This window comes from Larus michahellis, chromosome 7, assembly GCF_964199755.1.
Source record: "Larus michahellis chromosome 7, bLarMic1.1, whole genome shotgun sequence".
Lineage (NCBI taxonomy): Eukaryota > Metazoa > Chordata > Aves > Charadriiformes > Laridae > Larus > Larus michahellis.
The window spans coordinates 7,990,377-8,053,110 of NC_133902.1; the positions used below are offsets into that span (position 1 = coordinate 7,990,377).

Genomic DNA, 62,734 nt, shown 5'->3' on the forward strand with positions numbered 1-62,734 from the left:
AAAAAGCAACTTGGCAGTGCAGATGTAGACAAATAGAAGAGGGTATGTGAAGAATTTGTAAAGTTCCCCTTGACCATATTCCCCAAGTAGACAAGTAGAATCACGCCTTGCCTCCAACCACCATGGCCTCATCCTCAGCTTTTACAGGGATGACTGTTTTTTAACTACCTTTCAGTTATCTCTTTGCAAAAGCCAGTTTATCTGGAGAAATTCCGGTTGTGCTAAGATATAAATAGGTAAAAATATGTTCACTGTATATTGCTGCTCAACCCAGAACAACAATGCTGCACCACACTGCTTTCAATTCAGGTAGGAAAGCTGGCAAACAATGCTTTCTGGCTTTGGGAAAACTCCGCACAGAAATCCTACTGGGGAACCACAGCAAATTTCCAAGAATTTTTCACCATCCAGCATATAATATCCTCCTCAAAAGTTCTGAGAGCTAGAAGACAAATTAATCACGTTACTTCTACCACAAACAGTGGTTTTGTGCATGACAAGATCCACTCTGTGCTCTGCCACCATCTTTCTGCGTGGGATGGGACAGTCACTTCCCTTTCTGATGCTTCAGCTTCCACAGAAATAACACATGGATAAATCACTCTTTGCTTTTGCAACCACTACAGGATTTGATTTGCTAAAATTTACAAAGCTGTGAGAGGAAACTCAATAGAAAAGCAAAGGCTTGCTCTTCACACTAGGCATCTACCATAGTGCAACACGGCTGGGGAAGTAAGATATTTTTTTATTTTAAAGCCCCTGCAGCTTTACCTCTTGGATCACCCCACAGTTTACCCATTTTTCTTACTGTATTTAGTGTGCTTTTCTTAACAGGTTCCTTTCCCACAAACAACGTGAAGTCCTTACCCCTGCCACCACGCAGGGTTACAGAACCTTTCTTTAGAAAGAAAAGATGAATATTGGGAAGGTATTTAAACAACTACTCAATGCTTTGGAAAGACCCAGCGGCAAGCAAGGGGGCCAGTGCCACTGGAACAGTTGTGTTGCCGGCAGCACGTGTCCCCAGAGCCACGTGGGCCCTGCTGGCCATCCTTTGGCCATGGGAAACCCATTAGAAACCTCTGGCCTAATCAGCTGCTGAAGCACTGATACCATTGAGCAACTCCACTGGGAAATGGGATAAAGCAACTGGAATTGCTGAGAGAGGGCACGAAGGAAAAACCAACCCAAGGACAAGCCAAGCCACGTACAACATCTAGAGGTCTCCTTTTAACCACAGCCACGAGGGCAGGTAGCTCCCAAGCTGTACCTGTGAGGTTCACTGCCCCGGGGGAGGTCTGGAGCATCCTGGCTTGAATGAGCTGCTGTTAGAGGTGCTCGGTGACAGCCTGAGAGGAAACATATGGATTCCCCGTCTTGTTCCCTCATAAATACATTATGGCCTGTGAAGATTTACCCATCTGGAATGCAGGCCCTCCTTAACTCTTCATCAGGAGCACACTAACACCACAGACCAGTATTTTGACTACATTTACTGATGAAAGAAGCCCTGAACAAACTGTAGCTAGTACTTGGTTTAAAATCCAGATTCTTCTCTTACCCATCTTCCCCATGAACGATCATGGTGCTACCACAGACTATGCTGTGTTCTGCAGGACACATTAACAAAAAGGATCTTGACTCATACCATCTAGCACAACCGATTCAAAAAGGTATATGCCAAATCCTGGTACGACCAACCAAGAACTGCACTAGAGCAAAAGGCCATCTTACCGGTAAGGCAAGATCAGTGCCCAGATCCGAACACAAAGACATGTTTCTCTACCACACGTAGGATGGAGTGGATCCTTCCCTTCCTCTCCACCTTCATGCACACCATCTACTTTGGCTGTGATACCCTACAGTGGCACAACTCTGACTTTGTGAGGATTTCCAGAACAGCAAGAGTTTTCTCTTTAGAGCACATGAAATTCAGACCCTATGTTCTGCGCTAACACTTAATCTTTCTCTCTCACACGTGAGATATTCCCATGACAAATGGACATCCTAGTGGAGAACTTCAAGTTATAGTCTTGCAAATGTTGAGCTTAACTGGGAAGCGAAAACCTGTTTTAAGCACAGTGAGAGAGACTTTGAAGAATCCATGAAGCCAAGAGTGGATGAAGTGAAGGTAACAGGAAAAACAAGATCATAGGTTGATTTTAAAGCATGCTAAAAAAAAAAATAAAATAGATTCCTATCTCCCAGGGGCATTCTAGGACATATAAATGGCTGTCCTAGGTCAGAACAAAGTACCTCCAGTCTGCTAACTTGTCTCAAAGTGCTGCTGGCTGATATCCAGAGAAGGGCATAAAACCCACAAGCATGCAGAGGCTCTCCCTGAGTACTTCCCCTTCTTCCAGTGAGCTGCACTTCAGAGACAGACACTGTCATTGAATTTAAAACTTCTCACTATGAGCAAGATTTCCCAAACTGCTCTGTGACAGTCTCAGCCTAGGAATTCAAGAACAGGAGCCAACAGGCAAGAAAGAGAGAAAAGGTGTAGTTAAGTTTGAACTTCTACTAAATTTCTGTATTTAAAGAGGGTCAGAATCTACAGCATCGCAAGGGAGGAGCACAGTCCAACAAGTGAGACAGGTTTATTCATTGCAGGTTTATTGAGAGCAGTCTCGACAAAAACAGAAAAAAGATAAAAATCTTGGGGTCATAATCTGTGAACGTGTATGAATATGAACTATCCCGCAAGTTGACACTACTACACACATAAAGATACTGCTACAGATAAAATGTCAACAAATACAGAATAATGTACAAACACTTGTTTACAAGCAAATATGTTTCTGTTCAGTAAGCATACCAGGAACATTAAGTTTATTTACTAATAACCACAGGCTGCACATTAAAATGAAAACAGGAGAGATTTTTTCTTTTTGCAGGGTAAGAGGTAGAAGTTGGGCAGCAAGGAAGAACACTGAGCTTTAAACAAAACAGAATAAATGCTGAGTTAGTAACTGTCATCCCTATTAATCACCAAGTCACAACTGCAGTGTTTTGTTATGTAGGAACTTTGAAAATGCTCATCTGTCCTGCAGTTTACAGAGGTTAGAAGTTATGCAGAATCTCAAACTTTAACAACTGATTCCTCAGCTAAGATGTACTCTAGCATCTTTCTTACAGACAGCATGCACAGATACCTCACAGTAACTGGCAAGGTTTCAGAGGATAAAATTAACATGGAAAAATATCAGTATGCATTTCCAGTACGGAGCGCCCAACTGCCTCAGTCCAAGACAGCTGCTGCTATGAGGAGACAATCATATCTGTAGTTCTTACCTTTGCAGCATGTGATATCTCATTTCCTGACTCTGCTCTGCAGAATCCTCCATGCTGCCTCACTGAAGGAATTAACAGATTTCGGGCTTGCTTATGACTTGTCTAGTGTAGCTGCTGCTATTTTATTTTTTTTCAATACTGCAGCTCAAAATCCAGCAGGAGAAAGCTGCAAAGAGCCTCACGCGCTTCTCCTTGAAGCAGTGGCATTTCTCAGATTGCTTCGATCTTTTAACCTTTGTCCCTTTGCTTTCCACCACCCCTCTCTCAGTCACTCTTCCTGTGACGCAGCATGCACAGCCAGGGGAGCAGCTCCCCTCCTCTGCGCCCGGAGGAAAGCAGCTGATCAGGAAAGGGAGAAAATGATCTACAGCTTACGTAAGGAGGCTTAACACACCGCACGCTGCTGCGGAAACAGCCAGCCCCGATTCACGCTCCCCACCACGGGGTCATCACGTCCCCCTGCGCTCCGTCGCATCCCAAGGAACCCCGCACCGCCAGCTGCACAACGGAGAGCACCTCCCTGGCACCGGCTCTGCTGGAGCAAAGGAGCAGCTACAGGGGCCACGCTTGCCCCAAGGAATTCAATCAACATGTAGGATTTAATACCAGATTTTCAGGAGGGATGGGGAGGTGACAAGGGAAGCATTTCCACGGCTGCAGAGAAGAAGTCAGAGGCACAGTTTGTACAGGCACACAGAGCACAGTAGTGACCCAGATCCCACTGGACACCAGCTTGGAAGCTGGGAGACCCTGGCCAATCACTTAAGTTTTCTATGCCTCTGTTTCTCCACCTATAAAATGAAGATAAGTTCACCCCAAGTGCTGTAAGAACAAACATCCCCACAAGCAAAGTGCTCCAGTTCTGCAGGGTCCAGTAATGTCACTGGAGAAAGGAAGAATGTTTACTCAGTATCCAGCACATGCAAAAACATAAATTGCAAATTTAGGGGTAGGGAAAGGATAAGCAAGGGCAACGACTGCAGCAATACAGTAATGATGAAACCTCGACTGTAACTAGACACAGCAACTGGATTACAGTTTTAAATTTCACAGAATCATAGAATTGTTTAGGTTGGAAAAGACCTTTAAGATAATTGAGTCCAACCGTCAATCCAACACTGCCAACTCCACTGCTAAACCATATCCCTAAGCACCACGTCTACACGTATTTTAAATACCTTTAAATTTCACTACGTTTGGGTCTCTCCTGGTGTAGGGTCGGTAGCACGGCTTTTATTTGATGCACACAGATTTCAAGAGCCTGGGCAAACACCATGCAATCACCCGGGGGGGATCACTCAAAAAAAAAAAAAAAAAAAAGGAACAAGTACCCAGAGGGAAAGTGTCACATTAACATGATGACAGTATGCAATCTTGAGCCCTGAAGGGCAAGGTGAGGTCGCTGCAGGAGACAGGGAACTAAGAATAGTGCGAGTGATAGGAGCCATGACCAACACAGCAAGTGCCATGTGGCTGATAAAGTGCAGGCAAACAATTCTCCTCGGATCCAATTCCTTCATGCATTGTCAGCAGAAGGGCAGAGGGGACAGCGACACACTGTGGCAGTGAAGAAGGCAGTCACAGCGCAAATAAATCTCTTCAACAGACAGGTGAGACAAGAGATACCAGGGAAAGAACAGAGATCAAAAAAAACCCCAACACTATATATCTACCTAATAACTAAATGCCTCTCTCACCTGTCAGCCTTTGTTTCTCTTTGAAGAGCTACTCAACTATGAAACACACCTGAAATTTCCCATTTAATTCATTTTAAAACAGAAGTATGTAAGAAAAAGCAACTTGTCTTGAACTGTTTTCCAGCACTAGCTCCATCCCAAGAGGCCCCGGCCGCCCCACTTACCTGTAGTGGTACAGACCCCTGCTCCCAGCCCAACAGAGGAACTGGGGTCCCTGCCTCCCACACCCCGCCACACACACTCCAGCCATGGAACTCTGCTCCTCCAAGTTCTCCAGGCTCCTGCTTCCCTTTGGTTCTGCTGGGACACTGCCACAAACCCACCACTTCATCAGTTCCAAACTAGCCATCAGAAGGGTAGAGAATTTAGAGAACTTACAGACTCTGCTTGATAAAATCTGTGTCACGTTCTCTTCCGGTCATCACTACGTAAGACCAGCAAAGCCCAACAGACATTCTGTGGCTCTACTGGGTATGTATTTCATGTAGAAAATTATATAGGATCATAGAACGGTTAGAGCTGGAACGGACCTTAAAGATTATCGAGTTCCAACCCCCTGCCCTGGGCAGGGAGACCTCCCACTAGACCAAGCTGCTCAAATATATTCCATAATTTTCAAAATAAAATATTTGCACGATCCATTAGATTTCCTCACGTTTTGATCCTGATTTGAGATTAAAATTTATACACAGTATAACTGAAATTTTATTTTCCAGGTTTTGTGAAAATGGTTTCCCAAATATTTGCCTGTGCTCCCAAAAAGCACACCCACAGCCCCCAGTCCAAACAGTTCCTGACCATTGTAGCTGTGAGGAAACAAATCCTACATGTACACAGAGCTTGATGTTAGAGGAGCAGGTTGAGCATTGGTTAAAAACATTCATGGTGCCTTCTGCCAGCTGAATTCACTGCTACGAAATCAATGGACACGATTTGCTGCAACATCCCTACAAAAACACGCTACACAAGGCTGTGTCGCTCTGATACAATACTTACCATCAAACACACACTCACTACAAAGCTCGTTTCCTAAACATAATGCTACTCAGAACCCAAATGGCAAATTCCGTATGAAAACCATCCCCCTAGGCCTGCGGTTAGACAAAAGGAAAGCCTGCGCACTTCTCTTCTGTTCTAGCCTCCCAGAAAAAAAGCATTCATTACAGGCACATACCTGACGCACATCGCAGCTAGGAGGCCGCATCGATCCCAGCACTGTAACATGCCAAGTGCTATCAGTGACGTAGCGGTTTATTCCAAAGGCAGTGATGCATTAGCTGGCTTGTTTGAAAGGCAGCCCTGAGGAGACTGCAGCACTAACACACGAACACACACACACACACACACACCCCCCCCGAGAAAGGATTTCCCCCCCCCCCCCGACGCCTCCACATTAGGCCTGTAACGGGTGCGGAGAGAGGGCAGCCCTCATCACTGATTTGGGCTTTATGTTTTGTAAATATGCAAGCGCTGATGTGAACACATATCTGATCCGGTAAGGCTCAAGCCAGTTGAAGCATCCGAAAGGTCTGCTCTGGTTTTAGATCCGCCCTTGCAAGCTATTTCACAAAAAGGCAGAGAGAAAGAACAAGCATATACGTAGTCCAGCCAGCAATATTGAATTATGCAGCTGGAGTAAATGGTTTACTATGTCTCGGGTAACGGGCACTGGGAGGCAGTGATCTGGACTGATTCAAAGACAGTTTTTGCCTGTGAGTTTAAAGAGACAGAACAGTTGGCTTTGAATGCAGATGCTGCCAGAAATCAGTGCTTCAACCTACAAATCAAAATAAAATGACTCAACTCAGCTCTGACAAACGAATGAGCCGAAGGATTTCAGGAAATTAAATAAAGGATGTAGCACAAAAAAACAACAACAGCCCTTTCCCTGTTCTCTGGCTAAATTCATGCTAATGCAGATTTTGAACGGCCATCAAGGCACGTCTTTAGCCTAAAGCAGTAACTTTGGTTGCAAAACTACAGAGCCCAAACTGGCACAAGCTGACAGGATTCCTCTCAAATAACCAAGTACCAACAGCTGCAATACACGCAGATTTTAAGTGCTGAGACATTTGTTTCTCAGGTATTTTCTTTTCTTAAACCATGTATCTGGATTTCATCTGCCATGCCGTATGCATTCTAAACTGGCCCGTACCCACAGGATGCACACATCAAATCACTGGTGTTCCCTGCAAGCCCCAAAGCAACCTCACAGCTGTTATTATGGGAGGGAACCTGATGATTTAAAGCTCACTGAGCTCCCCCGGATCATACGGTCCTGTGTGTGTACTATGATCAAAACCACTTCTCTCCTGAGCTCTTCAACATAGCCCGTGACCCGTTCTATCTCTGGCTGCTCCTTCCAAGGTATTCTGCATTCAACTTCACGAGTCTCATGCTCGACAAGCCTCTAGCCCCCCCGGCAAGCTCCAAGCCCCTCCCTCTCCTTCAAAGTTATCTTTCAGAACCCCTTTCTTCGTCCTTCCCACTTAGACCCACGGCACCAAATTTTCACCCCTCAAAAATGCCCAGTGAATCCAAATATCAATCCAAATAAATAGCCAAACTTAAATTGAACTGATATCTGTACTACAGTTCCTAAAACCACAAAGTATTGAAAGCTTTTTACTTTTATGTCCTCATAAAGTACAAAATTCCACAGGTTTCTGCAGTAACAGCCTAACACACTCCAGGTCAAGCCCGGCCACCAAGACAAACTTTAACAACAACAACAGTAATAGTTCTGCAACTGAGAAGAGAGCAGGGTTAAAGTCTTTGGCAAGGAGCCTTCCCAGCCCTCTTTGACACAGTTCAAGCATTGAACAGATCTGGTCTGCATGAAAGAGAGAATACATGTTTTTTAACACACAGAATTAAGGGGGTAGGTGGGGGAGTTTTGCATAGAATTTATTATTGAAAAAGGTTTTGCCCACTGTAAGAGAATCCTGTATAGAAAGCACGATGCAGCCCATTTCAGCCATCATTCTTACAGCCAGAGTTACATATAGAGTCAAGAGTCATCTCTGCTACCTGCCCCAAGCTGGATGAAAAGCGAGGGCGTTCAGGAAAATACAGGAGGGGGCCCTAAAGTATTCTGATAGGGACAAAGCATACTTCCTTATCTTTTCAATTAGAAATAACAAATATGTGAGCAAGCAGGAGACATTGTCACCACTGTGGTATTTCAGCTGGCTAACCTTTGCAAAATCTCCCTACAAGTTACTGAATTTAGAGATGTTTCCCATGTTAACTGAGGTCAGAGGGAGTAAAATGTTATACCAAAATAAGAAGAAAGCTACTTTTGAGAGGTATGAAGATGAAAAGCCCTTTAAAGTGTATTTGTTGAACTAAATAGAGTAGAAAAAAGTTATAATTCACAGATTATCCGTATAACCAGAAACAGCTAGGAATCCAGAACACCTTACAAGCTTCCTCTTTTTCAACAGATACAGGAAGAAATTCAACTTTTCACTCCAGGTGGATGAAGTTCGAAATACAAAACACAACATCACTCACTGGCCGTAGTGGCAACAAAAGGGAACTACATCCTTTCTTTCGGCAGAGTTTCCTTGAGGATGCACAGCTTTATTTCAATAACGTGCAGAAACACGCACCAGTATCACTCTCCCCCATCTGCTGAGCCAACAGCAATTGATCATATGCAAAGGACAATGTCTCGGCAAGCAGCAATTCTGGTTTCATTAACAGCCTTCTGGTCCCCGAGATGCAGCCCCATGCAAGTTGCCCGACAGAAAAACCTCAGCAGCACCATGGTAACTGAGAGCACAGACAGCAGAGCAAGAGCAGGAGCCGGCAGCTCTGGCGGAAAGCTGGGAATGGGAAGGAATCAGTTCAGCAAAGGAGCAATCCTTTTGGATGCAGCTGGGCCAGTCTCAGGCACAGCAGCGAGAGCACCAGCCTTGCTGACACTGAAGATACTTGTACTTCTGTGCACACATTTGTGCATAAAACTACAGCGGTGATTATCATTTTACAAGATCAATGCCCTATAGTGCAATCTCCCAACCACAAACAGTTGGACTGGAAAGGATTTTTTTTTTAAATTCAGAACAAGCTCAAAAAGATCCTTTATTACTTTTAGTACTCTCTGCAATCACTTCACAACTGGTTTCTAAGCAGGCACTCTGTCCTGGTGCCAGGCTGGGCATACACAGCACACTACTGTCCCCAGTAAAACTGAGGCGTTCTTCCAAAATTACTTTAATAGATAATTAGTTCTTCTTAAGCATCTCAATAATTTATTGAGACTATTTACTGAGAAGTCCAAATACTGTTAGGTGCTACAGGCTGAAGTGTCTGCGGGCTTAACATCAGAGGTAACAGCTGAGCTGCTTCCAAAAATTTGGCTTTCAGTCGATGCAAGTGGATTGTCAGGTGACGCTGTACACCCATTTCATCGCTTATGAAACCAGAGCCCTGATGTATAAATACCAGAAGACATGCAGGATTTATTCTATTTTAAACAAGAGTTTGATACAAGATGCCATGTTCGAAGCTAGGAATTAAATTTAGCAATAGTCAAGAACAATTTATTAAACAAAACAAACAGACCCAAAGTACGTTCCAAGTGGCATTTATAGAGAAGTTACTTAATCTACCACTAAAACTTCAGAAAGGAGCATAGCAGCCGTTTAACAGCTCGCTACACTACAAGCAAAAACCGCATCCCAACAGGACTACTGCCTTCAGTTGGAAGTCTGAAATTTCTGAACTCAAAGACAATACAATTATGCCTGGAAGCAAAAAGATTAAGAAAAAAATCGTACACTTGGCTTTATTATCTAAAGGTGCAAAATGCAACAAAGGGTAAAATTTGTTGATGTAAACTGTACATGAGTATTTTCTTCAAGGATGCTCATTTTCCATGTTAGATGCTATAACTAATAGAGTGAGGAGGGCATTTACATGATTTTTATTACCGATACTCCTAAAATAAAGCACAACCACAAGCAAGAAAAGAATCAGAACATTTTAGTCTGCGTGGCTACTCTTCCAACACACAATTTCTGTTAAGTGCTGACGTTCCACACACCAATTTGAAGTTCATTTCAGAGTGTGGATTTCTCAATCCTATAAAGTAGCAGCCAACTGGCACAATCAAAGGTCTTCATAGATCTCCAGTGGTATGGAAGCCTATAACGTACAACCTGTCCCAGTAAGACTGTCTTTAGCAACAGCATAAACACTTAACAAGATCAATAAGGTGATAGATGGAAGAACACAGCGCACACATGCTCATGCTCGAATGAAGAAACACGAGTTGGCATACGGACTGCCCATCGCTGGGTCAGGGTGTTTCGATTAGACATCCCAATCCCGTCAGATGATAAGGCTCACAGCAATGTTTTCCAGCCCAGGCAGGAGACCTGCAAATCTCAGGTACTGAATATACACCAAACAGCCTACTGAAACATCTATGCTTCAGGAACTGGCAACATGATACTGGTTTTTACGGGGATCTAAGAAGAAGAGAGAAGCAGCAATGCCTGTTACTACAGGAACACTCACAAACCCTTTCTCAGCTGACTAAATTCTGGATTTTAGACATAATTGTTCCCTGAGAAGGACTTCTCCGCAGCAAAGCCCCTCACCTCAAATACAAGCTACCTCTATCTGACCAAAATTTCCTGTGTGAAACTAACCAGCAAATGGAAAGATTTTTGGCAACTTCTTCAAGAAGATATGCTCCTTTGGACCTGCACCTTGTTTGACGCGCTAGTCACACTGTACAGAACTCCCCATGAATTTATCTTTGTCACTTCAGAAACTATTGTACCTTTGTGATCACCAAAAGGAAGCTGGAAAGATGAATACCTGTGTTCCACAAATTCACTGTCACAGCGTGACTTCGGGCAAGTTGTTGAACTTGTCTGTCTCAGTTTCTCCATCTGTAAACACTATTTGGAAATGTTTTGATGAAAGGGACTACCATCCTGGAAAACTATTTCAATACTTTATCTTAGAAAAACAGCCTACAATGCTGTAACTTTTTTTTATTTGAATTGGCATTTCTCTCCAATTTAACTGAAAGTCAAGTACCCTTAAAAAGAGAGTGCCAAAGTAAGCAAGTTGCAACAGAGGTGCTCAAGGTCGCACACCTATTGCGTTATGCCTGGCACTGATGTCTGGTGTGCCCTAGAAGGTGCTTGATTTTCTTGCTCTCCTCTTGTCTATTTCCGTACTAATGGTTACCTGTTCATCCACTTTCTTCTGTTCCTAAAATATATATAGTTACAGGGATAGATCTTTTCCTGCTTCAAAATTATCTTTTGTGCTGACAAATTAGAACTGGCAGTCATTGGAAAGGTAATCCCCTTTAAATTTGTGTTAAGATTTTACATCTGTTATATCACTGCCAGCTGGCTAAACATGTCCATAACAACTCCGTGAAGTATGGACTACTATCTCCCTTCTGCCCCAACCCAAAGAGTCCAATAACCACCAATAAAAGGACACATGAAAATTCCTTAATCTGCACAAGCAAAGAAACTAACAAAACAGAAGAACAAACGGAAAAGATCAGCTGGTCATATAAACATCTACTACTGGTCAGTAAAAGCCAGAAGCCTTTTTGGAAACAACCATTTCTTCAAAAGCAACAAAGTAAAGGTAGCGAGGGATTGTTCAGTAAAAACTATAGTGGGATTCAGCCTGTCCTGTATGTTCCTAGAATGGGACGACACCTTTTGCAATGGCAGGCAGGCAGAACAGCTCAAGAGGAGGCTCTTCTAGATTTGGTTCTGACCACTGGAAGTGGTGGAAGAAGCAGAGGCTGAAGGGCACCAGAACAATCACAAACCTATTTTTAAGAAAGAGCAGCAAAAAGGTAGTAAGTTACATCCAGATGCAAGATATCAAGGACAAATCTTTCCTAAACAAAAATGCATTTCCTTCCTTACATGCTAAAAAGATTTGCAAACAGGGGACTGTCAATTGCTGCAGTAAATTTGGATGTTAGAAAGACTTTTATCACTGTCCAAAATTGCATTTTCATAAACAGGACAAGTATACATGAAACAACTGCAGGGTAGTTGTAAATTCTGACAACAGTGAGCAACCTTTCTGTTAAACTGGAAGGATGTAAGAAGCAGGGCTTTGGTAAGGATCTATTCCAACATTGTTTAACATTTTCTTTTTAAATTCATTAGTTACAAGCTTACCATCAAACTAGGAATGACTGAAGATGCTTTGGAATCAAGAATGTAACTCTAAAGAAATTTAACAAGGTGGCAAAGTAACCTGAAATGAGTTGCTGCAATTCCGTAGTGATGAGTGCAAATACTACAGCTAGCAAAAGATAACTTTATCAATATTCACTGTGGTGACTACTCCTGGACCGCTGCTCCCCATGTACAACACCTCCTCACTCTGCCCAGCATGGACAGAGGCTCAGGTACAGTACTGTGCACAGGTCTGGGCACCATGCCTCCTGGAATATGGGAAACCAAGGAAGGGGACATGGAAGAGTGAGGCAAGACTGATCAGACATCGAGAAACTCTGAACTGTACACCACTGAAAAGTACAAGATACCCAGTCTATAACAGAGAAAATCCAAAGGACACAGCCTGCTAGTGGTACGCAGAACACCACCACTGTAAAACAAAGTGGCCTTTTGACGAGGAAATATTAACGCCACGATCTCAAAAGCCCAACTTCATAGCACACTTAAGCCACAAAGAATCAGGAGTAGGAGTGAAGCTGCCCTTCTCCCAGACGTGAGACCAACATGTCCCCGAGCTGCAAGCAGCAGCTACCATATGAAATCTCGGCTTACCATCACTTTGCAGGGTACCAATCTTTTCTTTAACCATCGACAAAATTTACTGTATCCAAAATAAAAAAACATTCCAAGCAACATGGAGTCATTGATCTTACCCAGGGGTACTGCCAATTCTTTGGCTACACAAAAAGCAGCAAATCCCATACAAAGACAAAATAAATAAATAACGTCCTTGTTCTCAACAAACACGGCTCATCTAAAAGACATATACAAGGGAAAACTTAAAAGATCTCAGTCAGCACATTTCGTTTTTCTGAAAGCCAGGACAAGAGACAGGCACTATAAGCAAGTCCACCATAACACTCAACAGCTGAGATGTCTGAAAGGTGCTTACGGAATTCAGGCAGAGATATTTCATTAAAACCAATGGAAAATAGAAGTTTTTGATACAGATAAACATACAAGGGGTCATTTAGAAACAGAATGCCCAAAGATGTCTTGGCACAACAAAAACATCTGAAAGCCAATTCTGGATATGAAGTTGAAACTTTGGATTATCTTTGGAATGAATGGGGTGAAAAGAGTGAAGACTGAATCTGAGTACTGTTTTATCCATACCTCATATGGCTTGCCAGGCCATCCTGAGCGTTAGAAAGTCCTAGATCTGAAAGGGAATCCGAGCAGACAGATGCAGGCGACAAAGACCGCTCTTTCTCCTCTAGAAGGTCAAGTTTCACCAAGGAGCTGGTCTCATCTTCCGAGTTATCCTCTGACACAGAGCCAATCATAAAGCGAGAGTGAGGGTTCGTCTCCAGGGGTTTAGTGGGTTGGGAAGACTCTTCCATGGCTCCTACAAATTGGGCTCTCAACACTGTAAGGGGCAGAAGAAAGTGAAAAGCCAAAACCTGAGGTTAATACCTGCTATTGCAGGACAAAGAAGAGGACAAAGCAAGGTTCACTTCTGATAGGAAACACAACATTAAAATACCATAGTTGAACCCAGAGAGGAGACCAGGATCAAGAATAGCTACTTCTGCTATAATCATTGACTTCTCTGTTTGCACAAGGACCATGAGACCAAAGCAGCTGGTCATTCTCATGTGTTGCAGAGCCTGCTAGTTTAGACAAAGCTGCGGTAGTCACTTAAAAGAAAAAAAAAATAATAAAAAAAAAATCACAATACAAATGCATGACTAGAAATCCAAAATTTTTGGTTTACTATTATGCTTCAGTTCATTAGTTATTGGTGACATTTAAAACATGACTGGACATGGTCCTGGGCAACCTGCTCTAGCTGATCCTGCTTAAGTAGGGGGTTCACTAGATTATCTCCAGAAGCTCCTCCAATCTCAGCCATTCTGTGATTCTAAACTTGTATTTCAACAGCATCTGAACACTGGGACTCATTGCGCTACGTACTTCACATAGCACTATTTACTGCTATTGAAATGATGCATTTGATTGGTCAAAAATGCTCTTTTCCCAGCCCTCACCAGGTATAAGGCACATTATCTCTTACATTTTTTCGGAAGACCTCATACTTCTTAGGATTCTTTTAGGAATTGGAGCGTATCTACCAAACGATGGGGAGGAGATACAGCGTACTGGCCAGCAGCCTGCCAGCCAGGCGGGGCTGGGCAAGACCAAAGATCTGTTCAGCACACGAGCCCACCTCCAACTCTGGTCAACAGCAGACACTTGGGCAAGAGAAAAAGAAGGGGCTGAACATACTGTTTGCCTCCCCAAAATACGATCTTCAGCACATCTCAAGCCAGAATTGCTACCTTCGGACTTAATAGCATGAAAAGTTTCAACTGAAGTGAAGTGAGTAATTTTGAAATTTTCACATAGAGAAGCCTCCACAGATTCTGGAACAACTACAAGATTAACTGACTATCTTATAAAAAATTATTCTCTAAGAGTTCTCTATACATGTAACAGGTATAACACAAGCAGTAATTAAGTTAAAACTTTTTTCACATACTGTTGTGCCATATGCTTTATCCTTAACCTGAAAATACCAAGCTTTAGGAAGACTTCAAACTTCAAATCTCATTCCAAGTCTGAGGATAAGTCACTACCAGGATGCCTGTAACAACCCCACCAGCTCTGGTGCTTTCCAGACCCCGCTCTGATCTGATTCAACAAAATCATCCCAACTGTAACCAACAAAACAGGATAATTTCCTGCGAGGTTAGCAAGAGGAATTGGAGCAGCAAAGAGAGTGGATCGAAGATACTGGTAAGGAATGGTGGGGACAGAAGAAAAATCTCCCCTTTTGGGCAATGGTGAAGTGTCAGAGCCACCTTCTGTAACTTCACCCTCACTTTAACCTCTTGGTCCCAGATCATCCTTGTCAATTAGGGGACAGTATCTACTTTATGGTACTATATTGAAACTTAGTAGCACGGTTTACAATTGCCAGAGGAAAATACAAAAGTTCAGGACTCCATTTTCCATTAAAAAAAATTGTTACATAAAGAGAAGTATCTCTTAATACAGCAAACTCTGAGTATCAAAATTTTAGTGTTGTTCCAACAGGGAACAAATGCATCTTCTTCAAAATTAAAAAAAAAAAACAGTAATAGTTACAACTGAGAATGAGCATGACAGATGGAGAAAACAAAGGAGCACCTCACAGCACAAAGACAGGTGGGATGGGGAATAAACATTTGATACGCCCTGCTCTGCCTGACTTTGATGCACTTATATTATAACTACACACAGCTGGAAATCGCATCATTATAAAATTAGGAATGCACTAACCTCTTGTTATTCGTGCAATCTGATCAGTTATCCACTTCCAAAATGAACTGGAAAAGAAAAGAATGAACAAGTAAATATTATTATCATGAAGAATACTCTGTGTGTGTTTTCCCCACCACTAACAAACCTTGGAACACAAAACTGTCGTGAAAAAAACACAGGTACAAAACAGACTAGATCGCTCACTCCGGGGGACAGAGTAGCCCGGGAACGGAACCCACGATGTTCAAGCCAAGCCGTGGCACCTCCTGCTAGTCCATCATTCTGGCAGCTTCTGAGCAATGTGTTAGCACACACCTGATCATCCCACAGATATTTTTAGTTCTGTTTCTAAAAGAAACTGTGCTTTGTGCCAGTGCTATCTACTTCTGTCTAACAGCTCTGAACTTCTGAATCTGCTGGTCAACTTCAGCTGAATTTGATGGTCAGGAATAAATTCCAATGGTAATTAGAAATCTCATGAAAAACTGGTGGCTGGAAGACACAGCTGACATACCATATTTTTACATAAAAAACCCAACAGTTTACCTGTAAAGTAAACTGCGATACAGCAATACAGACACAGCGGAAATGAGGGGACGTTTATCTCGGGGCACCATTCTCCCAACAGGTACTTCACTATGCAGAAAGGACTGGTTTGATACCCTTAACTCTCACAATGTGGCACATTGACATCCTAAACCGCTGGGAAAACCTCATCAGTCCTGCTAATTATAGCCATGTCATGCCAAGTACAGGGATGCAGCATAATTGGTTTGATACGAACATGACAGCTTTCATCCAGTACACAAGCAAAACTGGACCATGTTATAACACAAACAGGACATGATCGTAGTTTTAATTAGAGCACAGACAAGGAATTTATAGACAGTGCAACCCTTAAACACCATGCTCTTCCTTTGCATCAGTAACTGAGAATTAAAAACTGATCCAACTGGCTTATGCACTTCTACCATGAATGTAACTGACTGAATTATTTAGATCAAACCCCGTGTTGACATCACTACTCCCACAAACTCCAGTTTCACTGGGGCCACAGGCAGTTCATTTTACAGAGACATACTTAACCATTTTATGACTGAAAAGCCACAAATATCTGTCCAACATAGGCATTCGAAAGGTGGACAGACCTGTCTTTTTGAGGCTAGAGAGGGAGAAGAAGGGTAAGCAGACTGTGAAGCCCGCACACCTATCTGTGACATGCAGAAACTACACCATGTAGCAAGATTTCTTTAACTGAAGTGCTTGGGCCGGACTTATAGTTCGGACAGCACAAAGTTTAATCAAATTTTGTTTGCGCATATAAACATGAAGACAATATTAATGCATATATTTATCCTGGCGTCAGATCACTCCTAGAGAATTTCATCCAGACAGATTTACTGTAGGCACAATCATCAGCGCTGAAGAATCTGGGATACAGACAAACTAACTTCAACCCTTTCCTAATGAAAAAAAAACTTTTTCTAATTTCAAGAACTTACACATTAATAAGCAAGTTTCAAGGCCCTTTTTTTTTTTCCCCTAAGCAGAGAAGGAAACAGACGAACAGGCAGTGGCGCGTTTCACTCAAACACTCCAGGAGAAAGCAACAACCCAATGCCAAGGCTCCTGATCCCCAATGCCACACTCAAACAACTTGACTCAAATGTCTTGTTTGTACAACTCCGTTCAAAAGCAGTTAGTTACCCATGAAGCCCCATTCAAGTCCATTTACCAACACACTTCCAGCCCCCCTCGTAGTCCAGTCCCAAAGTCCAGTTTTGCAACCAGCTGGTAACTCAACATTGCATTGAATTAGACATAAGCTCAGCTTGTTCTCAGCATGCTGTAATTTGTTATTCATATTTAAATTGATTTCAGCATTGTCTGGAGCCAAATAAAATGTAGACTTTCTCAGCGATCTCCTCACAGAAGCCTTTTGCTTTCAATGCTGCAAACAGAATGTGCAAGTCTCACCAACCCTCTGCATATTGTATTCACTACAGTTTCTAACACAGCATCCCGCTCACCACCAAGACAATGTTCGTGTTAGTGTACCACTAACCATTGCGGATGTACTGTGTGTTTTAATAACGCTGAACAAGACCCTAAAAACCAAAATTGCCTGGCTCCTCAGCCTCTACTCTTATCTTTGCAGGTGACAATAGCCTGTCAAACAAGCCAACTTCTGCAGAGAGAGAACTTTTTGCTGAAAAAAAACCTGTAAGTTACAGAAGGATACAGACTGAGAACTCGACCCTGCAAAGACATAAGAACAGGTAACATCACACACTCTGAGCATGTTCAATTACACAAACATGTTAAATCACAGATGAACCTTTGCGGAACCTGAGCCACGCTGTCCTCCCTCCTCCCGAAGAATCATCACATGAGAGGTCTGAAGATACACAGCACTTTCATAACTCCCCAGCTCTGCACACATCAAGGTGTTAAAGACCCAAATCCTGTTCACGCTACAAGCAGTGAATACAAATTCAAGAAGTAACATATCTGGTTTTGCCCGAGGTGAATCAAAACCCAATTCACGTCTCTGCAGCTCTACTAATATCATTAGTAAAATACTTGGCTTGACAGTGAAATGCACATGTAAAAATATTAGACTTTAGATGTTTTTATTACTTTAAAACCCTTTTTATTATTCTAAAATACACCTAGGCATGAAACTTACATAATGCCAGTTGGAAATTAAGTTTCTACTTTTTTCAAACCACCCCATTCCGAAGACAATTACACTACAGAGAAGAACGTTCTTATTTCAGTGAAAATGAGTTGTAGGTTCTTTCAAAGACTCAAAATAGTGCCTCTACAATACCAATAAGTCATACAAAAAGGAAACTAACAAAACTAGTTTTATTTAAAGATCTCCCATTTAAAGCCCAGGCATCTGTGGTATTGCTAATCAACACAAACAATTTTAAAACAATGAAATGGTTGTGTACTTTCACCACCCTAACTGAATGAACACAGGTAATAGAAAACAAAGGAACAAAAAAGGTAAAACCAAAATAAAAACAGATGGTACCTGTGTATCAAGTTGACTACTTAATTGCTTTTACTGAACACAAAAAATCATCAACATGCTCACCTATACCAGGGCTGGAAGTGAGCGTCCAGATCTGGAGAGGACAAAGAGATGATTTTTGTACCAAGACAGGCCACCAAGCATCAAACCCTTGACCCGCAGAGCTCCTTGCCACGTCCTGTCAGGCCAGTGGCCGCTGCATTTGAAGACTCGCTCAGTCCCAAAACTTTGCCAGCCTGTTCCTCTACGCAACTGGTGGGCCACAATTCAAACGCGGCTCCACCTGAGCCATGCCCCCTGATTAATAATTGGGCATTGCTTCACTGCCTATCCGAAAACATTCTCAGCAAATATCAAATACCCTGTGAAGTTCTGCAGCTGCTTCTGTATTGAAAGGTACTTCACAAACTGTATGACCACAGTTTGGAAGTTCTACTCAGTTTTCAGATTTTCTGTACCAATGTTAAACAGAAGAGGATAAAAATCCAAGTGGAATATGTCCTTCCTAGGTCTCCTCAGGTAAAATATGTCTGTGTCACTTTCAAAAAGAATGTAAAGACAAAAAAAGAGCGTATATTTACTGCTATCCTAGTTTGCTAAAACACTCAGTGCCTAAATCCCATGCCTTTGAGAGAATTGGGCATAACTTAAATGGTTTGCTAATATTTATAGCCTGCTAGATTGGAATTGACTAGCTTTACTTTGGATTTCTTTTTAAACACGGTATATTTCCTTTTGGAACTTTCACAGTGAGGTCTGAGAGACAGCATGAGAGAATAACAACGTGCTTCGCTCTGCCAATCTGCTTTTACAACTTCACCGTTTCCCAGCTCCAGCCGGTGTCTCCGGTGCACCGCGCAGCCCGCCGGGGAGAGCAGCAGCGCCCCCCCGCCCCGGGCGAGCAGCCCCCGGCTCTGGCCTGAGGGCCCCGACCCCGCGGGACGGGCGAGGGGCGGCGATCGGCAGCGGGATGCGCGCCCGGCGCCGCAGCCCTCCCGCCCCGCGCCCCTTCGGCGGCTCCAGCCCCCCCCACCGGATTTCTGTGTGATTAACGTGCTCGCACGAGGCGAAGCCCCAACCAAGGTTCGGAGCCGCCAGCGCAGCCCCCGGGCGGGCCCAGGCCGGGGCGGGGGCAGTACCGGGGAGGCCCCACGAGGGGTCGGACTGGCGGCACGCGGGGGTCTCCGCCCGCCGCGGCCCACCGGCGAGGCACCAGGCCGGCTCTTACGGCGGCTGCAAACCCCCTTCCCGCCCTCTGCGCCTCCCGAACCCCGCGCACGCCCCGCACAAAGCCGCCGGCGCGGCCCGCGCTCCCCGGGGGGCGCCGGGCCCACACGCCCCCCCCACCCCTCGCCGCGGGCTGACACTGCCCCGCAGGCCCGGCGGGGCGGGGCGCTCACCTCAGGGTGCCGGGAGCGTCGGAGGCGCGGCGGGCCCCCGGCCTGGCGCTGGGCAGCCGAGCGGGCGGGGGCGCAGCGCCGCCGCCCCATTCACCGAACGGCCTCGGCCCCGTCCCGCCCCCCGGGCCCGCCCCCGCCGCCGCCGCCGCCGCGGTGGTGGTGTGATGCGCGGGGTTACCTCAGGTCAGACACCGCTAACCCTGCCCCTCCCGAGGCCCGTCCCCGCGCCGCTCCCATTGGCTCTCCCGGGGAACTGCGCGGGGGGGCGTGACCAATCAGGCGGAGCGCGCGGGGCGAGGCCAATGAGGAGATGCCTATGGCCTGAGCGGCCGGTTGGGCGCGCCCACTGGCTGCCGGGGGGGGGAGGCGGTGCTGGACGGGCCTCCTCACCCCACTCTCCGCGCTGCCTTAGCCCCGCCGGCCTCCCGTCCTGCAGCCGGAGCGCCTCAATACGCCCTCCTGACCCAAACCTGCTCTTTTTTAGAGGAAAACTGCACGGTGGGGCTGCAGGGCTGACAGGCAGCGGGGTCGGTAATGGGGCCCACTCTGCAGCGGGGCCTGGCCCAGGCAGGGGCCCGACACAGGCCGCGGGGCCTGGTGCGTACACGGGGCTGGGCACAGGCCGCCCTCGGCTGAGCCCCGGGCCGGGACAGCAGCCCCAGCAGGCACCCGCGCCTCGGCACCCCGCTCCCGGAATCACCCACCCCCTGCTCGGCACTGATGAGGCCCCACCTCGAGTACTGTGTCCAGTTTTGGGCCCCTCACTGCAGGAAAGACATTGAGGTGCTGGAGCATGTCCAAGGAAGGGCAACGGAGCTGGTGAGGCGTCTGGAGCACGAGTCCTGTGAGGAGCATCTGAGGGAGCTGGGGGTGTTCAGCCTGGAGAAAAGGAGGCTGAGGGGAGACCTTCTTGTTCCCTACAGCTCCCTGAAAGGAGGGGGTAGCCAGGGGGGGTCAGTCTTTACTCCCAAGGAACAGGCGATGGGACAAGAGGAAATGGCCTCAAGTTGTGCCAGGGAAGGTTGAGGATGGATATTAGGAAAAATTTCTTCACCAAAAGGGTTAAACATTAGAACAGGCTGCCCAGGGATGCAACGGAATCACCATCCCTGAAGGTATTTAAAAGATGGGCAGACGTGGTGCTGAGGGTCATGGTTTAGTGGTGGTTTGGGCAGCGTCGGGTTGATGGTTAGGCTCAATGATCTGAAAGGTCCTTCCAGCCTAGATGATTCTGTAATTCTATAACCTGTCCCTTCCTGGGGCACTGGCAGGCGGACAGAGCAGAGAACCAGCAGCCAGGACATGGCGAAGCAGGCCAGGCGCTGCCAGAGTGGTTCCTACCTGTTCTTTGACCTTCAGCCACTTGTTCTGTACGTGGACAATGGTTGACAACGGTTTAAAGAATTACCCCTTCTGCTTTTTTTACTTTTTAACTTTTGTTTAAACATTGCTGCATTACAGGGTTGCTAACATTTCATTCAAAGAAGCAATGCAAGTTTAATTCCTAATGCTGCAGGATCTGGTGATCCATGTAGGCAGATCCTCTTCCTGCTGGGAGTGGCAGTGGTGCCAGGGGTGTATAAAAGCAGCATTACCTGCACAGACAGTTTTGGGGCCCATTCAGTGTTCAGGCAGCGCTTGTCCCTGTGAGCACCTTCCTGCAGTGCTCAGAGGAACAGAACTAACACCCATATGTCACTGCACCTTCCTCTCCATCGTGGGGAAACTGGGGTTTGTTGCATGTATATGTGCACCGGGTTCTTTATTCCTGCGCTTTGAATAAAGGGTGATGCCAGGTTTGAGAGAATACTCCTGAGAAAGTGTGTCCCGGCCCTGGGGACTGCTCTGGGACAGCCATCCCAGGCTGGCCTACTGCAGGCACATATTACACATATAGAAAACCTTCTTTGGGGCTTTGTGGTTAATAACATTAGGGGGAACAGAGCACGTTCTCACCTCCATCAGAACTAAATCTGGACAATTGTTCAAGGCACAGATGTTTTTATTTATATCTCTGTAGATACTTCTTTTACACAAAGGATCTTCCTCCGTTTAAATATGTGTTTGAAGGAGCTAAAAGAGAAGTCTAGTCAATGTTAGCTTAATCATACGCAGCACTAAATCCCAACTCATGCAAAGTGAGGGGGAGTACTTGGCACGCTGAGGGATTGTGTCCCAAATCACTGATAATAACTATATACAGAACTTACAAAATCGGAGATTACGACAGGTGCTTAGTTCATCCTGTCTAGGGTTCTGAGCATGACCAGATCATGCTAAAACCTGCATGCTGCTTGTCTGCCCTGCCCATTTCATCCATTCAGTTAATAAATACTATTCAAATACTGCTGGAGGAGTGATTGCTACATATAATTAAATGCTGTAGCAACTTTCCCATTCAAGGGCAAAGAGAGAAAAGAACATGTGAAAACAGCAAATGAAATACATTAACCTTAAAAATAAAGCATGGATTTGGAAGGTGCTTTTGAAATTAAACAGTAATAATAGCCCTGGGCTACCCTCAGCTTTGATGGCCTTAAAGCAGCACTTCATTTAGCATTATAACATTAACGGTTGAGCTTTTTCACAGATGGATCCTAGGGCACATCATACAGAAGGACAGTTGTTAATAGCCTATATACATACATCACAGAAGAGATCCCAAAATATTCCACTATATGAATTTTACACAAGCAAATAAAATCTTTGAGCTTTATATTTTTTACACCTGCTCTTACCCACCGAAGCCAGCAAGAAAATCTCGCCTCGTTGTGAACAAGTGTTGGTGGAACACTTTTTAGAAGGAAAGAAAATTTGGGAGGAATATACTGCAGGGTAAGGAACAGCCAGCAATTATTGCTGGCCATGCTGAATCAAATCCCACATGTAGGACACCTGGTGAATTTTGCTGTGACTTACATGGGAGCAGAAATGGCTTCAAAATTTCCCTCAACTCTAGACTGAAGTAGTCACAAAGAAGTAGTTAAAAATGTGTTCACGCTTCAAACTGCAGTCAGCAATAACGTGTGTTTTAATGCAAACATACTGTTTCACAAAGTTCAGATATAGTTTCCAATAGTTTTATCAGATTTTGAATTGTAACCATATTTCTGTTTGGGGAGAGGGGGTTGGTTAAATGCATGTCCTTTTTCTATTATGTTCAGAAATTGGACTCAGTAAATTATTTACTTTTACATGACTTTCGAGTGCATGCACTGTTTCTGCCTGCAACCCCGCACGCCCCCATTTTCTCATAAAAAGCAAGTGTAGCCTTAATAATACAGCCTTAACTGTAGCAAGTAAATAATTTCCAAAAAAATACAGGGAAAATGTTATTACCTTTTATGAAGCCAAGTTAGGGTTCCACATCTCTTCCCCCGGCCCTGATAACATCGCCAGCGCAAACACAGGAAAGATCATCCTAGGTTAGAGGGGTTAGTGACGCCATCCATCCTGGCACAACTCATGTCCTGGCAGGCAAGTAAAAGAGAGAAAGGTCAGATCGCTTTTTAAAGCAAAATCATGTTGTAGCTATTTAGAAAATGTTACAGAAGATTTTAAACATCAAAACCGAAATGTTAATCCTCGCAATGCTGACAGTTTCTGCCTGTTTTCAAGGATAATTACTAACAAAATACCTCCTCCTCCCCTGCAGTTAGCAGGTTAGCTGCCGTCGCTAACTCAGTCCACAAGATGTGCTGTTATTGGTCCTAAGTTTTCTTACGGCTTCGGGAAGTGCCCTAAATCGTCTTATAAAACTGCAAAGTTACACTTGTCTCAGCATTCCCAGCCCAGGAAGAGATGCAGCAGAACTAATCAGAAAGCGAAACTGAGCACTGTAGATGGGACGGTGAACATTTAGTAACGGTACTGGATAACCACATTAAAAATAAACATTTAGTTGTTTTAAATTATTTATAATTCTCTTTCCAATATTTTTGAGGTTTTATCTACAGGGCTGAGGAATTTTGGATGCCTAATGGTTTCTCTCTTGAAAAAGCTGCATAAAAATTAGGAAGTACGGAAATACAGCTTAAAAAAAGGATATAGAAGTGTCTGGTTAGCTGAGTGAGAACATGCTTATTGACGAACTGACAAAATCCTCCTCTATACAGGTTCCTAACAGGTCTCCCTTGATCTATGCACTGCACAGAAATGGGAGTGAACACTTTTATTTTATTTTGCATTAATATACTATTTCCAAAATAAAAGATTCATTCAACTGGATAAGCATTTAAATGTGTTGATCTGCAGCTATATATTCTTTGTACTATACTTGGTGTGAGGGATTGTGTGGGGTTTTATACTTCTCAGGGAGATTCAATTTATTTTTTCTTACACTGGAAAACAGCGAATGGTATCCTTATTCTACATTAATTCTTTATGGTTTGTGTCAAGTAACTGGTTGTCAATTATAAACACAGCACTTCAGAAAAACACTTCATCATAAATACGAGGGCCAATTTATCACGAAGCCCTCCTAGGTACGGAGCAGATCAAATGTACCTCACACGAGCCATGCTATTTGAGATTCTAGTACCATAACAGGGTGGGTTTTTTCAGTTCTACTATTGGCTTTTAAATTTTAAATGAAAAAAAATCATTGAACTAAAGCAGCTGAATACACTGAAATAAAAAACCTGCAGAAGAGTGCAAAGAGAATCCTTATTTTACACCACCTGATAGATTGTAAATATTAAATATTTACACTAAAATCCGTCCTTACCAACCATGAGTATCTAAACAAAATAGGCATGCCAAATAAATACTGACACCCACGCCCTTGCCACTCCATTTGCTCTTTTTAAACTTACACATCTTCTGGCATTATCAATGCTTATAGAAACGTTTTCTTGAGTCTCTAGAGTATCAGTCATTTGAAATGTCAGGGGTTATTTTAGAGTGAACAAAAATATTCTAGCCTGCCGTCTGTGATGGGGGACATAAAGCTGTGGTTATTCACCATTTAAAAGCCAGAGGCTTTGGAGGAAAAAGTGATTTCCATCGCCACCTTGTGTCCAATACAGAAAATGCCAGTTCTCCAAAAACACCCAACAGCCTAAAGAAATCTCACCAGGACTTTTTGATTCAAGCTGCCTGATCATTTTCCCACTTATTTCTGTGCCTTTATGTATTGGGAGCAACCTGCAGGCTGGCAGGAAGGCACCAGCTTCCTTCATTTCCTAAGCAGTTTTAGGCATTATCAATAATCTAAAAAGCCCAAAATGGCCTGGGACCAGCCTGCTTGGCTGCCAGGGCTCGGGTAGAAATCCCAGCCAGCGCTTGTGGCCCTTTGCAGGCATGTCCGTGCCCGGATCCAGAGCTGCCCTAGGGAAGTGGGAAGGCTTGTCTTTACCAAAGCCCCGTCAGGGTGGGCAATGCCAGCTGAGGGACCACCTGGTGCTGGTTTTACTTCACCCAGCGGCATGGCTACGCTCGTGCACCCACTCGCCCTTGGCCCGTGCGCGTCCAGGGCCTGGGAAGGCTCGAGCCCACCCAACTCTCAGGAGCTTGCCAAGGAGCCCCTCTTTGGGGGAGAAGGCTGCAGGAAAGAGTTCTGTTTGCCCTCAGCAACGGGGCGGCTGCCATGGGGCCCCATTCTAGAAGGAGCTCAGCCCCACAGCAACCAGTGGCCCCCAGGACGCACTGGGAGCCCAGTGTGGACCAGACCCCTCTCTCCCACAAGACACCACATTTACCTGTTTCACCCGTTTCGGCGCTTAACTTCGTGTTCAGGACCAGGGTTAATTTGTGACATACCAACTGAAAGCAGGTTTGACCGACAGAGAAGATTTTTTTTCAGGTCCCATTTTTTACCAAATTGCACATCTCTCTGGACTGGACCAAAACTAGAAATCAGTACAATCTACAGTGAATTAAGGTTCTAACTTTAAACTCTCCATATGCTGACCAGGTTAAAGGTGCAGGAGTTTTGAACAGGAATTTGTGATTACGGAGCTATTCAGGGATCTCAGCTAATCAGCTCGGTATCTGCTAAAACACCTTTACAACGTTACTCAAAGGAAGCAGTAAAGATAAAAAGAGCTTTGAGATTATCAAGATAAGATGTAATTATGCTCACAACATTAATATTTAGCTTAGTGCTTGCACACAATAATCTCAGCAGAAAAGGTGAGTTGTTCACATACTTGCAAGTTCTAACTGAATAAAACTAAAGATTTTATAAGAGACTAACTTATGTAATATTAGGAATAAATATATCTTTGTATGTTAAGTTTCTCTCCTCTACCATATGCTGAACTAAGTCTTTAATCCATACGCCCTCACCTAAAATTCTTACACCTTTGCTGTCAGCAAAACGTTGACATTTAAAATTAGTTACTAAAAGAGGATAGTACTGACTTAACTGTGCCTTGTAATTAAAAGTTGTTCATCCTTCACTCCATTCCCGCAGACCCCAGAGACTACAAATGCCATGTGGAAAATGCCTCGGAAATATCTGGCAGTGTAAGAAGCCTGAACATCTTCCTGCAGGGTAAGAAGTCGAGGGAAGAGGAATGCTGCTAATGGTGTGGTTATCCGTTTCGGCTGTCTCAGCTACTGCTCAGCCACCTGGATGCAAGACGTCATACAAAATTTTAGCTCTGTTTTGCTAAAAACCAAAGAGATCGTTATCATAATCTTTGATGGGCTGGTGTCGCTCACCATCAGTAATTATGCATAAAATCTGAAACTTTCAGCGTCTGAGTGCCTCGATGAAGGGCCTCAGCTCCTACATGGCCTTTTGAGTCCCCACCGGCAGCAGGGACCCCAAACAGGGGGGTCTCTGTCGACTGCTCAGGGAGTTGTCTGAATAGGTAGTTCTGTTACTACAGACAGTGTGAATGTTGTCCTCTGGAGTGTAAAAACTTACTGTGTGCTTAGGCATTAAGAATAAAGCTCATCCAACAAAAAAGAACCACCAAAGGGATTACACATAAAGAACCTGCTGGAATTTCCCTATTGTAACAGCCAGCTGTCTCTGAAGTTCCTTCACAACCTTTTCCAAGAAGAATTTCAAATAATTTAAAAGAAGCCATTTCTAATGTTTCTTATCCTTTTCCAGCCCCTGGGATAGGAGCAACCAAGGGGAAGTTAAGCAGAACCCAAAAAGTCATCACTCTGGAATGCTTTGGTCTTCAAAACCCAGTGCACGTAAATGTGCTGTATTTGGAGAAGATGCACCGAGATTTGACAAACCAGACAGTAGAGAAATGTATCCTGCAGAGCCTGAGAGTCAGCGCCAGTGCAGACAGAAAACCTGCCATCGGTCACACCTGTGTTCTACTAACACACCGCCAACAAAAGTTTCAGAGAAAATTTATCTTTAGACAAAAAGGTAAAAAGTTCAATGTAGCAAATACATGTTTAGGTATGTCAGAGGATAGCAGTCTTCAATTTCATATACCTGATACCTTAGCAGTTATTAAAAAATGCTATCTGTATCTTTCTATTAAAATAAGAACTAGGAGAAAGTAATGAACCAGAATTAACACTACTGAAACTTCAGGTTTTGGAACAATTCCACACTGCTGTTCTCCCTTCTTTAGGGAGGGCCAGGAGGTTTTGGCAAATATAGTTTCCAATATTAATATGTACAGAAAATTCTGTGCTTTGAGAAACTGCATACAAGCAAGAAAACTCTCTACTACTTCACTGCAATTGTCAGGTGCGCTGCCACCTCTTGCCAACTGCTTCAGCGTGCAAGTAGTTCCAGCCTTCAGCTGCTTCTGGTTCTTCGGTTTAATCAGAAACAAATATCTGGTTTTAAAACTTCTTTTTTATTTCCAGTGTTTCTAGCAGGGACATTGAATTATGCTACAACAGCAAAGCTGCCCAAACTGAAAGCTTTTGCAGAGGGTTTGACCACCCCACATGTGCACCAAGAAAACCAAACTTTAGAGAGTAAGTACCAATTCTCCCTCCAGAGTCACAGAAGTAGCACAGTGGTAGATGTAAAGGACGGAAAAAGATACTGGCTTTCACACACACAACTTTGACAAAGTTCTCCCAAACAGCAATTTCTTTCAATAGCAGTATTACCTCTACGAAGAAATGCACTGGCCCAGGTGCTTTGTGACTCCATGGCTGTAAGGAGAAAACAGTACGTAAGCAGTGACTTTCACAAGTTACCCGTGCTCGAGTGTGCCCCACGAGGGCTCCCAGCTTCCCTTAAAAACCTCACCGGATTTCAGCGGGAAGTTACAAGCCTTACTACTGTGACCGGGCTTACACTCCAATTTCATCTGGGGACCAGGCAGGAACTGAAAGATATCTGAAATATTTTAAAGTAAAAAGTTTCCGAGATTATAGAGAGATTCACAGCTTCCTGTGGAAGCCTACAGGAGACTGAATTGTTCCTCTGCTTGGTCCACCTAACTTAGCCCAACCTAACCAAAATGAAGAAAATTTTGAACTGCCAGAGACTTGCAAACACATCTGAAATATTCTTCTCTATCTCATTTTAGAGGGCATTCCATCCACAAATGACAAAGATATGCTGAACAGACAAAAAATAAGTATCGTCATTAAAGTGTTCATCGCTTGCATCCTGTTAGCCTTTGCAATTCCCTACATTGTGTTTGGTATATGTGAAGTTCCCTGCCCGGTAAGTTTTTGAACATGACAGCTTCTCGTCCCAGTTCCCTGCACTCATCCAGAATACTGCCATGTAGTGTTGCGGAAGTGTAAGACCAACAAAAGATGTTCAAAGAATCAGGTTTTAATGGTGTAACAAAAAAGGGTAGAACGGTAAAAATTAACAGGGATTTTATACTACAAATGCTTCAGCAGACATAATTTTTTACAGGTTCAAGATGTCAGGTGGGAACTATTACTACACTGCACGTATTAATTCTAACCTTAGGGGTGCAAGAGAATAGGCAAGACTTTCAGAGGCCAGGTAACCCTCTCTATAGTCTTCCAGGCTGCAGGATGAACTATTTCAGCATGCTCGTTGAGGGCATATATAGAAGAGGGAGATACTGAGAACAAAAGACATCAAGGGCTGCAATATTTACATCTGTAAAGCCATATTACTTCGACACCTAAAAATCCAGTAGCATTCACCATGGCTCCTCCACAAACACACAGCCTTTGGTTAGTTTTGAAGAGTTGGTATTCCCCACTGTCCCCAACACACCCTTAACTGCTTTTGCTTCTTTCCCGAGTGCGCGTGCCCTGCCTGGATCAAGAGTGTATGGAGCAGCGCCAGAAGCCGGCTGTCTGCAGCCAGTTTCCCAGTGCATGACACAACAGCAACTCTTTTAAACAAGTTTCTTAAGGGCACAGAACAGAAGCCACTGGAAGCTTTTGCCTGACTCTCAGCCTTCCTTCCCCAGGTACTACTGGTCAGTGTTAACCAGGTTCGACTGAGAGATAGCAGGCCTCAGTGCAAGCAAGTCTCCAAGTGAAGATCGGGTTAGGTAGTAAAGAGACAGCTAAATCTGTCCCCTGGAGACGATGGCGGGGCTCAGCCATCCCCATGGTGGCTGGTAGCCATCTGACAAGCCTTGCGCACCTCCTGGGCAAACAGCGCAGGTAGCACATGCCATTGTGCCCATGGTCACAAGTGGAGACAGGAGGGAAACTGGGACTGTCAGCGTGGGGAGGGCGTACAGGGCCGGTCTGGGATCATCCATTCTGCTCTTCACTGGGTAACCTGGCTTTAGAAGCATCTAAGCAACAATTACTGTGCTTGAAGATAGACCTGTCCCTTCCCCCTCAAAAAATTAAATATCCCTGAATTATTAAGGGGCCCTTTGATGACGAAATGATTGAATCTTGTGCTTCCTACCCCATTAAGTGAACTGCTGAGGTTGAACAGTTATACTCTACTCCCACCTCTTTGGATCAAGTCACTTAACTTCAGCTTATCCAGTTACTTGTCTGTCACCCAGCTCTAACAACTGCCTTGTAGTGAGACGGGAGAGCTTAACCCTGTCGACACGCAAGAAGCCCTCTGCATATTACACATACAGAACAAACCGCTTGAGAGCATTTCATTTGCAGAAATTATCAGTAAATAATTTCAAATAGCAAATGAAAATTACCTCATTTGTTAGAATTTCAGAGCAGAAAAAGGCAGCATGTGAGTACATTACTCATTACAAATTATCCACTTAGGTCTTCTTGGAGTGTAACTATACTGAGAAATGTGCTATAGTGAGAGGTTCGGAAATTGAACCGAGACCCTTAAGAGCCATTTCACACAAGCCATTGACCAGCCATCAGGTGGTGACACCTTTGGGCCTTTACTAAGCTGAAAACCATTTGACCAGACTTAAGGGAAAAGATTTTTCCTGTCGTTGCTCCCTCCAGGAGACATGAGGCGTGCTGTAACTTCAGTTCAGCCAGGAGATGTCGCACCACTGAATTACTGATCTGAAAAATGTGACCACTGGTGTAAGAAAGACTCTAGGAGTAGGGTTGTTTAACATTCCTCATGAATATTTTTTTCTTCCCTTACCAGACAGACGCATAACAGCAAGACCCTTACATGAAAAAATCCAAAGCCATTGTCATCCATGAAACCTACCCATGAAAAGCCGCAGGCCTCAGAGGAACGCCCATTTTACCTGCGAAGATGCGTCACCTTTCCCTCACCACTTAATGGAAACAGCAGAAAGCAACTTTTGAGAAGACACCCATATGCTGATTCCTTCCATTAACTACCCATATTCTTATTTTAATTCCCAGATACAGGAAAAACCTGTTAGCATAAGCAATAAATATTTCATTAATATTCCAAACTCTGCCTCTCCCAAATTCTTAATATTTTCCCATAAGTTTTCACATGCATTTAGGGGGTGGGCAAAGGGAAGAGGAAATAATTTCTAGTAATTTTAGTCTTGCACTTACATAGTTCAGACAAGGAGCATACATGCAGGAAATTCATCCTAGAATACTAAAGCTTCTCCTCCAGCCTCAACAGGAATAACGTAGATATTAATTATTGAGCGTTAGCCTTTGCTTAGGTCTGAGTAAGTGCACATTTTCATGTGCTGATACAAAACGAATCTCTGATCTATTTGCAATGTACTTATATCTAATGCAATCTTCAGCGCTCAGATATGAACTGCCAAAGGCTACATCTGTCTGCTACAGAGAACAGCTCTCAAGTTCCCATGCAAAGGATTAAATGCTTCAGAATCTGCATAAACGAACAGAAGCGGCCTTTGAGCCTCGCAGTGAACAAGATACCACTTCCCCCCAGTGATACAGATCCTGTTCCTCTAAATCAAGATCACGCACGCTCTGAGGGGCACCAGATTTTCAGACAAAATTAGTACCTCACAACAGCATAAAACCCAAGAAACAGTAATGCCAGGAGTTTTTTGTGGAAGGGGTATGGAGTCACTGACCTATGTGGGGTAGACACAGCCCTGATTTTTCAGACAAAATTAGTATCTCACAACAGCATAAAAGCCAAGAAACAGTAATGCCAGGAGTTTTTTGTGGAAGGGGTACGGCGTCACTGACCTATGTGGGGTAGGCACAGCCCTGGCCATGAGAGGTGTTCCAGGCAGGCGAAGTTTACTGCAAGAACAGCGCCCAAGTATAAGCAAGTTTTTGAAATCCATGAAATGTCAGTTATATTTGCCAGCAGCAGGGCACCAGAAACATACAGAGAATCTACTTGAATACCTGCGTTAAATGACATTTTAATTGTCAGCATTGCTGTTACAATCACACCAGGCTCTGAATGAGTACCATGTCCCCATGGCAACACAATACAGCACAGGAGGCCACCACAGAGGTGATGAGGTACTGTGAGGTGTGTTCTCCAGGCTGGCTGGGCAGGCCACCTAATACGAAAACAAACGCAACTAGCTAAATGATTCCCGAGCTTTCGGGTTTTATGCAATGCTAGACTCGTTAAGCACTATTCAAATCCCTCTGATGGGATGTTCTCAACAAGCCCAAGCCCATATCTGCACCCGGTTCACAAGGATATTTACAATGTACATGGGAGACAGACAGATCTCGTAGGCAGGACAGTGCCTGCAGGCAGGCAGGGAAGGGAATGGAGAGCTCTTTCTCGAGCGGAAGTGTCGTGGTTTAACCCCAACCAGCAACTAGGACCACACAGCCTCTCGCACACCATTCTTCCCCCCACATAGGGTAGGGAGGGAGAAAAGGAGGGGAAAGAGGGAAAAAAATGGTGGGTTGAGATAAAGACTGTGTAATAGAACAATAATGGAAAAGGAAAGTAACAACAATAACAGTACAAGAATATACAAGACACAAGCCACTCTCGCCGCCCAGTGTATAGGCACCATCCTGAACAGAGATCACCAAATCTCCCCCCAGCCAACCCCCGTTTCTATGCTGAGCAGGACATCTATGGTACAGAATAGTCTGTTGGCCATTTCGTTGTTCCTTTTCAGCTTCTACCAAAGCTGAAAAAAGTCCCTGACTAGTATAAACATCACTTAGCAACAACTAAACTAATATGCATTATTGCCATTCCTTTCACATGAAAACTGAAAACACAGCAACCCCGGGAAAGATAACGTACTCAGATGAAACCGGGACAGAAACTCCACCTAGGTGTGCTCTCACTGCCTCAGAAATCCAGAGGATGAACCCGAAAAAAATTATTTCACTGGCAGGAGCCATCTGAAAGCTGATTTATTAACTGCCGTGGGCAGTCGGTGTACGCACAGCGGGGCACAGCGCGGTACCCACGGCAGAGCTGCGGCCCTCACGGGCCCCTCCGTTACACACCGCGCCCTGCAGCCGCGAAGCCGACGGGTGACAGGGGGACACTGGGGGAGGCGGGGGGGTGCGGCGGGCACACCCGCCCCGGCACACAGACCGCGGGACGGACCCTGGGCCCGGCGGGGGCGGCGGCCATGGAGGGGCGGGCCGGGTCGGGCGCGCGCGCGGCGGCCAGCGGCGCATGCGCAGGGCGGGGCGCGGCCGGCCGCGGTGCGCGGGGCCTACCCACCGCCCGGCGTGAGGTGAGAGGCGGCGGGGGCGCGGCCGGCCCGGCCCGGCCCGTGAGGGGCGAGGGAGGAGGTCGGGACCGTACCAGAGCGGGGAGGAGCCGGTTCCGGGGCGGGGGAAGCGGGAAGGGCGGTGTCCGGGCAGCCGGGGGGGGACCAAAGCGGGGAACGGGCCGCCGGGAGCGCGCGCGTCCCTCACCGGCCTCGCGGACCGCGCTGGCGCCGGGCGGGGCCTACGAGGGGGCGGGGCCTCGGAGGGCGCCTCCTGGCGGTGATGGGGAGAAGGGTCCTCCAGGGCTGGACGGGGAGCGGGATTATTGGGAGTGAGGATTGGGATACAGGGATTGGGGAGTGGGTGATGGGGGAGTAAGGTTTGTGGAGTAGGGATTGGGAATGAGATACGGGGAGTGGGGATGGTGTATGGGGGAGCGGGGATTGGGGATGGGATGTGGGGGCGTGAGATTTGGGGAGTGAGATATGGCAAATGGAGTTTGTGAACAGGATATTGGGGAGTGGGGTTTGGCGAGTGGGTTAAGGGGAGTGGGGTTTGGGAACGGGATATAGAGGAGTGGGATATGGGGGAGTGAGGTTGGGGAGTGGGGCTTGGGAATAGGATATGGGGGAGTGAGATTTGGGGAGTGGTTTATGGGGGGGTGGGGACTGGGGTTTGGGAATGCGGTTTGGGAATGGGATATAGGGGAGTGAGGTTATGGGGGAGTGAGATTTGGGAAGTAGGATATGGCAAGTGGAGTTTGGGAATGAGTTATGGGGGAGTGGGATATGGTAAGTGGGGTTTAGGGTTAAGGGGAGTGGGGTTCGGTAATGGGATATGGGAATTGGGGTTTGGCAAGTGGGTTAAGGGGAGTGGGGTTTGGGAATGGGATATGAGGGGGTGCACAGAGCTGCATCAGGAGTGGGCTGTGCTGCTGCGCTTGGCGCTGGCACTGCCCCGGCGGGTTGGTGCTGCACAGGTTCAGGCAGCCCTGCGGACGGGGGTAGAGTGATTGCAGTTCACAGAGTGGAGTGGGTGCCCAGAGGTGGCTGTGCGGGGTCACTTACGCCACAGGGTGAAAAGTCCAGGCTGGAAGTTGCTCTTGGTTCCCTGAGGACCCAAGCAGGGATGTGTAGCCAGGATGGAAGCAGCTGCCATCTGCCTGAAAGGGCTGCACAGCTTCAGTGGTGCCCCTGGATGCCGGACCGTGCTTCCTCACATGGTGCACGGAGGAGAAAAGTCTAGAAAGAGAACCATTAATTTCAATAAGTGAGAAGCCTGAGCCATTCCCAGCAAAAATACCTTGTAACAGTGAGACATGTTAAGAGATCCCACAATGGAAAGCAACTCAATTCCCAGCAGTGCAGAACCTCACTGTACCAGTGCTGGTGAGTCAGGCCTGTTCATAGGAGCTGAGTCCCATTCAACACTGAAAATGTAGATGGCATGAGCACTGTAGATTTTTGCGCTGCTGTGTCTGTGCCACCTTTAACCTGTTGGTTCTCCTCCTGGTGCTTCCTGGAGGTGCAAACCACTTTCTTGCACAGCAGCTCTTCATAACTCTCTGCTCAGCTCATACGTTCCCACTGAAAGCCTTGGTTTAGGATTGGCTCAAATCCCCATCACTTCACACCTCTCCTTACACTGTATCCTGTCCCTCCGTGTTTGATTTCTTCTCATACACAGAAAACAGACTCTCAGCCATGTCAAATGGACTCTGTTACGAAGGCTGCTGACAACCCTTTTGCTTTTGTGTTCAGGTGGCTCTGGGAGGATCTCATCTGCGGGGGCTGCAGGAGAGATCTGCAGGCAGAGAATACCCTTTTTGGACACACCGGTTGGGACAAGGCTCACGCTACGGGCTTTTAGGCAGGACGGGTTTTATTCAGAGGAGCAAGAACACCACCAAGGAAGAGGAATGGAGCGTCTGGCCTCCTTCAGTAGTAAGTACCACAAGATGACATTTGGAAAGTGCTTGCCATTGTTTAAAGATATTAGCAGCCGTCTCAGGGAGGGAGACAGAAATCTAGCAGTATTTGGTCCACAGGGTCGCTTCTTTGATCAAATTCTCAAGAGAATGTACATAAATGATTCAGTGTGAATTTGGATCTTTTTTTCTATGTACTTTTTATAGTTGGGCTAGTTCAAATCCATTTTCTTGGAAAAAATGTGGCTTATAACTTGACAGTCTATTTATTTTGACTACTTTGCAATGAACAAAATGAGAAAAACTTGCAGAGGAGTGTTCCATTCCTTGTTCAGCAACCTGAGCAGAGTCTGAGGTTTGGACGAGTTACAGAACAATCTTGTTGATGCCTTTGCAACCCAGCAATACGCTTTCCAAGTCAGACCTGAGGTACACGAATGGGAGGCTGCAGCTCTCTGTGCAGTATTCTCCGCGAATAAGGCCTTGGGGCTGGTCTTTGGTGCAGAACACGAGCGGATCATGCTGAGTTGTACCAGGAGGCTGCTGCAGAGAAGATTTTCCTTTGACTCCTCTGCACAAGTTTAGGTTTAGCCCTGAGTGTATCAGGTCTAGCGGAGATGCGGTGCCAAATCTCTTACAACTCCAGCTGAACACGGAACTTTTAACAGATATTTGGAAAAGATGCAGTCGGAAAGAGGTTATATACAACTGAGTTCACTTAAAGTGAATTTAGGTGATTGCTAAACCAGTGCCTTGTTTGTATTGCATGAGATTTACTTTTGGCTTCACAGATGACCCTTTTGATAAGCCTCCATGCCGAGGTTGCTCTTCGTACCTCACAGAGCCCTACGTTAAGTGTGCGGAGTGCGGGCCTCCTCCCTTCCTCCTGTGTTTGCAGGTGAGTGCAAGGATGAAAGCAAAGGCATTAATTTATTTGAGAAAGTCATCAAAGGCCTGTCCGGTGCCAAGTTGTTCCATAAACACATTAATAACTGGTCTCTGTAAACTTGTATCAACACACTTATTTGCTCAGGGACAGGGAAACGACAAAGAAAATGTTGGAGGCTGAAGAGTTGAGGCATGAGCGGCTGAAGGAGATCTTTGTGAAGGCAGCTAAAGCTACCTAAAGACATGCAGTCAGCCTGACTGTGTAACGGAACATGCCGCTGCATGTCTAGAGAGTCATTTTTATGGCTTGGAAAAGAAAAGCCATCAAGAAATACCCTTTCCTTGTCACCACACGTTTTGTTTTTTCCTCCTGAATGGAAATAAATGAAAATTTGGGGAAGTTTGCAATACTGACAATAATTGTTTGCGGCTGGATATAGTTCTTTAAGAATTATGTGTGTGATCTGATAACCACAGAAAGTACTGCTAGTTTTAAATTATTAAATAAATAAGTTTGCATTACTTATGATTAAAATTGGCAATAACCTCTAACACTGAAAAAGGTGGTTAGCCTTGTGCTCAGATATGTACAAAATACACAAAACCATATTTTGTATATTGGGTATATTTTTGTTCATTTACCTGTACTTAAAAAACCAGAAATTTTACTTTTGAAAATAGCTGCAAACCATGCTGGTGCTTTTTAAACAGAAAACCAAGATTAAAGGGAAACTGTGTTTTCAATACCTAAGAAATGCTCTGCTCTTCCTGGCTCAATCGACTTTAGAACATAGCACCACGCTTCCTTCACCTGCCTAACTTTGCCTTAAATACTTAACACAAAAGTATGTCGATTCACAGGAGTAATGCCTCGGTGCAAAAGACAAGGAAGATACAAAGACAGATTTAACACAATTTTAACAAAGATTTTTCTACCATTTTATGTTTTTTCTAGTATGAAACCAGAAAAATGGAGTATCTTTTTCCACATATCCGATAGTCAGTTTTGGATATCCAGTGGTCAGAGAATAAAAGGAAAAAAGGGATCAGTTAAAATGTTTTCAGGGCAGAAGGAGGAGACTAACATAATGCTAATCTTTTGTTCTACAGTGTTTCACACGAGGATTTGAATACAAGAAACATCAAAGTGATCATACTTATGAGATAATGGTAAATATTCCTTTTAGATAACACCTACTCAGTCTTGAGCTTTCATAACTTCCCAGGAGTTAGACCTTTGCTTACTAACATTACACTGAAAAGCTAAGTGATACAATTCTTTGGTTCAGAGGGTTAGAACTATTACAAAAGAAAAAGTCTTCCTTGAGAGTAAAGAAAAATACCCACCTGGAACATAATGGAATAGTGGAGACTTTTAAAGCTACATTCTTTTATTGTGCTTAGATAGCTCAATGCATTTCACTAGACTTCCAGTTCTTTAACCATGTGAGTCAACTTCTGTTTCTCTATTCTTGTTTTTAATTCCCCAAAATTAGTTTTTAAATTTTAAAAGTTTTCAGTAATTTTTACGGTGTCTCATAGCATAACACTGTTGAATTACAGCTGGTAGATACAACGTGTAACGGTATAATCAGAAGAACTGTAGCGACAAACTAGTTTTTACTGTAGTTTATGACCCATCAGCCTAAATAATTCATCAATTATTTGATCAGGTTTCATGGGACACATTAAAAGTTTAAAACTGCCGGTATTATACACTGTGTTGCCCTGTAGTTTAGAACTTCTTTGCTCTTGATGTGGTGGATTGTAACAGAGGATCACAGCAGTTTGATTTGCTTTTTTCTTCTCTAGACTTCTGATTTCCCTGTCTTGGATCCTAACTGGACGGCTCAAGAGGAAATGGCTCTCCTGGAAGCTGTGATGGACTGTGGATTTGGCAACTGGTGAGAATTTAGTGCTTCGGCCAACTTCAGTGAATGATGGGTAGTTTTTCCTTTCATTTCACTGGATCTTACTGTTGAATCCATTGGTGCAAATTCAATATTCAATGTTCAATGACTTATTGTGGGTGAGACACTAATTTAGCAGCTAAAACAGAAGACTGGGGTAGCGGATTCTGTTTTCAAATCTGCTGTTAGATATACAAGGAAATTGTTCTTCTGAGATGCAGGGCACCTCCAGTGAAGTACAAAGTTCCCTCCGTTTGCATTAAAGTCAGTAGGTTTTGAAGGACTCAACTATTGCCCAAGATTTTCTGTGCCCCAGTTTACCTCTATGTAAAAACTAACTGCAGAATTTCTTATCTTGTGTGGTTTCGGTTTGCTTACAGTTGACTAACTAGGTATTGTTATTTTTGGAGGTTTCCTGCTTCTCTGTCATATTTAGGATAGAGCACTGGAAATATTTAATATTTTTATACTGTGTTCTGTTAAGTTAGTTTCTGTAGTTGCTACAGGATTTTTATACATTTGTAAATAAAGGAGATCTGTAGTCATGAGTTCTCTCTCTTCGTGAAAAAATAGCTGTATTAAAAGTATAGAACTCTAGACTTCACTGAAACAAAACTGAGCTCTTATGTGTACATTGCTGTCATAAGTAAGACTGAAAACGCTTGCAGTTATGTTCTTCAAGTATGCTGTCTAGTACACTTTGTCCTACTTAGCAATACAAGTAATCTTAACTTTTTCCTTAAACACTTGGCTTTTTTCAGCCTTTATCAAATAAAGGAAAAACTGACTTTTCTTCCTGGAATCCCTTGCATCCAGTTTTTAGTTTAACAGAATTAAAATGATTGCTGCTGGTGGATTTTTTTTTAAGTCCTCAATTTACACAGCCATTTTATTAAGACAAAATACTTCATATTTCTAGTCAACCACTTTTCTGAGAAAGTTTGGCAACAATTTCCAGAACGTGTTTTGTACAACCATTTTGGTGTTTAAAAAAACCTGTTTAACATCACTACACGAAAGCGGAAACCACTATCCAGTTAAAATCGCACGAGAAAGTTGAGAAGCAGAATGCAATTCCAGACTTAGAATTTACCATTACCTGGAATTAGTAAAATGTATCAAAAGCTCTCAAATAACAATACTAAATTTCAAGCATATAAAAGATTTGGTACGTTCCATCAGACAGGGAGTTTCTCATGTAAAGACAGTGAATTGTATTGCTCGTGATCACCAAAAAAGTGCTCCCTGTATCAAACATGTAAGTATTGGCTCAGTGATAGTACGCAAAACATGAATTCAGACATCATGACAGATCAGTTCTCCGCACACCATGCAATCAGTCTCTTGTCCAAAATTATCTTTTCCCACTAGGGAAAGACAAGAACCCTCAACATTTCTGTATTCTTCATATTAAGCCTCCCCCTCTCCCCCCTCCAGGCAGGACGTAGCTAACCAGATGTGCACAAAATCCAAGGAGGAGTGTGAGAAACATTATATGAAACACTTTATCAACAACCCCTTGTTTGCATCTACATTACTGAACCTGAAGCAGGCGGAGGAGGCACAACAGAATGAAACAGCCATTCCTTTCCACCGTGAGTATCCCCTGCCCATAGCACATGTGGGAGCTTTCCCGCAAGTCTCGACTCTTCCAGACCTGAAATGAGCAGCCTTTGGAGAAAGGCACACACCACGCATGCAGTTTGCTTTCATTCCCAAAAGGAGAGCTTGTTCTGATGGCTAACTTGAACAATGTTAGTAGTAGGGTCGTCTTCACGCTGTATTAAATCACTGGCATATCAAATAGCCAAGACTGCCAGTTCAGCGGGAAAAGGGAGGGAACGGAGAGGTCTGATGCAAACATCAGCTCCTCAAAACCAGAAGTTCCTGCACAGCCAGTGGAAACGGTCACTCACAGAAATCACCACAGCAAAAGCCTGGATGTGCAGATTCATTTAAAGGACGAGCTGCCTCAAAGCTGCTTCACGTATGGCGCTATGAAACAGCCTGTTCTTCATGGCAAATACCAGAGAGAGCTCTCACCCTGATACTGGGTAGTTACTTTCCTTGTCCATACCCCGCGCAGCAACGTTAACTGAGAAGGGGTTTCGACCTTTAAAACGTTTCATCTGACTATCCACTGTGTACCGGGCCTAACTGCTGATGTGATCTGTCATAAAATCATGCCTGTCATAAAATCATGCCCTTTAAGTTATGCTGATTTCACACCTCTCTCTTTAAAACTGCCTTTTAAAAGTGTATGTTAAATTTCAGCAATTTAACAAATTTTCAGTTTTCCTTAAATTTAACGTCTTCAGAATTCCCCCAGTCTATCAGCTGTTCCATTATAAAGCTTCCCCGGAATGGCTGGGGAAAAAGATTGCTTGGTATCTGGAGGTTTAAATTTCACGATAAAGTGGTTAGAGCTAAAGCAGTAGGAACTGGACAATTTTGGTTCTCTCCCTGGCTGTCATTGATTTTTTTATGTGACCCAGGCCAAGGCAAATTCTCTGTGCCTCAGCTTGCTTTATCTGTAGCATGGGACTTACAATGCTTAGCTCCTTCACAAGTGTGTTGTGAGCCTCAGTCCATTATTGTCGGTAAAACACTGAGCTCCTCAGTTGGGAAGCGCTGTAAAAATTCAGAGCTGTATACCTTTAATTGCAGCTCCCTGTAAATGGCACCCAGAAGATGGCAGATTTAACACCCCTGTTGCTATTAACTAAAAGAACTTGCACGCTGAGAGCGAGTGATCTGCAGAGGTTTACCGGGGGGATGCTGAGCTCTGAAATGTGGAGTTTACATTTTATAACCTATTTATTATCTTGAATTTCTGTGTTTGGCTTTTGAGAATACTATGAAGATCTCGAGATTGCTGCATTTTTCTCTGGATGAGCTCAGTCTTTTTCTGAATGTAATGCTGAATAAAAGCCCAATCAGGGTGTTTTTCTTCAACTAATTATTCCCACTCCTCCTGCAAAAGAAACACCTATTCACAGATCATTAAAAAAAGACCCTAAGCCCTACACAACATCTAAAAACCTTTCTTTTTTCAGCTGCTGATGATCCCCCACGGCCTACTTTCGATTCCTTGCTCTCCAGGGATATGGCTGGGTACATGCCAGCGAGAGCGGACTTTGTTGAGGTAAGACTCTCTCTTCTCCCATTATTTTAAATTTGCTACTGAATGCAAGATCAGCAGCGCACGCTTGTTTGCCCCTGCCTATAGGTCTGTACTCTTCATATGAAAAACATGAGAAGAGAGGACCGGAGAGGGTGATTAAGCCAAGGGTTTAATTAGAGAGGTGGCGCTGGAAGCCTGTGAAGCTGCCAGCAGCGCTCGGCGAGTGGGTGCCTGTGTGCAGGGGCTGGGGCTGCTGCTGCCACCAGATGTCCCATCATGAATGGCTCTTTACGTAAGCGGGCTGGATGCTGTGAATTAGATGCTTAGCAAAAGGGGTCAGCTTCAGCATGCTTCTGTTTCGTTTGCCTTACAGAAGCACATAGGAGCCCGATCCAAAGATCGCTTGAAAGACCTGCATTGTTTGCAGTGTTTTTAGCCGTGGGCCCGGGGCCCCGATTTCTGTTGCAAAACAAGCTCCTGTACATGAAGCAATGAATTCAGCCATATAGGGGCTGCTTGTTTTTGTACGTTTGAGCAGAATTTCCACCACAGTGGGGCAGTCATGGAGATTACCTGATTAATTCTCATTATCCTATCACAGCATCCTGTTCCAGTTGCAGCCATGGGGGTGCATAGTACACATTCCCTAGTTAAAGCTCCCCAGTGAGGCATGTTGCTCAAGGATGGAACCTCGTACAACTGTATGAGTAAATATCTCTGTTTTCAGTACTTATACGTTTACTGAAAGCTGATACCAGTTTTTTAGTGCTAGTTAATGACAATTTATTAATCACCTCTGAGCAGGAATTTGACAACTATGCTGAATGGGATTTGAGAGATATTGATTTTGTAGAAGACGATTCAGACATTTTGCATGGTAAGTCCCCTATTTCTGTACGTTGCCTGAAAACAACGTTTCAGAGTGCCTACTCAGCATTTCATTGGGTGTCTTCTTCTCTACACACTTTTTAAAAACTGAACATACATTTTTAATGATCTCACTTCTGTGCGTTGGGATTTAAACACTGGCATTTCTATGGTCCTCACTTTCAAATCTCTTTTAAAAGCTCTTAATCAACTGACATACAAATGGTATTTATATAGAGAATAATACACCTTACTGCTGAAATGTAGCCAGCTATAAAGTAGAACATGACTGAAATGGAATAGTCTCCACCAGCAGTAGGTATCTCTTTAGGAAAGACGCAAGTGATATTTTATCCAGTATAAACTCCAGAGAAAGTTTATCTAAGTAGACGCAAATTATCTGAGATAGCAATTTGTCTGGCAAAAGGTAGCAGTACATCAGTGTTTGAATAAACAGACCTACAGGCTTATTAAAAAACAGAAACATCAATGCCTGGATATCACTTCTCCTCCCTGGCGGAAAGATAATATTTCCATCTACATAATGTTTGTGAGCATCACCACAAGGCACAACTTTTGTTCTGATAGAAAGAGGAACACTTTCTTCTCTGTTGCTAATACCCTTTTTCCCTACCATACCTAGTTTGTTAGAAGATCTGTCGCTTATTCTAACCTCTGTTAGTTTAGGAAATCTGATATCAGGGTGGATATTAATACAGGCAGCAAGGAGGTATGTAATTTATGTGCAACACTTTGAAAATGTTCTGCTCTTGAAGTTGTATGGGTTTTCATGCGTTAAACATCCACCCTGAGTTATAGCACCATTAACCATACATGACAACTTACTTTTTTATTGAGGAGAGGATGGTTGTTGCACGAGTCCAATTACTGCTGCTGAGTTTCTGTGAACACCGCTGCCTTAATAATACCAAATAACAGGAATTCTTAAAATGACAACAGGAATTACGAAAATGACATTTTAATCCATAGAGGAGAAAAGATCATACTTTCCCCCACATTTGTAAGTACATATAGTGTTTAAAAGTACTGTGTTTATGCTTCAGAATTCTCCCATCTATGTCAGGCAGTTCTAAGCTAAAGCCTTAGCATCCCTTGGAGACAGACAAATCCTGTTACGTACAGACAGTCTTTCCAAACTCAAAGAATCAGTTTGAAATTTAGCAGCGTACACAGAGCTTTAAGGAATGAAAACTCCCTTGGCTCAAAAAAGGTTATGAGAATCGTATGTCAGTCTCGCTTCCCTTTTAACGTTTATTGAAAGGGGGACTGGCTTGTGGACATGTCACGGATTCATCATGCCATCTCTCTATCGTCTCTTTTTATTACTATTAAAAGATATATTTTCTTGCTTCCATGTCCTATTCTGAGTCCCGGTAAACTGAAAAAGCAAGATAATCTCCTGGTTCTGTTCATTAATTGTTAGCTTAATATTCATTGAAGCTGGTTTACCAGCACTGTCTTCCAACCCCTGACACGTCTTCCTCCCACTGCACAGTTCAGCCATTTAAGGTGTCTCCTACCAGCCTCCTGTTTAACTCGTCAGTGTGAATGCAGAAAATCATCTTTCCTCATCCCTTCAGAATATTGCAAAGCTGTGCAGGGGCAGAGCTTTGGTCCATCTAGCCCAGTGTCCTGTTAGTACCCCGTAGCAGATGCACGGGAGAAGAATGTAAGAAAAGGCAAGTATGGGCAGATACTTTTCCTGGCATATCTTCCACATTTCCTGCAGTGACAAGTTTAGTGACTTCTTGAGCCATAGGTTGTGTTCAGATCATTCTGACCAAAGGACCTGTCCTCCATGAACGTGGCTAACTACTGTTAGAACTATGTATATTTGTACTTTAGCCTGCGTAACATCCTGTAGCAGTGAGTTCCACAATTAAGTTAGGAGTTCTACAATTTAATTAAGTGTTGTGTGAAAAAATACTTCCTTCTGTCTGTCAGATCTTTTGCCTCATAATTTCATTGGATGTTCTCTAGTCCATTCTTCAGTTGTCTTCAGTATTTAGTATAGGCTGTCAGGCATTTGCCCTGTGAAAACTGCTTGGCCGAGATTATGGAGCGTGACCAACTACATTTTCAATCTCTTAGCTCAGGGACTCTGGCAGCTTCCTTCCCACAGCTGTCCTGGATCTGCCCACGTGAGAGAGAGAATGCCTCGAAAAATGAAGTCCCAGGGTCTCGCCAGCTGTTTTTCTTTTACGTGAGACATCTTGGAGAGAGGAGGAATAATTTTCTAAAAGAAACTTTGGAATTAGATCTTTCCCTTCTCCAAGTTAATACAAATAAGGAAGGGGCCACATCCTCCCTGTCCTGCTGTTTTAAAGATCTCAGATGCTGACTTTTCTTGATGACTTGAGAATGTTTTGCAACCTAATTGTAGGATTTCGTACTGTACGAAATGGCACAATGATTGGATCTGAAGGCACGGACGAGCGCTTGGATGATTTAAGAAGCCTTTGTCCTTTCTAGTCAGCAGGAGAGAAGGTCGGGGGCAGCCCTGGAGGCCCAGCTCTGCTGGTCTCTCCCAGGGCTGCCTGTCCTGCTACTTCCAGGCAGCGGCTCTAAGCTGCCTCTCTACCCCGGCCCTGCCCACGGGCAAACTTCTACACTACATTGTACAGAAACATCCTTGAAAAGCAGCCCTGTGCCGGGCTTCCACACCTGCTCGAGGCACAATTTTGCTGGCCAAACAGCAAACTTTTTTTTTTTTTTTAAATAGGTAAAGATGTAAAACAGGGTTTTGATACATTTTATAGCCCAGAGAATCCCAAATGGCATCTTGCAGCATAGATTAAGTATCAGGTTTGTGAAAAATTCCTCAGGTTTTTTTTTCTGCCATGCATTAAACCTCACTGGGTTCAAGATTGATTTTTGAAAACTACTTTTATATTCCATTTTCTGAAAGTTACTCAAGCTAGACCTTGAGAACACACCAACCAGAATAATTTCTATGGTCTCTCTTCCTTTCTTTTGTTACACGAGTCACAGATCAGTGCTGCAGTGTCTGGGTTGCACATTAACATGGGAATATTTGATGCTTTCATTGGAACAGAATTCCCCCTTCTTCCCTTTCCCCCACATTGCTCTGCTTTTTTTGCAATTTTGTAAAAATCGTTTTATAAGAAGTTCTAGATCTAAGCTACTTGACCTCTGTTTCCTGATGTATTTTCCCTGTTATATTTTCCTGTCTCACTCTAAACAAGTTCTCAGTATTTCCACAAGGAAGAAGAATGCAATTTAATACAAGGTGGAAAAACTCCCAGGGAGCCTTTTCTGAGGAGCACAGAAACCGGGACCTGCTGACTCACCAGCTCCTCCCACCACACAGGAGGTCACAGTCATTGTTCAGTCACTTCTTGATATTAGCAAGATGGTAGAAATTGTATGAAATCTCTCATATTTCAATTAACTTATTGAACCGTTAACTTTTAGGCAGTACTTGCAACATAATGAGCGCATGCAAATATATGCTGCAGTTAGACAAAAACATAATGGACAGATCAAAAGAAACAACTAGTTACAAATCTCTTTCAGCCCAGAGTGCTTGAATATTTCATGAATTACAAGTTTTCTTCAGACTGAATTATAGCGTTAGTAATTTATTTTTTTCTAGGCTTTTTCTCCCCTTTCCTTCTCACGTAAATTATTTTTACCTCTAACACTGGGAAGTAATTGCTGAAACCGCAAGTTTAGAAGCGATTGGAAATAGACTGCAACTCTGGCTGTACAGTAGTGAAATTATAAGATACAAGGCAGTCAGTGTCCTTCTAAATATTACATGATGTTTATTCTTTGGTGGAAGTTCCTGACACGCTCTGAAGGCAGATCCTCTCTTTGCCTGGGGTCCTGCTTTCCTCCAGGGAGGGTGAATTTGGCTTGCAGCCATTAAGTTTGTACCAGCCGAGGCACACACTGGATACACAGCCTGTTTACTTTGATTAGTTTGCATTCTTCCCATTATTTGGGCCTTGCATGCCAAACAGAGGTTAGCTATCGTGAAACAAAGGTCTCACTCATTAGTGCTCGAAAAAGTTTTTGCAGACCAAATGAGGCTGAAAAGGAATGAAAAGCAAAGAAGCTGTTTTGGACACACATTCTTGAGAAACCAAAATATTTTGATTTTTTGGAATGGAGAAAGGAGCCTTGAATTTCTGCCTATCACTGGATCCTTCAAAGCTTCTCTGATCGTCTCAAAGAACCTTATCATTTCCCAAAATGGTCACTTTGAACACAATTTCAGCTTGGATTATCTTAAGTTAACAGTACGAACAACACTCTCCCTAGTATAGTCCATGGGGAAAAGCACAGGGAAATAATTTTCATTCGTAGAGCATCTCTTTTCTCATTTCAATGCGGCATGTAACAGTATAGTAGTTTGAGTTATTCATGCATTCCAGATCTTGTAATCGGCTGTTCCTGTGTGAATACGTCTATTAAAAACAAAAGACCCTCCAGAAGTGCATGTGGCAGCAAATACTAATTTTTCTTTAAGCAGAAGCTCCATTTTTTTCCCTTCATTTGTCCTCATGAATGTTCCTTCCCCTCCCCAGTTGATCATAATTTCTTTCAGAATATTGTGCACTCAGGTGAAAGCATCAAAATACAATGGTTATAGGTGCATAATTACTTGTGATATTTATAGAGGTTCTCCAATGCAATTTCTGCATGTACTTATTAAGTTCTGCCCACACAAACCCCAGAAAATAACACGTTAGCTTAGCTTGCAGAGGGTTTAAAAATATAAAAATATTTTCCATAAACTGGCACCGATTCCGACACTTAGTAATATATTTCATGCATGTCTAACTTACTGCATTTCCCACTTCCTTGTCCCCACATTTAAGTAAGAAGGAGAATTTGCTACTTGCACTTGTTCTTAAATTAGGAAACTTAAATACCTCTTTATGAAAACACATAATGATTCTTGAACACCCTGGTTTTGCAAGAAATTTGCACAAAGAAGTAAGAACATTGTACCACCCCTCCTGTCTTCACAGGTAGTCTTTTGCTCCTAGATTAACATCAGATCTGTTTTGTATAAATTGAAGATTCTTTTGCTAATACAGGGTCAGCAAGCATAAATCAGAACTGTTGGCTCCTGGGCCGATAGGCACAGCCTTGGGGCTTTAGCTGGCCCTGGTTGTAAGGGATTTTATTACCCAGAGGAACCGCACAGATGAATTGCCTGGAGGCTGGGGGCTTCCTGGTGTTTACATATAAATACGTATTTTAAAATAGACACATGACCACACTTCTCTCAAAATTGCATTATTATTTATCGGAGAGCGCAATCAATAAACTGCCAGTATCAGTTTTGCTCTTTTCTTGTAACTACAGACCGAGGAGTGGATTCTGGATTCTGTCACCCTTGGGCCACCCCTGTTTACGCAGCGCAGAGGGCTGAAAGGGGACGTGCTCTTGCTGCGTTTCAGAGCGCTGCATGTTGTCTCCACAGCCTGTAAACCCACTGTCAAGTCTCAAGCCTCCTCCTTCTGAGAGCATACTGAAATCATTAACGTAAAGGAAAAAAAGCCAACCAAGAAATGAGCCAACTCTAAGCTTATTTAATGACCTAGAATTTTTGCATTATTTAACAAAATGAGGGAAGGGAAGGTGATAGGTGTCTCCTTATCTTTTCTTTCAAGAATTTACCAAAAAAGTTTATTAACCAAATGCTTACCGGAGAAAGAAGCAGAAGGATCTCCGTGTGGATCAGCCAGACAGCAGACAGATTTGATTTCGAAAAGGATGTTTTCTAATGAGCATGGCTTTTTCCTGTGCTTCTTCACATTGTCGTGAACTATTCTCTTTGTTCGTCTGGCAGACAGATAAGTTTAGAAGTTAACAAGCTAAAATCTTGTAGATGTTTTTAAGAACTGTAGCAAAGGCTACTTTGAATCCTCACAGTTCAGAACTGTGTTTTTCTGTCTTTTGGAGTTCCTTGCTCTGTGCAGAGAAGCCTTTGTGCAAAGATGATGCCTCAGATCCTTAAATCCAATAAATGTGCTTTTCAGGAGAAGGAATACTTAACAATTGCATGTATGAAGGAACAAATAAGTGCTAATAGTAAAATAGTCCAAGAAGGAAGAGGAAGAGAGTTCTCAGGATCTGCCTGAGTTGATATTTAGGGACATACATTCCAGACGTACTTGGAAGGAGCAAGCAAAGGAAAGCTTCTACAGGGAGCATGGATGGTCTGCAGAAGGTTAGCTTCTAATGAGTTTATGCCCCTGTCAAATTGCCATGGGATTTTTAAAACAGCACAGTAGAATGACCATTTCAGCCTACCATGAACATACAGGCTTGAAAATTAGCCTAATACAGTGATTACTTAGGTATTCTGTAATTATTTTTTTTTAATATTTTGCAGCGCTGAAGATTGCAGTTGTAGATATCTATCATTCCAGGTTAAAGGAAAGACAGAGAAGAAAAAAGTGAGTTTTCAAGCAATAACTATGTTCCTTTGTTTCATTAACACGTATTTTTCGCCAGTGTTGTCCTAATACTAAACTTCATTGATTTCCTATAGCACCTTTCCAGACCCTTCGCATGCATGGAGACCTCCTGCTGTGAAATTTGCGTGACAGGCTTCATCTCTAATGTGTGGTTCTCCTTCTGTGCACAGATTAACATCAGGCTTTAGCAACGGTACCAGCCCAGAAAACACAGATAACAGACCCCGATACTTATTTGTCCACATGGTTGTCAAAAGACTTCTATACACCGTAATTCTCCTTTAAACTCTCAAAACCAAGTCATTAATTTTGAAAAGCCTATTTTCCAGTCCTTTTTAGTGCATGAAAGTCATATACACAGGGCTCTTCATATTACTTTCCCAAATCCAGTTATACATAACTAACTAAGCTTCTGGCACACCTGATGAGAAGCCATTTTGCAGAATGAGGAACTGAAATACTGTCTGGGAAAGCGGACACAGATCCAGGACTAGGAACCAGAAAAAAAAATAAAAGAGACAAATCTCTGTTTTATGTAATGCTCATGGACTGCACATAATTCATTTTCTACTTTAGGGGGAGAAAAAAAAGCTGCCAGCCTGTGACTCATTGCTAGACCCCCCCCACTTTCTCCATAGAAATGGTTTGCATCATTATTTTTAGTTCTTAGTGGTCCATAAGTTAGTTTTCTACGATGTGTAATGAAGATAACTATATTGCTGACGTGTGTTTGAATAATTTATTCAGTTCATTTGACAGCTTTTTAGAATGACTCAATCTATTCATTAAATTCAATTTTATTATAACTTTCAAATACTTTGTTCAATATTTAAAATTATATCTTGCTGTATTACTTTCTGCTGGAAGAATTAGTAATTTGGAGTAGGAACTCCTCCATTTCTTTTCATAATACAGCATAGTTCTGCTAAATGACAGGTAAAAGTTGATATGTATTGGCCTGGTTCTTTATAATTCATAAATTAAAAAAATATTTATGTGGTATAATTTCCATTATGATAAATCATGTCATACTAAAAGAAAGTGCCATAAGGCTCAGCTACATAAATCAAATCGGTGTCAGTTTTTGTAAAGTTTCTACAGCAGGATGGGACAAAAATCTGGAAAATGACATAAAAATGCTGACATCACACTCAGAAAGTCTTCTCTACATGAGACGGGAATATTCTTTTATACATACTAAAGAAAACATAATGGATTTTATAGAGCGAATTCCAACTTGACCTTGACAAGCCCAACTTTTTAGTATCTCTTATCATTTGCAAAAGTCGGGTGTTTATCCAGCCACCACATAGCAATGACCACATGACGTTTGCTGAAACCTGTCACAAATGTATTTGTCATGCGCTTATAAATATCTTACCTGCCTTTTTACTCTGCTCCTTGCCCTGATCCTGTCAAGAACATTTCAAACTTGAGTTACCTAAATCATTTCCCTCTTTTTAAAATCTAAACTGTCATGGAAAAATTCCTTCATCCTGCTCCCAGCGGTGAAATTTGCCGTCCATCCCTCACTGTTGCTCTAGCAGAAGGACATTTGTCCCTCTGAAGCTGCAAATCATGCTTCATGGGACATTCCTTTACCTCCAATTTTGGAAAGTCACAAGACACTGTAGATGCAAAATCTGTGCCTAAAGAAGCAATTTTAAACCTTTAAAGTGATTGTAGCTCCTTTTGTGCTGAGTGCTGTCAGAGTTGGACTAATGCATACCACCACCCAAAATCTCCCCCAATTAAAGCCGCGCTGCATCGCTACATCACGTTTCTCAGTTAGCCAGATCAAGGGATATGGAAATTTCATATGTGTTTAGTTTTAGACCCCTCTGATGGTCTAAATCAAAGTTCCTTCTGAAGCCTTCGTATTTATGAGCTAATACACGAGTTAATGCGTTCTAGTAATACCATTTTCTCTCAATTACAGAATTATAAGAGATCATGGCCTAATCAACCTCAGAAAATTTCAGAGTGAGTATCAGGTGTAACTGTTTAATTTTAAAGCAGCCTCTACTCGGGAAGCAAAACTTTGCGTGTTCAGTGTTTCCAGTGCACCATTGTGGGTTTTTCATACTGGACAATATTCAGATGGTCTGAATTCCAGCAGATTTCCTGCCCTGACTGTTTCCAACCAGCTGGCTCTAACTATTCCCGGCTCAGTGTTTTAGTTATTGCCGAGGAATTGCTCTTCAGAAGCATTTCGGGCTCCACTCAGTAGGGAGAGGGGTGAAGGAGAAACCTAGGCCATTAAAATGCATCTCACTATTCTAAGAAATGATCAAACCACACGTAAATATCATCCTTTTTCCTTTTAGAATTTTAAAGGCTCTACAATTTTGTTGCTTTTTACTCATCAGTTTGTAGTTGTGACACCAAAATGGCCAGGAGGCGTACCAAATCTGGATCTTTGGGCAGTTCACAGAGGCTGGCAGTCAGTTCAGGCTCCACTGAATTTATTTTCTTCTCACAGTAGTCATGATAAGGCATGACACTTTTTTTCCCCCCTCTAGTTTTGGAAAGGCGATACCCAAAGGAGGTTCAAGACCTTTATGACACAATGCGGCGATTTGCGCGAATTCTTGGACCAGTAGAGCATGATAAGTTCATTGAAAGCCACGCATGTAAGTAGTTTGAGGATTTTAGCATACATGTTCTTCAATAAGCATAATGAGTGGTTGCATCATCTACAACCTTTCCTAAATATATACCACTCCAGGAGGTTGGTTTTCTCCTCCTCTGCCATCTACCTCCCTCAGAAAAACAAATACATTTGTGGTTTCATACATTAAATGAGCAGCAAGTGGTTTTTTCCACTAAACTGTGTCTGAGTTCTTGTTTGATTTTTCACTTGATTGAACATTCTGGTCATGTGTTAGCAGTAGTATTTTCTTATCAAAAGACCACTATTCATTTAGTGGGACTCTCTGTCACTGAAAGAACAAAATCCCTAAAATTTATGTCTGTGTTGAGAAATTGGGAGCTGACAGCAAATTGTGAATTCTTTGAAAGATACATGTTAAACTATTATACGTGTACATAATTATATAGTACAGCTGTCATTATGTCCCTTACCTTAAAGGGAGAGGCATTGTTCCATCACCGAATCATCTCGAGTCTTTATGCATAATCATAGCATGCATTTAGTCAGATTCCAGTACGAGTCATTACATCCTGCTTAATTCTCTGACTTAAGCTGGGAAAATTGCTGCTCATTAGACAGAACAAAGCATTTAAACAGTTGTGCCTGTATTTTCAGGACACCCTATGCGAAATACCAAAAGTATGATCCTGCAAAATCATGAGTCCCGCATGTGAGTGTTAGTCCTGGAACCTCGTTTTGTTGTTGTAGTGACAGCGGAGTCCTCAAGTTAACCTGATAGTCAAGGACTCGCCTTATCCAGCTCTGCTGAGTAGTACCAGTAAACAAATTCAAGACAAGCAAACTTGCGCACTGTAAAACTAAGCAATGCCTGGAAGCCAGCTGATAAAAGCTATAGGCAGTGAGTATCGCTGAGCAAAAGAAACATGGCTATTTAATCTTACTGACAGCAGAAAAAGAGTCATCTGCAAGGAAAAATTTTGGAAGGTCCAGTTATGAAAGTCATAGTTCAAAGACAGTATTAGATGCTGTAAGGAGCCTGGATGGGGTATTTTTTCAAACCTATTGAAATGCCTTCCAGATATCCTACAGTATTGTTATTTGCCTTGTCGAGGGTATGGCAAAGGAACTGTCAAAGCATGAAGAGAAAAATAGCTTTTCTGAGCACACACACATACACTAGAAACCAGCTTAAATCTGTGATCAAGGAGTGTTAGGCCACGGTGAGTTTGAGCCCTGATCCAGACTTGTGCAGAGAGGTTAACCCTGTCTGTGGTTCTGTAGACTTCGTAGCCGAACTGTGCAGACACATAAGAAATAGCAACGTACACCACAGCTCACTGCCATCCCCGCTGACCCACGTTTGTTTTTTGGATTTCCCTCCTGCTTACCCGTGGGGTGAAACAGTGGAATTTGAGCTGCGAAGGGAAATAAAGCGACTACAGGAATACAGAGCAGCAGGAATCACCAATTTCTGTAGTAAGTACCTGATGCATTATTCAGCCCATTCCCATTCATCAAGGCGTGGAAGGATGATTTTGCAACACTGAGGATGTGTTGAATAAAAAGACACTTAGTTTTGAAATGCATTTGCCTAGCCGTTTAACTGAACAAGGCTTTAGCAATAATGCTTCAGTCCAGCTGTGCTTTTTTAAAGCTAGTTTGAGCCATCAGCTTGGAGAATGTGCTGTCTAACAGAGCTGCTTTAGTCACCGCTGTGCAAAAGATTCAGAAAAAAAAAAAAATGTATGGCACAGTGGTCTCCAGTGCTTTATCTCTGGACACTTGCTCTGGCTGTCAACAAGTGTGATATCTGGAGAGAGGGCTAAGACCTCCACATAAACGAAATGGCCTCTTTTATCCTGGAATTGGATCACGGAAGCCTTTTTTGTTTGTTTTTGGCCTGAAATTAGCGGGGGAGGGGTGCAGGGTGGAATCTAATACATTCCCATGCCAAGTAGTTGTCATGAGGGAGAATAGCAGAGCCTGGTCCAGAGCTAGAGAACAGTTTCTCACTTATTTCCTAAAGTGGAAAAATAACTGTCTGGAAATTTTAACCGAGGCAGCTGGTGAGAACGCGATCTCTGTTTGCCATAGGTGCCAGAACGTACGATAACCTCAAGAAGACGCGAGACGAGGAACGCCTGAAGCGCACCATGCTCTCTGAAGTCCTGCAGTACATCCAGGACAGCAGCGCCTGCCAGCAGTGGCTCAGTCGACAAGCTGATATGTACGGTTACAGCAAGACTCTGCTTTTCACATACCTGTGCTTTAGTCAGCTGCATCCGACACGCATTTCTGTCCGATAATAACAAATGCATTCCCAACTTATTACAGTAGGAACAGGAAAATTCAGAAAGGCAACAAACGGTGGCTAACAGCAGTAGTGCTTCTTGAAGTGCAGACAAGAAAATGACTAGTAAGGGCTCCAAATCTGTTTTCTGTAGTTTATATTTGAGGAACTTAACTGCTGTTAATAAAGTCATGGAGGAAAATAAGGTCTTTATGGATATTAATGAGGGCGCAGATGACACTTGAAATGTTTCAGATGATTTTAGATGTAGCAGCATTATTAATGTGTAGTCACCCTGCACAAGCTGTTTGATTTAAGGAGCCAGCTGCAATGCAAAGGAAGTGCATCCTGGATGCTACGTGGTCTGAGAAGATGATTTGGCATTTCCCCAGTCATTCTCCACTGAATTTTTTATTTTGTCCCTCACTCCCTTTTTCAGACATGGTCTTCCATCTAGGAGCGCTAAATATTTAGAAATCCTGTTGACTTTCAGATCAGGGCCTGGGTTACGCAAGTTGAATTGTATAATTATTAGAAGTTGGGTAAAAAGTAGTTTCAGGGACAATATATGCAGTTATTCTTTAAAAAAAAAAAAAAAAACAAAACATGAAGGCAATTTGAAAATTTCCTTTCTTTTCAGTGATTCCGGCCTGAGTCCCACGGTACCAGTTCCTTCCAATTCAGGTAACTGTTAGATGATGGTCTGTGATAAAAAGCCAGCCGTACATCAGTAATACTATTCTGGCAGCCAGTTGGAGAAAGACTCTTTTGCTCAAGTGCAAAAGTGTCAGTCCTCAAGCCTCATGGTGAAGCAAAGCTCAAGTCAACATCACCTCAATCTGCAATTCATTCCACGTGCAAATCCTGTAGGGTTTTTTGCTGAATTGACAGATTTTTCTGACTACAGATGGAAAAATCCATCCTAAAGCTACATTAACAAGGCAGGAAAGAAAAGAATTTTCACATGAGAACAAAATTTTATCTTTAAAAGATAAAGCTAATCCAGTTTTTAAATGAAGCTGTGTAGCACATACCATAGCAATATGAACCTGACAGAAAGCAGATTTGGGAGGGCAGAACACAAAAAAAGTTGCCTGAGAAGCAGGCAGTGGTTGCAGCATCAAGCAAGTGACAGAATGAGATGATACAGGTTGCCTATGCAACTTCAGTTTTCCTTTTCTATGAATACGGTTTTGTATTCTTGAATTCTGTAATCACAAATTTTGGGTTTTTTTCCACCAAGAGGAGCCCTGCTTCTTTCAGTGTCCAGTAAGGACAGATTCAGGGGCCAGTCAAGGCCCTCATGAACAAGACTTCTTATAAAATCTCACCTCATTTGTTGAGGTCACAGGATGGCATGCAATGAATGAGACCAGGATAAAGTTTTACTTGAACCAAACTTCTTAGAGGTGACCACTGAGTCTAAATGTTGTTCATTTCTACCAGGAGCCCTGGTAATTTGAGTGAAAAGACCAAGCAATTAGTCATTGCAGAAGTCAATAGGCACTATGTTTTAAACACATTCGGTGATAGCTAAGATCTGGTGTTTTGGAGATAAGACAGCATTGTGTATCTCAGCCTGGGCGTGAAATGAAATCCATGAAATGGGGACGGTATCCCCTCAGCTGAAGGGCTAAAATGAAGAATGAAATTCATTTTTTGTCAAGTATTCAGTGGCCAGTGAAGTAGCAGAGCCCAAAAGAACATGAATTGTTTTGCCTATGGAACTCAGATAGCACGCAGTGTTTACAACCAGTATCACATGTTGAACAAAACCCAAACAAAATACCATATAGTTGGTAATTAAACAAACATCCTGCATACTGAATAAGACAAGGATACTGCGGAAAAACTGCCACGTGTCTATATAATTAAAGGCTGCATCATACTGAATATACAAGAGGGCAAATTAGCGTTGCTTAACTTTACTTCTAGATTTTGAGATCATGACTGCAGCCTGATTATGTTTTCTTTAATATTAGTTTGTGTGTGTGTTATTTCCTAGGTTTATAAAACAGTAAAACCAAATTCTGTCATGTCTCATCATAGCACGCTTGTTTCAGGCCATAGACAGAGGGAGGAGTGCTGGGAAATAACTCTCTCTACACCTACCCGGGACACTTTTCCAGCTTCTTTCTAGTCCTTCAGTTCTCTCTCCGATCAGGCCCCCCTCACCTGGCCAGGCTCCCGTCTGTCTCCTGCAGATGCACGGGAGAAGGAGAGAGACAGTCCCAGAGGTAGGACCCGGGCAGGGCAGGGAATGGAGCAGTGGCCAGCACAGCCCCTGGGAAAGAGAGCTGTGTATTTCCTGGGATCTCATCACTTTGCCAAATTTGGGAAGTCTGTCCTGGGATAGAGACACCTATCTCTTAGCAGTGCTAAATATACAACCCAAAGCATGGGGGCAATAGACTTTCTAAAAATGTAATAAATAACCCTAGCTTTGTTCTGAGCTCTGGAAGTTAAAAAAAAACAAAAACAAACAACAAACTATTAGGAAAATAACCACAAACCTGCAAGTAAACAACCCTTGTAAAATTTTAAGCTGCACCAGTTAAAGTTCAGCAGTTATAAACAATAGTGAAAGTGAGAACTATCAGACCACCTGGTGACAGACGTTTCTTTCAGTACTGTTTATCATAACAGACAAAAATAAATCCACAAACTGCATTTGCTTTACAATATTTGCATCATATTTAAAGGCATTTAAAGAAAACTCTGCTTCCCGAAGTTGTTGGTAATGCCAGAGAAACCGGCTGCTAATGGCACCAATAAATAACCTCAGCATCCTTGCCAGCTGCTGGTTTCACGCCTGCTGGGAGCGAGTGGTGCAGGCTGCGCGCCCCCTGCGTGCCCCACTGCCCTCCCTGGCCCCGGCTGGAAGAGTTGGTTTCGTCAGGAGGCGCAGCCCGGCTTAACCGCGGCCAGTGCCAGTTTGACAGAAAGCCATTGTCTTCCAGTTCCTCCCGAAAGCCAGCGAGCCGGGTTTCACAGCGTCAGAGTCCTCATGCAAGTATTCACCGCACGCTTAACTATGTCAGTTGCAAAATCACACCTTTTATCAAATCAGTGCAGTTTTTATGTTAAGCCCTAAATAATCCTTGGATCATACTGGGTTAACATCACGGGGATTTAGTTGCCTCTGTGATAACACACCTAAGGAACAGCCATTGCCAAACTGCTCAGAGTTCCTCAGTGTTTTCTCCTTTCTTGTCCCTGCAGGCAGACGCAGTGCCCCACCGCTCAACCTCACGGGTCTCCCAGGCACAGAGAAGCTTAACGAGAAGGAGAAGGAGGTGAGGAAAGGAAAGGAAAGATAATCTATATAAAACTTCATCTTCACAGCGCAGGGGTGCTCACACCATCTGTCTCAGGTGCTGTGAAAACACCTCACCTATACGCCCTGACTACTCCTCCCTGCTCACAAAAGTCATTCAGGTTTTCCAGTTGGTTTCTTAATTTCAGTTACTGTACTCTATGTACAACATAGCTGCAGCAAATGAGTTTATTCAGCAAAGATGAGCACCAAGGTGCTATTATGTGCTATTATAACATCCAGGGTATGACACCCTCTCTCCCTCCTTTGTGAGACTGGGCTGAGCAGAAGGGTTATTTTTTCTTAATGAACATGGGGTTTAAAACTGGCAGAGGATTTCATCAAGGGCTTCACTGGACAGATCACTGGACTAGAATAGCAGAGCTCTTTCTGTGTTATAGATACCTCACAGCCTAACCTCAGCCAATTATGGTTGCTTTTCACTGTAACGCTAACGGGAACCATGGAGGCAATAACAGTGTATTCAGCTTTTTATGTTTTTTTCCATATTTCTGCTTTTCAGTGCACATACCAAGCTTTTTGCGTGCACGTGTGGCAGAGAATGGAATCTGGCTTTCTTTAAGCGATGGGTTTTAGCTTGACGTGGTGTTGGAGTTTGCAGCCCCATATGGAGTGCTCTTGCATGGTCACCTAAAGAAACCAGAGGCACAGGGAGATCAAGAGAGCACCCAGAAATGAGACTGCAACCCCAGGAGAGGCAAACAACGCAGCAAGGGGCCTGCCGCGTATTCATGGCTCAGTTTCTTCTGCAGCCCAGTGTAGGCCTGTCCTTAATTCAGTGAAAGGCAACACTGGAAAACTGTTGAAATAAAAGATTTTTTTTTTTTTTTTAATAGAAGTCATAATCTGTCCTTAGACTGTCTACAAGGCAGATTTCAGCATACGTATAATGCAGATGCATTTCAGACTTTTCCCTCTGTGTGGAAGCTGTTTCCCCTTCACTGGAGATGGCAGCATTGAAAATCAGATCACAGATTCACCATGGAACATGGCATTTGTGGCTCCGTTCAGCATATAAATAATTGTGACTAGGACATTAGCGTATATGGGGAATGTGATTTCCTCGTCAGCTGAGACATAAAGTCTGAGGTCCTCTGAATTCTGCAATTTCCTATCAATGAGGAACAATCATTAAGCATTTCTTATTAAAAGGAGGAGACAGCCAGTATCTCCACTGGGAGCGATCCAGCACACCATCTAGAAGGTGGCTGGTATTTGGAAGCGAAACAGGAGCATTGCAACCTAACAGCAGAGCACGGGGGCTTTTGAAAGCCCTTCCTTTTGCCAGATTTCCAAACCCGTAATGCCCTCCCTGCACAGCTTCCATCCTGGGCTTCCGGAGGGGGCAGGCGTTGTGCGCATAGCTGCTTTTGTAGAAAGGTATTAAAGACTTAGTCTGCAGGGGATTAATAGACAGATGCCCTCCCTGGCGCTCCTCCAGCACGCCGAATTGCTGGTTGCAAGTCTCTTTGGCATGTGTACTTCCCTGGGTTTGTAAAGAACAACGCCCACACAGGACACACTCATAGTTACGCTCCTGTGAGCTGAGAGCTTGCTTTCATCCTCCTAGTTTATTTTTCAGTCAGGAATGTTTTTGAATGCAGCAGCCAGCAAGCTCCTCCCTTCCCTACCTGTGGATCGAAACAGCTCATAACACAATTACTGTATGCCTCCCCCAGACAAAAAAAAACCCACCACATTTAAAGTGTTTTCAGAAAAATACTCACAATGTTACTCCCCCAACAGGGATCACAGAATGAAAGCGCGTGATGAGTGTTAGTGTTTATTAACTTCACCTTTTGTCTTCCAGCTCTGTCAGATGGTGAGGTTGGTCCCTGGAGCCTATTTAGAATATAAAGCTGCTTTAGTGAACGAGTGTAACAAACAAGGAGGCCTGAGACTTGCGCAGGCTAGAGCGCTCATCAAGATCGATGTGAACAAAACCAGGAAAATCTATGACTTCCTTATCAGAGAAGGGTACATCACGAAAGCCTGAGGACAGAGAGCAGCGCTTCGGCTGGAGCAGGCAGATGTGGAGAAGCTTTGAAGTCACTTTGACAGCGTTGGAAGATTTTAACAGTGTTGAATGAAGGACATTTCCTTTTGTTTAAAATCTTTGGGGCTTTTTTTTGTAAAAACAAGTAGGGAGCTTTGTTAAATTGTATGAATACTGACATTTCTTTGTCTGGATTCCTTTTGATTCTGCTGTTTAACACTGCTGTTGTCAGAATTACGCTGCCACGTAGCGCTGGAAAGAGTCATATGCCATATAAGCTAATCTTAAATGTGAATGGGCATTCGTTTCTAACACCTCTTGTAACTAAAAAGAGAATCACGGTACTTTTATGCTGACAGCGACCCAGAATAAGCGCAGAAGAGCAGCACGTAATGAGAGTCACACTTTGACTTTGTGTGAGTACAGGGGTATAGAAACGCAGTCCCCTCCTTTCTTGTACTTCCTAAAACAGTGTTGGCTTTCAAAGGAGGTAGCACATGCCCGAGGGTATAAAAATAGACCTTGCAGTGGTCCAGTCTTTTTAACTTAATTGTGATAAAGGATGGGAAAGGACGTGGCAGGGAAGATCCTCAACAGTTGTTACTTTTATGTGATATTAGCACATATCACAGCATGAGTGCACTGTACAAACCAATAAGCTTCATCTGCTCGCTACTTCAATTGGGATTGTCAAGTTATATATAATCCCTCAGTTTCAGTCTTCGTTGCTCGGGCTCGTTGGAAAGGCTGGATGTTACACCCAGAGCAGCCTTTCGGAATGTAAATAAAGAGACGCTCCGTACCCCGACGTTCTCTCAGAAAAGATAACAAGCGGAGAGTGCGACAAACTGCCCGGAGCTCGCACAGCCCTTCCCTGCCCTCCTGTTCCAGGGCCTCCCTCGCTCAGTTCACCCCAATAACAGCAATGTGCCCAACCGACCAACAAAGCAATGACGAGGTGCAACAAGTTCCTACACACACGCGACACCCCGTCACGTCAGATGATCCATTGTACGACTTCGGTACAAAGCATTTGTGTTTCCAAATACGGTTGGATGATGAAGACGGTTCTTTTCAGATGCAGCTTGGCGTGATCCACTAGACAGTAAAGTCTTTATCAGACAGCTTCCATTGCTAACGTATAAGGCTGAAATAACATCCCATAAGTGACCGAACAGACAAAGCAGGTGGGATGTTGGGTGCTCTCAAGTTTGGGATCTCCTGTGGAAAAGCCTAACTGAGCTCTAACTATACTGATACCTGTTTAAGGTGTTTAGGTTTGGGGGTGGTTTTTCCCCCCCAAGAGTAATTATCCTGTGTACCTGAGGTGCCATTGAACATGAAGTGTTTTGGTTTGTAATAAAATCAAAATGACTTGAAACAATCTTAAATCTGCGTCCCCGGACTCTGGGTGAGACTGTAAAGGTCATGCAACTGCCTGTATCTACACCCATCGGCTTCTCGCCGCGAGAGAGATGAGATAAATGCGCAACAGTGGCTGTATGAATGTGACCACTAAATTAAATAGTAATATTTTCTAGGTAAAGAAAAGCAGCAGTTATAAATTACATGTTGAAGATTAAAATCTGTAGAAATTGAGACTGCACAGACTGGGAATGCCAAGGGAAGGGACAAAGTAAACTGTAAATCCTTGGGAATGTTTTTCCCAGTTTTAACATTAAACAAACAGCCAAACTCCCTTTCCTCTTGCCGAGTCTCCCATGCCGTGACATGTACAAAAAAGCAGTACGTGAGCCAAATACACTGGTACCTGCTGTCACCATCCCGAGATCAGCAACATATCCCCCAGAACTTTAGTGACGTTCTTTTGCCCCAAAGGTACCCAAACGGGACCATGAATGTGACCTGCTTTGACCGAACACGGAACTCCCCAAACCCGAGCTGTTGCCGAGCCCTGTGCTTTGGGCAGTGCTAAATAATTTGACCATCTGGAAAACGTTGGGGAGAAGAGATCTCTGGAAAGGCAGGAACTGCCATCCTTTAGCCAGCCAGGAGGAGACGGAAAAGAGACTTTTCCAAGGTAAGTAGGAGAGCAGGAGACAGTGGGGAAGTGGGGCTGGGATGTTGCCCTTGAATAGCATCAAAATACCCAAGCGGCAGGTTTTTCCCCTTTCACAGGGCATCTCCCAAGCAGGGAAGGCAACGGGTTTCCAGCGCCCATGCCAGGGTCGGCGCCTCTTTGCTGCTCCTCTTCCCTTTAATCGCCAGGCTCCAAGGCAACGCGCTGTGTTAGAGGAGCCAGAGAAGTCAGGTCAGGAAAAGGCGGTTGGGTCAAAACGCTCCATCTGTGCCCGCGCCAGGCTCGGGGGTGAGGTGGGGACCAGGGGTGGCACGGGGCGGGGGGGGGGGGTGGCCAGCGCCATTGTGTCTTGCACACCGGGTAAATGACCCCGCTTGGGGACAACACTGTGGCCACCCATGGCCATGCACACCCTACCGAGGGATGGCCGTTCCACCGTCTGAGTGAGCGATCCATCACCGCAGGCACACAGATGGCAGGATTTTGGGTACAAATCTTAACTGCTTGTAGCGCCAGCTGGGGCCAGCTGGGCTGACGGGGGGGAGACAGGACAGGGACCTCTTCACCCAACAGCTCTCATACCAGTTCCAGTAAAATAAAACCCAACGAACAGACACCGAGCTCAGCTGCGCTGGTTTTAAAACGCGGCAGCCTTTCTGCAGGAGGCTCCTCCAGGGCACAAGGGCTCAAGCCAACGCCAACAGATCCCTGTCCCTTCGGTGACGATCGCCACCGGCGCTTCCTCCCCTCCATACCATTACACAGAGAGGAAAAAAAAAACCAGTGCTCGGGCACAGGGCGGCCCCTCTCCCTGTCACTTCTGTCCCCCCTCCCAGCTGGGTGGGTGCTGCCATGGCCCCTCTGAACCATTTTCTGACACACAGGGAAGGTGGTTTGGGGGAGAAAAGCCACCCCCGAGCTCCTGGCTGCCTCTCTGCTACTCCGGTCCCTCCTCCTTTAAATCCCGGCTCTTCTCCGACTCCTCACAAAATGTCTCCGTCGCTGCCTGCCAGAGCCGGCTCCAGCCTCCCAAGAGCTGGCTGTCATTTGGAGAGGCTTTGAAAGGGGGGGAAATCTATCTTTATCCGCACCAGGAAGCGCCATGCGCGACTCTGGCACTGTGCAAGTAATTAACAATAATGAAAAGTTGGGGTTGCCATGGATATGCTGTTCTATTTACAACGTGCATCTCTCCCCATCACCCAGACCCGCGCAGCAACCCAGGGAAATCAGAACCCCATTCACTGCCTTGGCGTGTGGTTTTATTTTTAACGGGGATGCTGTCACAGGAAGGCAGCCAGGCGGGACGCCGGGGGCAGGACAGCGGCTGCTGCTGCCCCGACACAGGCCGGCTCCTCCGGCTGATGCTCGGGAAGCAGCACATGGGATTTCTGTGCTGCTCTGCCTCACCCAGGCAGCTGCTGCCAGTGAAAGGAAACCCCATAAAAGCGCTTTTCAGAGACCTCAAACTAACCGGTCATGACTTTGCTGTAAAAAAATGGGGATTAAAAAAAAAAAAAAAAAACAAAAAAAAGACCATCCCCCACACACACCATTTTTGAGAACTTTTCTGTCTGCTAACAGGCCCTCGCTTCAGACCCTGCTTTGGGACCAATGATGGTTCAGGGCGGGGAAAAGGAAAAAAAAAAAAAAAAAAAAAAAAGAAGAGAGAGAAAAATAAAAAGAGAAAGAAAACACAAAGGGAAAAAAAAGTCAGCCCGGGGGTTGTTTTTGGCGGGCTGCTGTGCAGGTCTCGCATGCCCAGCGCTCCGGGAACGCCAGACCTCGTTAGTACACTGCGGGCTCTCAGCGAAGGATTGCAGTTGGCTTAATTAGAGACTCAGGTGAACATGAAAGATTAAATATGGAACAAGGCTGGGGACAGGCAGGAAGACGGCCAGTTTGGGTTAATGTGCCGATACAGGTACCTGCAGAATTAATTACGCCAGGGCTCAGGCAGCGCGGGGAGGCTGTCGCTGCTCCATCCCAGCACCCTCTTAGTCACCACTAATAGCCCTCGCATGAGGTATGCGCGGTATGAATCTTCTTTGGGGCCGTGTTATTCGCCTGTCATTAAAAGCATCGGTGCTGGGGTTTTTTTTGGGTCTCACAGCTGCCGTCACACCAGCAGCAGACGCACTCGGCCCCGTTGGTGACTCAGCCGGGGGCGGTGGGGGCTGCCTGGAGCAGATCCCGGGGGCCTGCGCCGCCCCCGGCACTGGGCTCCCCCGCTCCCCACACCGCCGCAGCCCGGCAGATAGCGCCGATAACGAAGGCACAAGAAGCCCTAGTTTTAATGCCTGCTCGAATTCCCGTCAGGTGGGGCCGGTGAAACCTAAACCACCTCCTTTTGGAGACAAACACCACCACGCTGGAACAGCAGCTTTTCGGCCGC

The 62,734-nt window shown here is 44.1% G+C and overlaps 3 protein-coding genes across 4 annotated transcripts in view; 2 read left to right on the top strand and 1 right to left on the bottom strand.

The window, feature by feature from the left end:
- The window catches only part of ACACA (acetyl-CoA carboxylase alpha), a 132,338-nt gene extending 113,622 nt beyond the window's left edge, over window positions 1-18,716 (bottom strand). Inside the window, 3 exon segments of the mRNA XM_074596010.1 lie at window positions 13,352-13,604; window positions 15,500-15,546; window positions 18,588-18,716. Of these exon segments, the coding sequence (XP_074452111.1) occupies window positions 13,352-13,578 (227 nt within the window). The 5' untranslated portion in view covers window positions 13,579-13,604; window positions 15,500-15,546; window positions 18,588-18,716.
- A 7,594-nt stretch (window positions 18,717-26,310) lies between these two features.
- C7H17orf78 (chromosome 7 C17orf78 homolog) lies at window positions 26,311-30,500 on the top strand. The gene is made up of 6 exons (XM_074596263.1): window positions 26,311-26,420; window positions 26,991-27,263; window positions 27,716-27,829; window positions 28,393-28,532; window positions 29,095-29,265; window positions 30,396-30,500. Exons 2-5 carry the CDS (start codon window positions 27,104-27,106, stop codon window positions 29,242-29,244), a joined length of 564 nt encoding a protein of 187 aa, XP_074452364.1. The 5' UTR covers window positions 26,311-26,420; window positions 26,991-27,103; the 3' UTR covers window positions 29,245-29,265; window positions 30,396-30,500.
- A 2,305-nt stretch (window positions 30,501-32,805) lies between these two features.
- TADA2A (transcriptional adaptor 2A) lies at window positions 32,806-58,580 on the top strand. 2 transcript variants are annotated; one of them, XM_074596261.1, is made up of 16 exons: window positions 32,806-32,889; window positions 34,627-34,809; window positions 35,585-35,691; window positions 36,792-36,851; window positions 37,494-37,585; window positions 39,029-39,186; window positions 40,648-40,736; window positions 41,520-41,592; window positions 47,977-48,040; window positions 50,001-50,044; window positions 50,584-50,694; window positions 52,080-52,151; window positions 52,770-52,902; window positions 53,606-53,649; window positions 56,188-56,261; window positions 58,113-58,580. In XM_074596261.1, exons 2-16 carry the CDS (start codon window positions 34,785-34,787, stop codon window positions 58,296-58,298), a joined length of 1,332 nt encoding a protein of 443 aa, XP_074452362.1. In that variant the 5' UTR covers window positions 32,806-32,889; window positions 34,627-34,784; the 3' UTR covers window positions 58,299-58,580. The 2 variants fall into 2 exon arrangements, with proteins under 2 accessions (XP_074452362.1, XP_074452361.1); XM_074596260.1 differs by lacking the exon at window positions 32,806-32,889 and adding an exon at window positions 33,941-34,254.
- The last annotated feature ends 4,154 nt before the right edge of the window (window positions 58,581-62,734 follow it).

Coding starts and splice junctions, on each gene's coding strand:
- C7H17orf78 (XM_074596263.1), top strand. CDS start 27,104: ATGCACCGAGATTTGACAAACCAGACAGTAGAGAAATGTATCCTGCAG. Junction 27,264..27,715: donor ATTTATCTTTAGACAAAAAG/GTAAAAAGTTCA, acceptor TTTTATTTCCAG/TGTTTCTAGCAGGGACATTG. Junction 27,830..28,392: donor AGAAAACCAAACTTTAGAGA/GTAAGTACCAAT, acceptor ATCTCATTTTAG/AGGGCATTCCATCCACAAAT.
- TADA2A (XM_074596260.1), top strand. CDS start 34,185: ATGTTAAGAGATCCCACAATGGAAAGCAACTCAATTCCCAGCAGTGCA. Junction 36,852..37,493: donor ATCATACTTATGAGATAATG/GTAAATATTCCT, acceptor TTTCTTCTCTAG/ACTTCTGATTTCCCTGTCTT. Junction 41,593..47,976: donor CGATTCAGACATTTTGCATG/GTAAGTCCCCTA, acceptor AATATTTTGCAG/CGCTGAAGATTGCAGTTGTA.